The following is a 72,089-nucleotide window of genomic DNA, read 5'->3' on the forward strand; positions in this document are numbered from 1 at the left end:
ATATTACATATTAAAAAAAAACTAACCCTACTCAAATTATTTAAATCTACAATTAAAAATTACTAAATTAAAAAAAAAAAACAGTAAGTTACAAAAACAAACAAACACTAAGTTACGGGAAAAAAAACCCACAGTATCAAAAAAAAAAAATTAATTACACCTAATCTAATAGCCCTATCAAAATAAAAAAGCCCCCCAAAATAAAAAACCCTAGCCTACAATAAACTACCAATGGCCCTTAAAAGGGCCTTTTGTGGGGCATTGCCCCAAAGAAATCAGCTCTTTTACCTGTAAAAAAAACACAAACACCCCCAACAGTAAAACCCACCACCCAACCAACCAACCCCCCAAATAAAAACCCTATCTAAAAAACCTAAGCTCCCCATTGCCCTGAAAGGGGCATTTGTGTGGGCATTGCCCTTAAAAGGGCATTTAGCTATTTTACTGCCCAGAACCTATTCTTAAAATAAAACCCACTAAAAAACCCTTAAATAAACCTAACACTAACCCCCGACAATCCACTTACAGTTCTTGAAGTTCCGCTTGAAGGATCCATCCAGCCGGCAAAAATTCTTCATCCAGACGGCCTCTTCTATCTTCATCCAGCCGGCGAAGTCTTCATCCATGCGGCCTCTTCTATCTTCATCCATCCTGCGTGGAGCGGGTCCATCCTGAAGACATCCGATGAGGATCTTCTCTTCAATATGGTCTCTGCCGTAAACTGGATCTTGAATGCAAGTGATGTCCTCCAAGATGGCATCCCTTGCATTACTATTGGCTGAAAGGTTCCAATCAGCAAATAGGATTAGAGCTGCTAAAATCCTATTGGCTGTTCCAATCAGCCAATAGGATTTGAGCAGCTCTCATCCTATTGGCTGTTCCAATCAGCCAATAGGATTGAGCTCTCATCCTATTGGCTGATTGGAACAGCCAATAGGATGAGAGCTGCTCAAATCTTCAAACATCCAGCACGAAGTGGTTCCATCCTGAAGGCATCCGGTGCGGATCAGGTCCATCCTGAACACATCCAAAGAGGAGCTCCTCTTCAATACGGTCTCCGCCATAAACTGGATCTTGAATGCAAGTGAATTTCATCCAAGATGGTGTACCTTGCATTCCTATTGGCTGAAAGGTTCCAATCAGCAAATAGAATTAGAGCTGCTAAAATCCTATTGGCTGCTCCAATTAGCCAATAGGATTTGAGCAGCTCTCATCCTATTGGCTGTTCCAATCAGCCAATAGGATTGAGCTCTCATCCTATTGGCTGATTGGAACAGCCAATAGGATGAGAGCTGCTCAAATCCTATTGGCTGTTGGAACAGCCAATAGGATTTTAATGGCTTTAATCCTATTGGCTGTTTGGAACAGCCAATAGGATTTAAGTGTCTCTAATCTTATTGGCTGATTGGAACCTTTCAGCCAATAGGAATGCAAGGGACGCCATCTTGGATGACGTCACTTGCATTCAAGATCCAGTTTACGGCAGAGACCATATTGAAGAGGAGCTCCTCATCGGATTTCTTCAGGATGGACCCGCTCCATGCCGGATGTCTTTAGGATATATACACACAGGACACAGTTCAATCACTTCTCACAGATGGGGGGGGGGGAAAGCACATTGTCGCATTTATCATCACCACGAGAAGTGTGTGCGCATCTCGTAGGGGCAGTAAAATCAGACACAACTTCCTTGTCAGAATCTGCTACCGCTGAGTGTGCGTGTTGTGGATTTACAAATTACGCATTCCAAACATTGCAATTTAACATATGTGAAGTGCAGTTACGTAATACAGAGCATGCACAGTCAGAGGTAGCAGATTCTGACAAAGGAGCAGATACTGATAGAACACCTGCAATATTCAATTTTCATTTAATTTTAAACAAAACAAAATTATAATTTTCGTTTTTGGTAAACTAATGTAAATATTTCTTGATAAAGCTCTAGAAGAGAGCGAAACACATTGAATTGTGGGACTGTGCACCTTGTTGACTAAACCTATATTTTTTATTACCATTCTCTAACAACCCGGGTTGACCATATACCAACTATGACTGCAAAAACCTGTGTGCATCAGCACTAAGGGCAGATAAAAAAATCCATACTACAAGGAATTTTTTTCCCAAACCATATCTACTATTTTCTATGATATTTATACAAATATAAGTCTGCAAGACAAGAAACAAAAATCAAGATGATTTCTCAAAGCACTGATTGGCAGGTGTGAGTCGAGCCCCCAAAGTACCGGGTGTGACGTCAGACGCCGACAACACAAGGAATCTGCTAGTCGAGACATACTGCAGGACGTATTGGATACCCTGCTGTCTTGGATCAACAAACTTAAGGTACGATAACTGTTAAGAAAGAGCCAACTGTGACACATAGCTGATGTAGACGCAGGACGCATTGGATACCCTGCAGTCGTTGTTAATTAAGTTTAAAGGTATGATCCTTAACAGGCATCTTTGCTGTTAAACCAATATTGCACCGCCTCACTACTAAGGACTTGCTCAATATATATTATCAGTAGATACGGACTCTTCATAAATATATATAAACAAACAAGCTCAATCATGAAAATTTTCTAATTCTTTTATGTATATAGTAATAAGAAAATTGTTGTGTCAAGTGATTTTTTATATGCACTTCACGTAAGAAATTTAACCCATTATTTAGAGAACATAGAAAACGTTTTTTATACAACTAGAAACATTTTTCAGTTTTTAATAAGATACAAAGTATCTCTATTTTCTGTCTACTCTGAAATAACTAAATAAGTATATTCTGAATAACTGAACATTGTGGCTTGAATTAGAGACGTCTCTACTAAATGTTGCATTTTTATATTTCAGCTATATGATGGTGTTTTTATGTGAAACATATTTTTAATTCTATTAAATTATTTTATATCTTTACTATAAAGCCTTTACGAATTTGTATATACCTTATTGGTTTTAAAATCACCTTTTCATAACCCTTCTTTTGGTATCTTTAGTTGAAAAGCGCCCTTACTACACTCACTTTTTCTTTGTAAATATTTCAAAGCTAAAGGTGAAAATTTCACCTATAGCTACAAATACTTACCTTAATAAGGTCTGGAGAATATGCTGACCCAATCCTCTTCTTGTAGGAGCCCCGTCAGTGCTAACACCTGGCTTAATGCTCTCGGTTCCCAGGACCTGCACAAAAACTGCTGGTGCAATGATAAATGTAGACAGCATATGCTGTCGGCATTTATCAATGTGCAGCGGACATGATCCGCTATATCGGATCATGTCCGCTCACACCATAGTAAATAGGTCCCTTTGCCATAAACCATATCCCTTTTTAACCCTTTTTTTAAAAAAATCATTAATATAAAATAATATTTTTTCTATTAAAAAGTGTAGATATGAGTGTAATACTTTAACGTTTTTGATGTGTTTGGTGAATTTCTTTTTTTAACCCTTTCACTTTAATTCAGGTCTTAAGTTACACTAAATATTCCATCGCTCTTTCAGCTTGCGTTCAAGTGCAAGTTATAACTTTCAACTTGTAATATGATTTCTATTTGGCACAGTTTGAATATCCATTGAAAGTATAGATTGCGCTACCGCGATATCAGCCGTGCTAACCATTCTCTGATGTATGTGAAATGTGATTTGCCATAGACTTGTGGGGGTCAATTTATCAAGTTCCATAAGGTGCTTGATGCCCCGTGTTTCTGGCGAGCCGCTGCTCCATAACCTGTCCACCTACTCTGAGGCGATCGGGTTGATTGACACCCCCTGCTAGCGGCCGATTGGCCATGAATCTGCAGGGGGCGGCATTGCACCAGCAGTTCACAAGAACTGCTGGTGCAATGATAAATGCCGATAGCGTATGCTGTCGACATTTATCGATGTGGAGCGGACATGATACGCTACATCGTATCATGTCTGCTCGCACATTAATAAATTGACCCCTTAATATCAAGTTGCGTACTAATGTTAGCATTAAATATTCATATTTAATAAAGATTTTAACTATGTATTTACTGTAAATATTTTTTTTTTTTTTAAATTTAAATATACTATGTTGTTCGCGCGATGGGTGTTTGTTTTTTTTAACAATTTTTTTCTCCATTGCCTTCTATGGGAATGCAAAAAAATGCTATGGTAATTGCGCGATCTAGGGTGTTCACTTTTTTTCTCCTTTGATTTCTATGGGGGAATACATGCATGCGCATACATGTGCATATATGTATTAACACACATAGATACACATATAAACACATAAATACAGTACATATATATTTGCATACGAAGAGAGAAGCGTTCTACCAGGAATGAACAACAGCTCATCAGCTAGTTCTTTGGCGATTTACCACCGGGAAGCAGCCTCTTTTAGACCAGTGTGCTTTTCACAGAGGACAATTCTCATACTGGTCTAAAAGAAGCTGCTTCCGGGTGGTAAATCGCCATAGAACTAGCTGATGAGCTGGTGTTCGTTCCTGGTAGAGCGCTTCTCTCTTCGTATACAGTACATATATATATATATATATATATATATATATGCATGCATTTAAGCACTTTACAGTTAAGTAGATGAAAACATGTAAAAGCATATTTCTGCAATATTCATATTTAAAAGTGTTATACTGTGTATTTACTTTAAAGGACCAGTAAACACAGTAGATTTGCATAATCAACAAATGCAAGATAACAAGACAATACAAAAGCTTTTACTCTGAATTTCAAATAAGTAGTAGATTATTTTCTAGCACATTTCAAAGTTATGTATATTTCCACTCCCCCTGTACCATGTGATAGAAATCAGCCAATCAAAAATGCATATACATATAGTCTGAGTTCTTGCACATGCTCAGTAGGAGCTGGTGACTCAAAAAAGTGTAAATATAAAAGAATGTGCACATTTTTTTTAATGGAAGTAAATTGGAAAGTTGTTTAAAATTACATGCTGTATCTGAGTTATGAAAATTTAATAAAACTTGAGTGTCCCTTTAAATATTTCACATACCAATGTTCTGCACATAGCACAATATGTTTTAAATATTTTAAATAGATATTCCTATATATCTTTATATACCGGTATCTATACCTATATATAATTTTATATATATATATATATATATATATATGTACAAGGTGTAGTAGCACTCCAGCTTCAAATAGCTCCGTTGAGCTCTCCTTGCCCCGGGTGCACTTCAAGAGTATAGATAAAGCAGCAAAGAGGAAGTCACTTACAGGATCTTGCAAAAAGATAAAGTATTTATTTTAACGTTTCAGGTGTTACCCCTTTCTCAAAAAACAGCAAAAGGTTTAACACCCGAAATGTCAAAATAAATATTTTATCTTTTTGGAAGACCCTGTGAGTGACTTCCTCTTTGCTGCTTTATCTAGTGAGTGACTTCCTCTTTGCTGCTTTATATATATATATATATATAGATATAGATATATATATATATATATATATATATATATATATATATATATATATATACTGTATATGTATATATATATATATATATATATATATATATATATATACAGTGGGGCAAAAAAGTATTTAGTCAGCCACCAATTGTGCAAGTTCTACCACTTAAGAAGATGAGAGAGGCCTGTCATTTTCATCATAGGTATACCTCAACTATGGGAGACAAAATGTGGAAACAAATCCAGACAATCACATTGTCTGATTTGGAAAGAATTTATTTGCAAATTATGGTGGAAAATAAGTATTTGGTCACCTACACACAAGCAATATTTCTGGCTCTCACAGACCTGTATCTTCTTCTTTAAGAGGCTCCTCTGTCCTCCACTCATTACCTGTATTAATAGAACTTGATTGAACTTGTTATCAGTATAAAAGACACCTGTCCACAACCTCAAACAGTCACACTCCAAACTCCACTATGGTGAAGACCAAAGAGCTGTCGAGGGACACCAGAAACAAAATTGTAGACCTGCACCAGGCTGGGAAGACTGAATCTGCAATAGCCAAGCAGCTTGGTGTGAAGAAATCAACTGTGGGAGCAATAATTAGAAAATGGAAGACGTACAAGACCACTGATAATCTTCCTCGATCTGGGGCTCCACGCAAGATCTCACCCCGTGGGGTCAAAATGATCACAAGAACAGTGAGCAAACATCCCAGAACCACACAGGGGGACATAGTGAATGTCCTGCAGAGAGCTGGGACCAACGTAACAAAGGCTATCATCAGTAACACACTACGCCGCCAGGGACTCAAATCCTGCAGTGCCAGACATGTCCCCCTGCTTAAGCCAGTACATGTCCGGGCCCATCTGAGAGAGCATTTGGATGATCCAGAAGCAGATTGGGAGAATGTCATATGGTCAGATGAAACCAAAGTTGAACTGTTGGTAGAAACACAACTCATCGTGTTTGGAGGAGAGAGAGTGCTGAGTTGCAACCAAAGAACACCATACCTACTGTGAAGCATGGGGGTGGCAACATCATGCTTTGGGGCTGTTTCTCTGCAAAGGGAACAGGACGACTGATCTGTGTACATGAAAGAATGAATTGGGCCATGTATCGTGAGATTTTGAGTGCAAACCTCCTTCCATCAGCAAGGGCATTAAAGATGAAACGTGGCTGGGTCTTTCAGCATGACAATGATCCCAATTACACTGCCCGGGCAACAAAGGAGTGGCTTCGCAAGAAGCATTTCAAGGTCCTGGAGTGGCCTAGCCAGTCTCCAGAACTCAACCCCATAGAAAAACTTTGGAGGGAGTTGAAAGTCCGTGTTGCCCAGCGACAGCCCCAAAACATCACTGCTCTTGAGGAGATCTGCATGCAGGAATGGGCCAACATACCAGCAACAGTGTATGACAACCTTGTGAAGACTTACAGAAAACGTTTGACCTCTGTCATTGCCAATAAAGGATATATAACAAAGTATTGAGATGAACTTTTGATATTGACCAAATACTTATTTTTCCAACTTAATTTGCAAATAAATTCTTTCCAAATCAGACAATGTGATTGTCTAGATTTGTTTCCACATTTTGTCTCTCATAGTTTAGGTATACCTATGATGAAAATTACAGGCCTCGCTCATCTTCTTAAGTGGGAGAACTTGCACAATTGGTGGCTGACTAAATACTTTTTTGCCCCACTGTATATATACTGTATTTATATAGGTATAGATATAATTGTATCAAAATACAATCAGATATATGTAGAAATATATATTTATGAATAAATAGAACATATTCTTCTATGTGAAGAACATTGGAATGTGAAATATTCATATTTTCATGTTCGGTTAGCGCACATGAAAATATGTGAATGGGTTTGCGAGAGAGTGGGGTGTTCACTTTTTTTCTCCATTGACTTCTATGGGGGAATTACGTGAACATGCACGCAATATTGTAAGTTCAGCTTTTTGCGCTTGTCGGGTTAGTGCAGAAGCGAAAACAGTTTACTTTCAACTCATAATATGAGCACAACCCATCGCAAGCAAAAAGTTTAATTCTAGCACAATTAACACTCAAGCAGGAGCGTAAGCACTCCACTTGAAATCTGGCCCAATGTATGATTTCTACATGTAAAAGTATTAATTGCCTTAGTCTTTGGAATGCATATTGTACTGAGATAAAGCTTACACCTATTTTTTAGGTTTCTGGTTAAACCAATAACTTATCAAATAATGTCAACTCCTTTATGATTGCTACTTGGGCATTCTATTGATGAGACTTTGGCCAAAATTCAATAAAATCTCTTTCTGACACTAATATCTCACAAACAAATTGCAACATTCCAACTCAAACGCTGCAGAATTTAAAAGGATTTGTACTCACCACATCCATAAGGTGTAAGTCACTTTCCATTATAATTGATGGAACAGCATCAGTCTTTTTACAATTCACCTCTGGGAGCATAGAACAAGTTCTACTGTAAAGGAATCAGCACAAAACAGAAAATAGCTTCAAAACATTACAAGACAAATTAATTTGAATAAAAAAGCTCCCTCCATAACACAGTCCACTCTCACGTGTGCACAAAAAATAAATACATAAATAAAAATGATACAAACTGGTTAGATTTGAAATGACCATAACACAAGATACTTCACAAGTGCAATGCATTCTAAATTAATTCTACTTACTCCAACCACATCTCTTGAATGCCCCAGAACATCTACGGCCAGTCCCTTTGTGCTCCGGTGAGGGAGGCAACTTTACCTTAACAAAACAATCAAGCAAATATTTTATAACCACAAACATTTACGAAAACAATTTTGCAAGCTCCGTTCTAAAGTGTTGTGGTTATAATTATTGTTTTTCCTTATTGTTAGCATTTTGCACTTGATGTGCGAGTTATCATACATTGGGCACTTCAAAGAACTAAAAAAACGAAATGCTAATAGCAGGAATGCCCACTAATGTGTTTATAATTTTTTTTTGTTATTTACCAAGGTAGGGATGCTATGGAGAAGTGTCTATACAAATATTTATGTATATCATATTAGATGTGTTTGTCTGAGCATAGGCTGTCAGCTCGAAAACATTACTTCAATAAAACATGTATTGTGTTCATTTGTCCAAGGAGTGCTAGTATGCTGTCATGAAGGAATATACAAAAATTCCTTTACATAAATGAAATTTTAACATGAATATTTTAAGCTGTGAAAAAGATCTTCAGCCAGACAAAAGGGACATTGTTATAGTTGCCCCAACATTGCTAACACAGCATTTATATTATATTACTCTCTAATGAAATATTTAGTTCTCAGTTTTCTTACTTCTATATCAGACTTGTGATCTCTATTTCATTGTTAATTTAAATCCACCTTTGACTCTCATTCTCTCAAAATCTACAGGGCAACCTTTCAATTAATTTTAGAATTATTATTTTATTATTCCACATTCTACTACTTGTGCACAGAATCAGAATATGCCTTTAGTAACTGAGAGAATAGTTCAGACGAATCCTCTTATTATTGGAGACATCTATAAGAATCCCCATTATTCATCACTATTCACCAATCCATTAACCCTGGCAGGGATCAATACATTGTTACCAAAAATGTATAACATTGTATTCTGAGATTTAACCTTTAGGTATTCTGGTTTGTAATCTATGTATCCAGAATACCTCCCTCTTGTTTAACAGAGTGTCTTTGTTCTCTCCCTTATTCACAGGTTTTACCAGTTCTTTAATACTACATCTTAGGGTATGCGCTTCCTTATAATGTTTTATGTTTAAAATATGGAATAAGTGGTGTGGAAAGTGTCCCATTTTTTATATTGGTCAAATGTTCATGTATCCTTGACTGTACGTCTCTTGTGGTAAGCCCCGAGTACTGTATCTTACATTCTGTGCAAGTCAACAGATAAATTGTATAAGCTGACCTGCAGTTTGCACAGATAGTATGTTTAAAGTCCTCATCTGTGACACAACTTGAAAAAACATCTTCAAGCATTAAATATTCACATGCCTTGCACTGAAAGCTACTACATTTATAAGTGCCTTTAAATTGTAACCACAAATTTTAAAGTATTCTTTGTTGCTTCATTTTGTGGGACATACCCAATTTCCTATTGTTCTACCATTCTTGAATGAAAACCTACAGCCTTCTTTTACCACCACATCTAAATCATCATCTGCTTTTAATAATGTGAGGTGTTTGCAAACTATATTGCATGTTTGGTGGTACTGTTTACTATACTGAGTAACAAATGTAACTCCTTTGAACTCATCCATATCGGAATTCTTCCTAGATTGTAAAAGGCTCTCCCTCTGTATCACATCTACCTCCTTTCTCATTTCTGTAACCACTCTTTAGAGTAGCCTCTAGCCAATAGTCTACCTGTTAAATAATTTACCTGTTGCTCGTAGACAATAACAGACTCACATACATATAGTAAAAGGACTTTATATTCTGAGGGCTAGAGGAAACCAGTGAAAGGATTGGCAGAGGGATGCAGCAGATAATTAGCGACATTAAAGGAAGATCAGCCTGGCAGAGGCATTCATTATGGACTGTAAAAGAGATAGATGGCAGCTATGGAGACCAGAGAGGATGGTGTTACAATAATAGAGGCAGGAAATGATGGATGGATTAAAATCTTAGTAGTGTCTTGTGTGAGGAAGTGGTGAATTTTGGAGATTTTTTTTTAATGTGGGAACGGAAGGAATGGGCCAAAAAATGGATGTGAGGAGTGAATGAAAGATCTGAGTCAAATATGTGACTCCAAGCCATCGGACAACTAAGGGAATTGGGGTGATGATATTATTGTTAACAATTATAGAGAGTTGGTGGCTCAGAGATTTTTCAAGAAGGAGGAAAAATAAGCAGCCCAGATTAAAAAATATTTAGATATTAATGTAGTGGGAAGACAGCCAGGGGCCTATTTATTAATGTGTGAGCGGACATGATACAATATAGCGTATCATGTCCGCTGCACATCGATAAATGCAGACAGCATACGCTGTCGGCATTTATCATTGCACCAGCAGTTCTTGTGAACTGCTGGTGCAATGCCACCCCCTGCGTATTCACGGCCAATCAGCCGCTAACAGGGGGTGTCAATCATTTCAGGGGGTGTCAATTGATTTTTTCAGGGGGTGTCAATTGATTTCTGTCCGCGGCCTCAGAGCAGGCGGACAAGTTATGGAGCAGCAGTCTTTTGACCACTGCTTCTTAACTTCTGTTTCCGGCGAGCCTTCAGGAGCTTGATAAATCGGCCTCCCGGAATTAAATATTTCAAAGACAGTTAGGGAAGGATGCATGTTAGCAAGGAGAGAGATAGGTCTGATAAAGAAAGGTAGATTTGAGTGTCATCAGCATGCAAACACTGCTGCCAGATGGCTAAAGACACATGCAAGCTCCTGAACTCACACAGGGTTATTCTTTAACAAATAATACCAAGAGAAAAAAGCTAACTTGATAATAGAAGTAAATTAGAAACTTTTTTTTTTTTAAACGCCATGTTCTATCCAATCCATGTAAGTTTAATTTTGATTTTCCTGTCCCTTTAAAGAACCTACAGATGATGTATGGATTGAAAAGAATAGGGGAACAAAAACAGAGCAATCTGTGAAACACATGGAATAACAATATTACAGCAGTACTTGCTTTACATCTTGTTCTTTGTTCAATCTTTGTTAAATTCTTGTATAATTCTTATTACCTCACTTATAAATGCAGTTGAATAATGCAAGTATATGATAATACTAACTACCCTTGCTATACTTTCCTCATGCAAGCATTACATTTATAGGCTAGTTCAGTTAGTTGGGTCAACTATGACTTTTACTCACAGTATAATACAGGATAAAAAAAATATAGTTGAGGTATACCTATGATGAAAATTACAGGCCTCTCTCATCTTCTTAAGTGGGAGAACTTGCACAATTGGTGGCTGACTAAATACTTTTTTGCCCCACTATATATATATATATATATATATATATACACAAACACACATACAAAGCTCTCCAAAGTCTTCTTATGTAGTTTCCCATTAATTCTGCCACAAAACCTTTTGTTCATTACTAAACCTTTATTTTATAAGTACTAAGTGTAAATATAACTTAAATCCTAAATTTCCATAGCATTTTCATGTATATTGTTATGCAAACTAGCAAGTGATAATGGTTTACATCCAGTATCAAAAGGCTTGAGTGCATAACTTAACTCATTACATTAAATATTAAATATTTAATGGTATCCATTAAAAATATAGGGCACGCTAAATAAAGTTTAAGCTCTGCTATTGATTGTGCTCCACTTGTAATATAGCCAAAATTGTTTTAATGTATGCATTTATTTTAAGCTACTGTGTATATAGAGTTACAGGCAACCATCACATAAATGTGGGAAATAAAGAGGAAACAGTTTATATAACCCTTTAGCATTCTATAGCACTAATACACTAAACACAATCTGAACTTTGGAGAAATTTCAGTCGTATGACAGATCAAACCATTGTGTCGGGTTGTTCCTATTTATTCTGTCCCCCCTTAGAAGTAATAATCAATCTGAGCTTTGGGTGTTTTACCATCTCCTCCCCTCCTGTTTCAACTGTCTGTGACTCTTAATTATATATTAATAATATTAATAATCTGGATTGCTAAAAGTCACATTTGTGTTTTTAAAGATGTCAATATATTTCTATGTCTGTGCAGCCCCTAACCTCTTGGTATTGATTTAATATATCAGATGAATTACCTTGTTTCTAGTAAAAAAAAAAAAAAGACTTTCTATTTAGGAAAGCCTTATAAGCAATTCTGGCTAAACCTGAAATTGGGTAGTGACAGCTGTCTTTGATCTCTGCACTTCCAGATATTTATGATTGCACATCTATGTCTACAGACAGGTTAAACTAGGCCCTGAGTTACAAACGTATCATTATCCTTTTATAGCAGCAAGGCGAAATTTACAGAAAATCTTTTGACCTGTCTACAACTATTTTAAAGAATATTGTGAAACACTATTAATAGTCTTTGCATTGAAAGGAATGAAATGAACACCTTATATGTTATAACATTTTAAAGCTAGGCCTAGATTACATGTGGAGAGCAATCAATAGGACAGGGTGTGTTATCTTTTCTGAAACATTGTACAAAGAATAATGCACAATCTGTTATTCCAAGTGGATGTTTAAAAATCTAACCAGAGCATCTACACAGCCAAAAGGTTTTTAATATGCACTATATTTTCATGGATAGCACACAGAGTACTGTTAGTGTGGTCATATCACCTGTAATACCAGTGGTGAACTAAGTGTTTTGCTTGAAAATAACACTGTCCACTTTTGTGCTTTTTGAAATAAACCATGTAAAAACATGAAAATGCCATGGAGATGAAAATACTTATTAATGAAAACATGTTAGTGGCAGAATTTAAGGAATATGGTACATTAAAATGGATGGGGCTGGGAAAGGGTCTATGATATATGTATGTGTATGTATAAGTGAAGTCTTTTATGCTTAGCTTTCTTTAAAATAGTATAGCCTATAACTAAATGAAAAACTCATTGGCTCAGTGCTTGAGCAATATCCGGCATTACTTTTTCTGTGCACCCCCATAGAAGTCTATTATACGAGGGATTTAGTGCAACTGTGATATCCAACATGCAGATGTTAGCACAATCTAGACTTTTTTTCTGGTAATAAAACATAACTTTGAACTAATATAGATTGCACTTAAAGGGACACTCACGTAAAATTCAATTTTCATCATTCAGATACAGCATGTAATTTTAAACAACTTTCCAATTTACTTCCATTAAAAAAATGTGCACAGTCTTTTTATATTTACACTTTTTGAGTAACCAGCTCCTACTGAGCATGTGCAAGAATTCACAGACTATACGCATATGCATTTGTGATTGGCTTATAGCTGTCACATGGTACAGGGGGAGTGGAAATATACATAACTTTGAAATTTGTTAGAAAAAAATCTACTACTCATTTGAAATTCAGAGCAAATGCTATTGTATTGTCTTGTTATCTTGCATTTGTTGATTATGCAAATCTACTGTGTTTACTGGTCCTTTAAGAAATGTTAACACACAAATGCACTAATATTTTTGCTTTCCATTTGTAATCTAGCCCTCACTGTTTTAATAACTATATAATTCATGAATCATTAATGTTTAGGCTTTTTTAAAATATAAGAGCAGCAGTGTTCACAGCTAGACTGTCACTGGGTGAAACAATGGGAATGTAAATCCTCAAATTATCATTTTGAATTGCTTGGTATAGGAGGAAAATTGGGAGGTTGGATTTAAGTAGATTGGGAAAAATGTATCAAAGGAACTTTCAGAGGCAAAAATGACATTCTCTTATTCATTACAGCATATAATCACTACAGATGAGCCTTTTTTTTGTGTCAATGGCTCTTTTTCTTTTATATAGGTGGTTCCTTACTCCTGGGAATTTATTTTCCCTACCACTAGGAGGAGGCAAAGATTCCCAAACCTCAGTCTAGGGGGAGCGTCTTTGATTCTATTTGCTCCGATTTGGTCTCACAGTTTTTTAAACGCAAATCAAGTTCAGATGTCCAGTTGCCCTTTGTGGGTCTCTTGCATTGCATTTCAGATTTTTGTTCTCAAATCTTTGAGCCTGATGGCATGGAGATTGAATAAATAGTTCTTAAAGGGACAGTTCACCCAAAAATGTTCTCCCCTTTAAATTATTCCCAATTATCCTTTTTACCTGCTAGAGTGTATTAAATTGGTTACAAGTTGCTCCTTTACTCCTATTTCAGCCTTTGAAATAGCTGATTTAGCCTGTGGTATAGCCACCTACACTGAAAAAATTAATACTGGAGTATAGGCTATTGAATAGCCTAAGTAAACACAGCCAGCAGAAGAAGTTACACTCTCAGTGGGATACAGGATAGTTAAGTAATAAAATGATAATTTTCCATTGTTCTCTCTATGCATTGAGCTTTGGTGTTCCAGCCAAATAAAAGATAAGGAAGCAAGTCTGTTTACACAAAGAACATAATGAGATCTGATATCACCTTTAAGTTCAACCCATTGTAATAGGCTGTGGTTTCAAAGCACAAAAATCCGCTACTTCATATACACAAATAAGCATGAAAATGCAATTTCTCAAATATTTTATACTCTGCAGTTGGTATAACAAGTCATTTAAAATACATTAATGGAAAAACAATTTTACAGTATACAGTTCCTTTAAGCATAAATTCTCTGATTCTGTTATTGAGTCTCTGATACAGGTTTGTGAGCCTGTATTCTTGAAGTTTTATTATAAAGTTTAAATGACCTTTATTTCTTGATGTAACAATCAGGATTTTTCCTGGCATTTTCTTAAGAATTCTGAGGATTTTTTTGCAGTTTTTGCAGTATGGTTTGGATAAGAGTTTAACCACCAGTTCTTTTTGAAGGGTCAGATTTCAGCTCTTTTAGTTCTTTCCCTTTGGAAGATCGCTTCCAGCCTTCTTCTAGATTTGGCTAGAGTAACGTCTATTATTAAACCAAATTTCTCTTTTCTGGAGACTGAGGATTTTGCAAGCTTCTCTTTTTACGCCTCGGGGGTCGAATTATTAAGCAGGTCCACCTGACACAGAAGTTAAGAAGCAGCAGTCACAAGACCGCTGCTCCTTAACTTCTCTGCCACATTTTAGGTAGTGGATTGAAATACCATCGGGATGATTGACGGCCCCTACTATCAGCCGATTGGCCGCCAGTGAGCAGGGGGCTACATTGCACAAGCATTTCACCTAGAAATGCCTGTGCAATGTTAAATGCCAAAAGCATTTAGCGAGGTCGAGCGGACATGAATCTCTACAGCAAATCATGTTCATTTGACCATTAATAAATGTATCGCTATGCATTAGGTTTGAGTTATCTGCTCTTTTATGTGATCTTACTTATCATATTTTTTTAGGATAAAGCAGTTTATTAGGTCTAGATTTGTTTTCTTTTCTAGTGTTGTTTCTTCGGTCTGTATTAGACAGGAATTTGTTGTTAAGTCGTTAAAGTATTATATTGACACTACTATAGTGTTCAGACAAACTTTTAGTTTGTTTGTGTTCTTTTCTGGTTATAGAAAAGGGCAGTAAGCTTCTACCATTTCTTTGTCTTCTTGTTTGAGACTTCTTTTCCATAAGGCTTTCATGGAGGCAGGTTAACCTCCACCTTAAAGGATTACTGCTCATTCTCTTAGATTGATTGCCATTTCTTGGCCTTTTAAAAATGAAGCTTCAGTTGTCCAACTTTGCAAGGCAGCTATTAAATTCTACATTTTTTGTGTTTTTGCTTCTTAAGAGGCAACAAGCCTTTGGGAGGAAAGTCCTTCAGGTAATTGGCTCAGGATGGTTAATTGCCTGTTGGTTATTTTTTTTTCATTGCAGCCACGGATTTAGTTTTTCAGTAAAAAAAAGATGTTTCTTAATTCCCACCCTTTATGTTTAATTTCTTGTGGACTCCACTGCTTGGGCATTAGTTCCTAGGATTAATGGATTGTGGACCACATGTATTAAAGAAAACATAATTGATGCTCACCTGATAAATTAATTCCTTTCATAGGGGTTAGAGTCAACGAGACCCCACCCTGTGTTTTTCTGGTGATGTTTTTTTTTCTTACACACATCTTTTTTCCTGCTCCTATTTGTTATCTCTTGATTCTTTTCCTACCTCTTTGGCTTGGCTATATGTCAGACTGAGTTGCCAGGGAGGTGGGAAGGGTTTTATAGAGTTTCTGGGATTTGGGAATCTTTGCTTCCTCCTAGTGGTAGGGAAGATTTTTTTTCCAGGAGTAATGGACCATGAAAGAAATTAATTTATCAGGTAAGCATACATTATGTTTTTCATTATGAGTCTTTTGAACATTTGTCCTATAGTTAACACATGGCTGTCCTCTTTTACTTATCACAATTTAAATACATCTGGCTAGATTTAGAGTTTGGCGTTAGCCATCAAAACCAGCGTTAGAGGCTCCTAACGCTGGTTTTGGGCTACCGCTGGTATTTAGAGTCAGTCAGGAAAGGGTCTAACGCTCACTTTGCAGCCGCGACTTTTCAATACCGCAGATCCCCCTATGCCATTTGTGTATCCTATCTTTTCAATGGGATCTCTCTAACGCCGGTATTTAGAGTCTTGGCTGAAGTGAGCGTTAGAAATCTAACGACAAAACTCCAGCCGCAGAAAAAAGTCAGGAGTTAAGAGCTTTCTGGGCTAACGCCGGTTCATACAGCTCTTAACTACTGTGCTCTAAAGTACACTAACACCCATACACTACCTATGTACCCCTAAACCGAGATCCCCCCACATCGCCGCCACTCTATTAAAAATGTTTAACCCCTAATCTGCCGCTCCGTACACCGCCGCAACCTACGTTATCCCTATGAACCTCTAATCTGCTGCCCCTAACACCGCCGACCCCTATATTATATTTATTAACCCCTAATCTGCCGCCCCCAACATTGCCTCCACCTACCTACAATTATTAACCCCTAATCTGCCGACCGGACCTCACCGCTACTATAATAAATGTATTAACCCCTAATCCGCCTCACTCCCGCCTCAATAACCCTATAATAAATAGTATTAACCACTAATCTGCCCTCCCTAACATCGCCGACACCTAACTTCAAGTATTAACCCCTAATCTGCCGGCCGGACCTCACCGCTAGTCTAATAAATTTATTAACCCCTAAAGCTAAGTCTAACCCTAACCCTAACACCCCCCTAAATTAAATATAATTTAAATCTAACGAAATAAATTGACGCTTATTAAATAAATTATTCCTATTTAAAGCTAAATACTTAACTGTAAAATAAACCCTAATATAGCTACAATATAAATTATAATTATATTGTAGCTATTTTAGGATTAATATTTATTTACAGGCAACTTTGTATTAATTTTAACCAGGTACAATAGCTATTAAATAGTTAATAACTATTTAATAGCTACCTAGTTAAAATAATTACAAAATTACCTGTAAAATAAATCCTAACCTAAGTTACAATTAAACCTAATACTACACTATCAATAAATTAATTAAATAAAATACCTACAATTATCTACAATTAAACCTAACACTACACTATCAATAAATTAATTAAATACAATACCTACAAATAAATACAATTAAATAAACTAACTAAAGTACAAAAAATAAAAAAAGCTAAGTTACAAAAAATAAGTTACAAACATTTTAAAAATATTACAACAATTTTAAGCTAATTACACCTAATCTAAGCCCCCTAATAAAATAACAAAGCCCCCCAAAATAAAAAAATGCCCTACCCTATTCTAAATTAAAAAAGTTCAAAGCTCTTTTACCTTACCAGCCCTTAAAAGGGCCTTTTGTGGGGCATGCCCCAAAGAAAACTGCTCTTTTGCCTGTAAAAGAAAAATACATCCCCCCGCAACATTAAAACCCACCACCCACATACCCCTAATCTAACCCAAACCCCCCTTAAATAAACCTAACACTACCCCCCTGAAGATCATCCTACCTTGAGTCGTCTTCACTCAGCCGAGCCACCGATGGAACCGAAGAGGAGATCCGGAGTGGCAGAAGTGATCCTCCAAGGGGCGCTGAAGAAGTCTTCCATCCGATGAAGTGATCCTCCAGGCGGCACTGAAGAAGTCTTCCATCCCGGCGATGTCATCTTCCAAGCGGGTACTTCAATCTTCTTCTTCAGGATCCATCTTCATTCCGCCGACGCGGAACATCCTTCTTCCCCGATGGACTACCGACGAATGAAGGCTCCTTTAAGGCACGTCATCCAAGATGGCGTCCCTCGAATTCCGATTGGCTGATAGGATTCTATCAGCCAATCGGAATTAAGGTAGGAAAATTCTGATTGGCTGATGGAATCAGCCAATCAGATTCAAGTTCAATCCGATTGGCTGATCCAATCAGCCAATCAGATTGAGCTCACATTCTATTGGCTGATTGGAACAGCCCATAGAATGCGAGCTTAATCTGATTGGCTGATTGGATCAGCCAATCGGATTGAACTTGAATCTGTTTGGCTGATTCCATCAGCCAATCAGAATTTTCCTACCTTAATTCCGATTGGCTGATAGAATCCTATTGGCTGATCGGAACAGCCCATAGAATGCGAGCTTAATCTGATTGGCTGATTGGATCAGCCAATCGGATTGAACTTGAATCTGATTGGCTGATTCCATCAGCCAATCAGAATTTTCCTACCTTAATTCCGATTGGCTGATAGAATCCTATCAGCCAATCGGAATTCGAGGGACGCCATCTTGGATGACGTCCCTTAAAGGAGCCTTCATTCATCGGTAGTCCGTCGGGGAAGAAGGATGTTCCGCGTCGGCGGAATGAAGATGGATCCTGAAGAAGAAGATTGAAGACCCCGCTTGGAAGATGACATCGCCGGGATGGAAGACTTCTTCAGCGCCGCCTGGAGAATCACTTCATCGGATGGAAGACTTCTTCAGCGCCCCTTGGAGGATCACTTCTGCCGCTCCGGATCTCCTCTTCGGTTCCATCGGTGGCTCGGCTGAGTGAAGACGACTCAAGGTAGGATGATCTTCAGGGGGGTAGTGTTAGGTTTATTTAAGGGGGGTTTGGGTTAGATTAGGGGTATGTGGGTGGTGGGTTTTAATGTTGGGGGGGTTGTATTTTTCTTTTACAGGCAAAAGAGCAGTTTTCTTTGGGGCATGCCCCACAAAAGGCCCTTTTAAGGGCTGGTAAGGTAAAAGAGCTTTGAACTTTTTTAATTTAGAATAGGGTAGGGCATTTTTTTTATTTTGGGGGGCTTTGTTATTTTATTAGGGGGCTTAGATTAGGTGTAATTAGCTTAAAATTGTTGTAATATTTTTGAAATGTTTGTAACTTATTTTTTTTATTTTTTGTAACTTAGCTTTTTTGTTTTTTGTACTTTAGTTAGTTTATGTAATTGTATTTAATTGTAGTTATTTGTAGTTAATTTATTTAATTAATGTAATGATAGTGTAGTGTTAGGTTTAATTGTAACTTAGGTTAGGATTTATTTTACAGGTAATTTTGTATTTCTTTTAGCTAGGTAGTTATTAAATAGTTAATAACTATTTAATAACTATTCTAACTAGCTAAAATAAATACAAAGTTACCTGTAAAATAAATATAAATCCTAAAATAGCTACAATGTAATTATTAATTACATTGTAGCTATCTTAGGGTTTATTTTACAGGTAAGTATTTAGTTTTCAATAGGAATAATTTATTAAAGTATAGTGTAGTGTTAGGTGTAATTGTAACTTAGGTTAGTTTTTATTTTAAAGGTAAAGTTCTCTTTATTTTAGCTAGGTAGCTATTAAATATTTAATAACTATTTAATAGCTATTGTACCTAGTTAAAACAAATTGAAATTTGCCTGTAAAATAAAAATAAATCCTAAAATAGCTACAATATAATTATTCATTATATTGTAGCTATATTAGGGTTTATTTTACAGGTAAGTATTTAGCTTTAAATAGGAATAATTTATTTAATAAGAGTTAATTTATTTCGTTAGATTTAAATTATATTTAATTTAGGGGGGTGTTAGTTTTAAGGTTAGACTTAGCTTTAGGGGTTAATAAATTTATTAGAGTAGGGGTGAGGTCCGGTCGGCAGATTAGGGTTTAATACTTGAAGTTAGGTGTCAGCGATGTTAGGGTGGGCAGATTAGGGGTTAATACTATTTATTATAGGGTTATTGAGGCGGGAGTGAGGCGGATTAGGGGTTAATACATTTATTATAGTAGCGGTGAGGTCCGGTCGGCAGATTAGGGGTTAATTGTAGGTAGCTGGCGGCGACATTGTGGGGGCAGATTAGGGGTTAATAAATATAATATAGGGGTCGGCGGTGTTAAGGGCAGCAGATTAGGGGTACATAGGTATAATGTAGGTTGCGGCGGTGTACGGAGCGGCAGATTAGGGGTTAATAATAATATGCAGGGGTCAGCGATAGCGGGGGCGGCAGATTAGGGGTTAATAAGTGTAAGGTTAGGGGTGTTTAGACTCGGGGTACATGTTAGAGTGTTAGGTGCAGACATAGGAAGTGTTTCCCCATAGGAAACAATGGGGCTGTGTTAGGAGCTGAACGCTGCTTTTTTGCAGGTGTTAGGTTTTTTTTCAGCTCAAACAGCCCCATTGTTTCCTATGGGGGAATCGTGCACGAGCACGTTTTTGAAGCTGGCCGCGTCCGTAAGCACCGCTGGTATTGAGAGTTGCAGTGGTGGTAAATATGCTATACGCTCCCTTTTTGGAGCCTAACGCAGCCCTTCTGTGAACTCTAAATACCAGCGGTATTTAAAAGGTGTGGGGGGGAAAAAAGCACGCGTAGCTAACGCACCCCTTCTAAACTCTAAATCTAGCCGATCCTTTGTTGAAATGCATACCTAAGTAAGCTTATTAATAGCAATGCACTACTGGTAGCAAGCTGGTGATTGGCCGTTACACATTTAGGCCTCTTGTCTTTGGGTCAACTGATATGCTCAGCTAACTCCCAGTGGTGCACTGCTCCTACTTCATCAAAGGATATTTTGAGAATGGAGAAAAGTTGTTTAAAATTGCATGCACTATCTGAATGATGAATTTAAAAAAAATGTGTTTCATGTCTCTTTTAGGACACATTTGTAGGGCAATTTACCTTATCTTATTTCACAGCTAGTAGAACTGATTAAAACCCAGAAAACCCTTTTCAAATTATTAAGGATTATCCAAAAATATAACTGGAATTACTTCTGTAATACTGGATGATATTTGGCAATAATATCACAAATTAAATACAAATGCTAGCTGCTCAATCAATTGAAGTTTAAAAATAAATAATATATTTTACAATAATAAAGATTAACCAGATTGATACCCCAACAAACACATGTGCCCACCAATAATGTACTTGTTGAAATACCTCAAAATTATATTTATATGGTTTTAGAGCACAATGTGCACACACTCCAGCTATTAGGATGATTAAGCATTATTAAAAGGGATCAATCAACATACAAGCCCGTCAACCTGTGATGTAAACACTAAACCCACAAAATCATATTTCTCTTTCTTATTAAAGGGACATTAAACTGCTGGGTACAGTAGCAGGGCTACTACTCACCATGATATTGTTCTTCATCCTGCACTGCAGCTCTCTTTAAAGTCATTCTCTTTTTTGCCTCATTACAGAATCCAGTTGGTAAAGTTGCATTTTATACTGGGTGCCACCATTTTGTAGCTCACGTATTGTTGCATCCTGTGATAGGAGCAGGGCACTTTCACAGATCTGTAATGTTAATGAATATTTGACGCTGTAACTTGCACTGCAGTTTACCTCACATAATATAAATGATCACATTTCTACAGTTTTTTTAAACAGTTTAAAAGTTACATTACAAATATAAGCTCCAAGATGGTGGCGCCCAGTGTAAAGATGCAGAGCTTCACTAACTAATACTTAAAAGGGGCTAAAATAAGAGAATGACTTTGTAAACAACTGCAGGTGCAGGAGGAAAAACAATATCATGGTGAGAAGTTACATGTTACTGTAGTTGGAGATAATGTTTATGGGTTTTTTGAGGTATAAATAGTAGATGCATTTTTGGATTGTGATCAATAGAGAAAACTAGACAATAGCAGTTCAGAAATGTTATCTTCTGAAAACATATGCAAGATTGTGAAGAACCACATTGTCATGTAGAATCAATAATGCAAGCATGATATGGTCTAATTCATTATGTCCCTTTAAGCACACAATAAGCTTTTATTGGTCGATTTATGAAGCAGCGGATGCTGCTTCCAACCCATTCCGCTTCAGGTCCACCTGAAGCGGAAGTTAAGCAGCGGTCCTAAGACCGCTGCTTCTTAACTCGTCCGCCACCTCTGAGGTGGCGGACAGCAATCAGCCCGATCGGATATGATTGGCCGCGAATCTGCAAGGGGCGGCATTGCACCAGCAGTTCACCAGAACTGCTGGTGCAATGATAAATTTATCAATGTGCGGCGGACATGATACGATACAGCGTATTATGTCCGTCCGCATCTTAATAAATTGACCCCTTAGAGTGTAATGAGAAAGCTAGAGTGGAACTGAAATAAAAGTCTGGGAAACCTGTTCTCCTGACATCAAGGCGAGTGGCAGCGGACATCCACTACCCACATTTATTATTGCATGTGTAAATTCTTGTGTAACGCCAGTCCAACAAAAACATGGCCTATCAGTCAGGGTGTTTGGAGTGATTTAAATCAACCACCTCAGAAGTGGTAGAGAGGTTAAAAAGTGAGCCTCACTCAGTCATGTTAATCTAGGTTGCATTAGCTAACAGCTAAATTTAATACTATAAATAGCTTGGTAAATGCAATAACAACAAAAAATGTAGTGGATTAAACTTTCTACCATGTTTCATAAAAATGGTTCCTTAAACTGCAAACTAATACATTGTTTAAATATATTCCCTAATTATTTCTTAATAAAATGCTCTCATATTAGACAATACATTCTATCATGTTACCTAATATACTGTTATCGTTGTAAAATGAATAGCGTATGAAATTACTAGATTGGGCATCAGCAAAATGTCCATCATCTGTCAGAGAAGGAATGCTAGGCAATCATTGTGTTTTGTGTTGATTGTGAAAGATTCATCAAAATAAATAGAATATGTGACATGATGTTTCTTTCATCTATAAAATTATCAGCTCAGAAGTTATGCTTCATTAACTTCAAATGCAGCACGCATAATAAAGAATGGAGACAGAGTTGCCTTTTGATTCATTGTAAAATAAAAATTAAAAAAGCAGCTTATCAGGCCTCCTTTTAACTGGCAGTATGCCATATTAAGTGAATAACAGAAAGGATTCCAAGTGGAACTGAATTGTACCAACTCATCTGGCACATGAGAAAAAAGAAAGGCTGGCAGAGAGGTGCCACTATTTAATAAATAGTTTAAAATGGGGATATATATATATATATATATTTTCATATGTAGTTTCAGCAAAATTATACAAAAAGGGAATTGGTCAACAAAACAAACAAACAAGAAAAAGGTTTTTTTTTTTCTGAACATTGCTAATAAAAATGCATAGAAAAACATCATAATAATGTTTTTTTTATTTATTCATATAAAATAATGCATACTTTACTATATCAAAGGTGGACAGTTACTAATTTGTAGGCAAATTATGTCTAAATATAGATATCTTATTTTTAATATGTTTAAATGATGTTATATAATTGAAAAAACAAAATCTAGTATGAATATAAAAATGTAATAAATATACTTTTCTTACTATTAATATTACTTCCATTCTCTCTCTCTCTCTGTCTCTCTCTCTCTCTCTCTCTCTCTCTCTTTATCTCTCTCTTTCTCTCTCTCTCTCTTTCTCTCTTTCTCTAATTATCTATATCTCTCTCTTTCTCTAATTATCTATCTCTCTCTCTTTCTCTCTCTCTTTCTCTCTCTCTTTCTCTCTCTCTAATTATCTCTCTCTCTCTCTCTTTCTCTCTAATTATCTATCTCTCTCTCTAATTATCTCTCTCTCTCTCTAATTATCTCTCTCTCTCTAATTATCTCTCTCTCTCTAATTCTCTCTCTCTCTCTCTCTCTCTCTCTCTCTCTCTCTATATATATATATATATATATATATATATATATATATATATATATATATATAAAAAATAACTCATTGTGTAGTTCATTAACAAATCTAGACAGGCCCAGAGGCTTGTTTTCCCACAGAAAACCTCTGAATTACATTGTTTCCAATGCAGCAAAGGATTCTGGGTAAGATATGCAAATTAAGTACACAATGACACACCTTTTTACTTCAGTCTGCTTTTCAGCAGGTTCCCTTTACGCCAAAGTATCGCTGTTCACACAGCTTATAAACTTAGCTAGGGTTAGTGCAGTGATTCATAACCATCCCAGGACAGACTGTTTCATGGTTTTTGCCACTCATCAGTTGGGAGAAGGTTAGAATCACTGCTGGGTGAAGTTGATTCCAGGCAGAATACAACAAGTGGCAAAACCACGAAACAGTCTGTCCTGGGATGGTTATGAATCACTGCACTAACCCTATCTAAGTTTATAAGCTGTGTGAACAGCGATACTTTGGCATAAAGGGAACCTGCTGAAAAGCAGACTGAAGTAAAAAGGTGTGTCATTGTGTACTTAATTTGCCTATCTTACCCAGAATCCTTTGCTGCATTGGAAACAATGTAATTCAGAGGTTTTCTGTGGGAAAACAAGCCTCTGGGCCTGTCTAGATTTGTTAATGAACTACACAATGAGTTATTTTTTCTATATTTTGTGCGTAGTGGAGGATTTTAAACTAGCCTTTTATCTCCCCCTAATTTAAAATGTTTTTGTGTATATATATATATATATATATATATATATATATATATATATATATATATATATATATATATAATATACATAATTGTAAAGGGCTAATTCACCCATTTACGGGTGAATGATAAATACCCAGCCATTACAAGTTCCTATTTATTGCTACCGTAAGCTCACAATAGAAATTAGCGATCTTAAAATTAACCAGATCTCTGGTTAATTTAAAAAGGTCAACCAATTGCCACAAAAATTAAGTGTGCATATCCCTGTTAAAAATAAAAAATATCAGCATCTTAATTTTTTTTAACAAATTACTGCTCAAAGCAGTTTTATGGACTTAATGTGCCTTTACATTGAGGTCTATGGGTAACTGTGTGTTCTCTACATATAAAGGTATATGCTTATATACATATATATATTTATGTGTTAATATGTGTATATACACATATAAACACATACATATATACAGTATGTATATATTCAGATACATATATATTTAAGATTTGCTGCCCATCACTGCATGAATTACCCCCTTTGCTGCTCTAGGTTCTCCGCCATGTCAGATGGCATTAAAATGAGATTGCCATTGGAGTCTATGAAAGCATGCTCTTGTGAGAGCAAAGCTTCCATGCAATGCCAATGTGAGGTCACATTCGCATTGCACTTTACTTGTATTACCAGTGCCTATTTGTGGAAGAGTAATTTGGCCCAAAGTGTGCTACTCCACTCTAAGGAGTCGATTTATTACAGTGCGGACTGACATGATACGATGTAGCGTATCATGTCTGCCGCACATCGATAAATGCTGACAGTATACGCTGTCTGCATTTATCATGCACCAACAGTTCTTGTGAACTGCTTGTGCAATGCCGCCCCCTGCAGATTTGCGGCCAATTGGCTGCTAGCAGGGGATGTTAATCAGCCCGATCATATAGGATCGGGCAGATTGATGTCCGCAGCCACAGAGCAGGCGGACAAGTGATGGAGCAGTGGTCTTTAGACTGCTGCTTCATAACTGCTGTATCCGGCGAGCCTGAAGGCTCGCGCAGAAACAGGGGCATCAAGCTCCATTTGGAGCTTGATAATTTGGCCCCTAAGGGGTAAATTTAACAAGAGCTAAATGGCCCTTGTTTCCGTGTGAGCCTTCAGGCTCACTGGAAACAGCAGTTATAAAGCAGCGATCTAAAGACCGCTGCTCCAGAACTTGTCCACCTGCTCTGAGTCTGCGGACATAAATCCGCCCAATCCTATACGTTCGGGTTTATTGACACCCCCTGCTAGCGGCTGATTGGCCACAAATCTGCAGTGGGCGGCATTGCACAAGCAGTTCTGGTGAACTGCTTGTGTAATGATAAATGCCGACAGCGTACGCTGTCGGCATTTAGCGATGTCTGTCAGACATGATAAGCTACAGGGAATCATGTCGAACAGACATTGGTAAATCTACCCCTTAATCTGGCCCAATGTGTTGTATAGTTTCCAGTATGAAGCAAACTGACAAATTTCAGTTAATTTATTTAAGAATAATATGAATTGGTACATTAGTGTTTTATTGAAAGCTAATGAAATGAAGTTTATAGCTTATATAATGTGGTGGAAATATTAATTATATGAATACATTTATTTTTTAATTTAATATGGGATATGAAACCCAAACATTTTATTTTGGTAATAAGACAGAGCATAGCATTAAAAAAAACTTGTATTTCTATTATCAAATCTGCTTTGTTCCCATGATATTCTTTGCTGAAGAGATACCTATGTAGGCATCTGGAGCACTACATGGCAGGAAAAACTGCTACAGAAATGGTCCAGCTCCTAAGCTTATGTCCCTGCTTTTCAACATAAGATAGGAAAAGAACAAAGAAATATTGATAACAGAAGTACATTAGAAAGTTGTTTAAAATCACATGCTCTATCTGAATCATGAAAGAAAAAATGTAGGTTTCATATCCCTTTCACCTTATAATTGTTATGTGTTTGGTCCATCCTATATTATAAAAGGCCAAGTGTTTGTCTGAAGCCGTCATGCGCAGTAGAGACAAACACTTGGCCTTTTGATAGGGAGCGCGAGGTACACAGCATAGAGATAGGGAGCGCGAGGTACACAGCATACAAGCAGCTGTGAGATAGGGAGCGCGAGGTACACAAACAGCTGTGAGGTCTGGGGAGCACGAGGTAAGCTGATTGAAACAGCCTGTGGCAAGAGATATGGAGCGTGAACTACTCAACAGCTGTGAGGTGTGCTGCGTGAGAAGCGGCCACGCGCTCCCCAGACCTCACAGCTGTTTGTGGTCGATGGGAGCGTTGCGATGGGGGCGTGGCTGGGCGTCGCGAGGGGCGTGGCCGAGCGGGTGTTGCCGTGATGGGGCGTGGCCGGGCGGGGTCCTGCGATGTGAAGACTTCAAGACAGAGCCAGAGAGAGAGCAGGAGAGGGGGGGAGAAGGGCCAAAGAGGGGGGGAGAGAGAGCCAAAGGGGGGGGAGAGAGAGCCAAAGGGGGGGGGGAGAGAGCCAAAGGGGGGGGGGAGAGAGAGCCAAAGGGGGGGGAGAGAGAGCCAAAGGGGGGGAGAGAGAGCCAAAGGGGGGGGGGAGAGAGAGCCAAAGGGGGGGGAGAGAGAGCCAAAGGGGGGGGGAGAGAGAGCCAAAGGGGGGGGGAGAGAGCCAAAGAGAAGGGAGGGAGAGCCAAAGAGAAGGGGGGGAGAGCCAAAGAGAAGGGGGGGAGAGCCAAAGAGAAGGGGGGGAGAGCCAAAGAGAAGGGGGGGAGCCAAAGAGAAGGGGGGGAGAAGGGAGGGGAGAGCCAAAGAGGGGGGAGAGAGAGAGCCAAAGAGGAAAAAGAGCCAAAAAGGAGAGAGAGCCAAAGAGGGGGGAGAGAGAGCCAAAGAGGGGGAGAGAGAGCCAAAGAGGGGGGGGGGAGAGCCAAAGAGGGGGGGAGAGCCAAAGAGGGGGGGAGAGAGCCAAAGGGGGGGAGAGAGCTAAAGGGGGGGAGAGCCAAAGAGGGGGGAGAGAGAGAGCCAAAGAGGAAATAGAGCCAAAGAGGAGAGCAAAAGAGGGGAGAGAGCCAAAGAGGGGGGAGAGAGAGCTAAAGAGGGGGGGCAGAGCCAAAGAGGGGGGGAGCCAAAGAGGGGGGGCAGAGCCAAAGAGGGGGGGGAGAGCCAAAGAGGGGGGGAGAGAGCCAAAGAGGGGGGGGAGAGAACAAAAGATGTGGGAGAGAGCCAAAGAGGGGAGAGAGAGAGCAAAAGAGGGGGGGGGCAAAGGGGAGGGGAGAGCCAAAGAGGGGGGAGAGAGAGAGCCAAAGAGGAAAGAGAGCCAAAGAGGGGAGAGAGCAAAAGAGGGGAGAGAGCCAAAGAGGGGGGAGAGAGAGCCAAAGGGGGGGGGGAGAGCCAAAGGGGGGGAGAGCCAAAGGGGGGGAGAGCCAAAGGGGGGGAGAGCCAAAGAGGGGGGAGAGAGCCAAATGGGGGGGAGAGCCAAAGGGGGGGGGGGAGAGCCAAAGGGGGGGGAGAGCCAAAGGGGGGGGAGAGCCAAAGAGGGGGGAGAGAGAGAGCCAAAGAGGAGAGAGAGCAAAAGAGGGGAGAGAGCCAAAGAGGGGGGGAAAGCCAAAGAGGGGGGGAGAGCCAAAGAGGGGGGGGAGAGCCAAAGAGGGGGGAGGAGAGCCAAAGAGGGGGGGGAGAGCCAAAGAGGGGGGAGAGAACAAAACAGGGGGGAGAGAGAGCAAAAGAAAGGAGGGAGAGAGCCAAAGAGGGGAGAGAGAGAGCAAAAGAGGGGAGAGAGAGAGCAAAAGAGGGGAGAGAGAGAGCAACGGAGAGGGGGGAGAGAAAGCAAAAGAGGGGGGGGGGAGAAACAAAAGAGAGGGGGGAAGAGAGAGCAAAAGAGAGGGGGGAGAGAGCAAGGGGTGGGACCGCTGTACTGCAAAAAATGGCCCGTGTACACGGGCTTTAGTACTAGTCTCTTTATATTGCCACAGGCTGGCCTATTATTAGGTATGTGGAAACATAAGTTTAATGATCTGCAGCTCTGCAATATCTTTTGTTTGTAATCTCTGAAAATGGGGAAGTGTATTATTGATCTCATGTAATTCAAAGCAATATCTCAAGTGTTTTTACATTTTACAACATTTGTCATGTTAAAGGACATGACATTTACAATTGGAACTCGTGTTTGCATTTCAGTTTCGGGTTGAGGCATTTTTGTAATATACATTCACTAAGCAGAGTTGTAACAGACTGTCCAGAATCGGCAACTTGCACACAGTAAGGGGCATCCTTAACCAAAAAGACTACCACAGTATTTTGCAACACCATACGATACACTCTGATATACTCCTAGTGATTCAAGGGTTCACCCTACAGCAAGATAATGACCAAAGACATATCTCCAGCTTATGGGGCCGATTTATCAAGGGCTGAATGGCCCCTGATGCCCCTGTTTCCGCGAGTGCCTTCAGGCTCACTGGAAACAGCAGTTATGAACTGGTCTGCCTGCTCTGAGGCTGCAGACATCAATTCACCTGTTCCTATATGATCGAGTTGATTTAAAACGCCTTGCTAGTGGCCGTTTGGCTGCAAATCTGCAGGGGGCGGCATTGCATAAGAAGTTCAAAAGAACTGCTTGTGCAATAATAAATGGTGACATTTTAATTATACAGCACACAATGTTGGGAAGACAGCACTACTTAACTTGTGCACGGTGTAGGGGTTAACTGCAATACCCCATAAATACTCAATATATCACGATTCACCAGCACAGTAATTCTTTAAATAATTGAATATTTTATTGAAGACCCATTAAAATAAGCAACATTTCAGGGTGAACCCCTTAGTCATGCTCTTTGTTACACACAGTCATTTCCATGTCTGCTAAACACAGTATTTCTCGCGCCAAAAATTTCCTTAGCTTGAACCTTAGCTCCACCATGTGGACACTTATTTGTATTACATTTTGTAAATGACACAAGTAACAAATATAAAACAATGTACCACCTTTAGAGACAGTGTAGCAATCAGACAAAATTATTATTATTATAATTATTATATTCTTAATATACATTGTGTACTTCTATGTTTACAGTGACAATTTTCTTATTGAAGGTCATTATTATATATTTTTTTAAAAATTTAAAAAAAAATGTCATGATTAGATGAAAATTATATCACTTAGTGCTATAGAACATACAATGCACCAAATGATTACGAGGTATCTTTAGAGTTATTTAACCCTCCCTTTTACTTAAATACTCGTCCTAGTCTTATCCTCACATAAAGCAGGTTAAGTCAAAATCCTTATTTAGACCCTTAGGCATAAGTGTCTCCATTTTATGGATACACCACATCTCTCTTTGTCTCAACAACCATTGCCCTGTCCAAACCATTTCTGGGTTGACTTACTTGTTCAATGATCTGCCATCTTAACTGACGAATCCCATGCCCCTGTTCAATGAAATGCTTAGATAATGGGGCCTCAAGGTTACCTCTCCTAATGTTAGAGCGGTGTTGGCTCATTCGTTCTCTAGCCTTTTGCGTTGTTTCCCCTTAGTAAAACAAAGAACAGGGACGTTTGATTAGATACACCACAATGTACTGTCACAAGTAAAGAAGCCATCTATGATGTACCTCTTCCCACTATGTGGTTGAAAAAGTGTGGACCCTTAATTATGGAGCTGCAGCTCATACACCCCAGACAGGGATACCTCCCCTTTCTTTTACTTCCCATATAGGTTTGTTTGCTACCTTTACTGGGGCCTATATACTCTCAACATGTCTAAAGGCCATAAGTGGGGGTTCCTGCAATATTTTAATATCTGGATTACAGTTTTTAAGTAAAAGCCAATTTTTCTTAATGACCCCTGTAATCTTGTTACTATATCGACTATATTGGGATACAAAAAACATTCTCTCACTTTTCTCCTTTTTCTCCTTTTTATATGTAGGGTATTGAACCTCTTTCATTTTTTAATCAATGAGGCTTGCAGGATAACCTCTCTCTAGAAATTTTCTTTTCATTTGTTTGAGTCTCAAATCCCTCTTCATGTCATCACTCACTATCTTCTGTACTCTCAATAGCTGGCTTTTTGGGAGGGAATCAATTAACATTTTGGGGTGAAAACTGTCATACTTTAATAGTGTATTTTTATCTGTTTCTTTTGTAAATAAGTCAAATTTTAACCCATTGACTCCTTTAGATATTCTGGTATCTAAAAAGGTGACAGATTCCTCACTATGTGTGATAGTAAACTGTAGATCCCTTACCTCAGAGTTAAGTTCTGTAATGAATTTCTCCACAGTTCCGTAGCCCCACTACACGCCAAATACATCATCGATGTAACGCCACCATAAGATTTAAATAGTTGGTTTTCATAAACCCTTCTTTCTTCAAATTCGTTCATATACAGGTTGGCGTATGCTGGGGCAACGTTGGAACCCATTGCTGTTCCCTTCACCTGGATAAACCAATATAAGATAAGTGAGAGTAATTTTTCAACAAAAAGGCATTGAGCCTTAGTATATTTGCCACTAACCATGAGTTTTTTATTTATAATGGCAATCCCAGTTTCATGCTCGATAGAGGTGTACAAGCTTTTCACATTCATAGAAAATAGCAAATATTTGCCAAAAGGTAGTTCTAACTGCTTTGCTCTATCTATAAATTGTCCTGTATCCCTCAGGTAGCATGACATTTTGACAACCTCTGGCTGTAACAGTTTATCAATAAATTTGGAAATATTTGTATAGACAGAATCTATGCTAGAGACTATGGGTCTCCCTGGGGGTTTGTTAAGGTCTTTATGCACTTTTGGGATGGTATAGAAAATTGGGGTTTTGGGTTTTTCAATATACAGGTAATCAGCTAATTTTTAATCAATGATGTCAAGTTTAACAAATTGATCTAGAATACAGTGGATTTCTTTCTGAATCTTATGTAGTGGATTAAATGCAATTTTTTTGTTGTAGGTTAAAGGGTCATATAGCTGTTCTCTTATTTCATTGACATAGTAGCTTTTATCCATAACTATGGTAGTGCCACCCTTGTCTGCCCCTTTAAGCACTATCCCCTCATTCATTTCAATTATCTCAATGCTTGATTATCACTTTTAGAAAAATTGATCTGCCTTTTTATCAATTGAAGTCTAGTCGTATCCTTTTTTTTGGATTCAATATGCAACTGCTTAACTTCATTGGTTTATGAACACCAACTATTTAAAACTTATGGAGCTGTTTGGTGGTGTTACATCGATGATGTATTTGGCATGTGGTGGGGCGATGTTGGAACTCTGGAGAAATTTGTTACAGAACTTAACTCTGAGGTATGGGATCTACAGTTTACTATCACACATAGTGAGGAATCTGTCACCTTTTTAGATACCAGAAAATCTAAAGGAGTCAATGGGTTAAAATTTTACTTATTTAACAGTATAAGGGACCATTTGGTTAAGACAGATATAGGCTCCAGTAAAGGTAGCAAACAAACCTATATGGGAAGTAAAAGTAAGGGGAGCTATCCCTGTCTGGGATGTATGAGCTGCAGCTCCATAATTAAGGGTCCACACTTTTTTCACCCACATAGTGGGAAGAGGTACAACATAGATGGCTTCTTTACTTGTGACAGTACATTTGTGGTGTATCTAATCAAATGTCCCTGTTCTTTGTTTTACTAAGGGGAAACAACGCAAAAGGCTAGAGAACAAATGAGCCAACACCACTCTAACATTAGGAGAGGTAACCTTGAGGCCCCATTATCTAAGCATTTCATTGAACAGGGGCATGGGATTAGTCAGTTAAGATGGCAGATCATTGAACAAGTAAGTCAACCCAGAAATGGTTTGGACAGGAAAAGGCTGTAGAGACAAAGATGCCCAAGGGTCTAAATAAGGATTTTGACTTAACCTGCTTTATGTGAGGATAAGACTAGGACGAGTATTTAAGTAAAAGGAAGGGTTAAATAACTCTAAAGATACCTCATAGTCATATGGATTGGTGCACTGTATGTTCAATAGCACTAAGTGATATCATTTTCATCTACTCATGACATTTTTTTGAATTTTTTAAAAAAAATATATAATAATGAACTTCAATAAGAAGATTGTCACTGTAAACATAGAAGTAAACAATGTATATTAAGATTTTAAGAATATAATTTTGTTTCTATTGCAATTTTTGTCTGATTGCTACACTGTCTCTAAAGGTGGTACATTGTTTTATATTTGTTACTTGTGTCATTTACAAAATGTAATACAAATAAGTGGCCATATGGTGGAGCTAAGGTTCAAGCTAAGGAAATTTTTGGCGCAAAAAATACTGTGTTTAAAAGACATGGAAATGACTGTGTGTAACAAAGAGCATGACTAAGGGGTTCACCCCGAAACATCGCTTATTTTAATGGGTCTTCAATAAAATATTCAATTATTTAAAGAATTACTGTGCTGCTGAATCGTGATATAGTGAACATTTTAATTATTAAACCTCTAATCAATTTGAATAAAATATTTGGAATGTTCTTTTATGATTGCATTCACATTTTGGTACGTTAAACAATTTAAAATTACCAAATATTATATTAAATTGCACACATAATAATTAAGTATATTTTGATAAGTAAAAAACCCCCAGCATTTAAACAGTCATCTGTAATGAGTTAGGCAGTCATCATGAATATATTATTTAGTAGCTGTCTTCTTCTTCTTCTTCTTCTTATTATTATTATTATTATTATGCTGTGTTTTGGTAAATTACGTTGCTATATAACTTATGCCTTTCCACCATAATTGATTAATCAATATCATGTGTGCGAACACATTTATTGTTAGTTTTAGCTTATTTTTAAAGAAATTTTACTTTTCATGTTAACATTTCTTATTAGGGATAAATATTTTAGCACAATGTCCCTACTAATAGTGGACAAACAACAGCCTATGAAACACTGCCCTAGCTTGAAAAAACAGAATTTATGCTTACCTGATAAATTACTTTCTCCAACGGTGTGTCCGGTCCACGGCATCATCCTTACTTGTGGGATATTCTCTTCCCCAACAGGAAATGGCAAAGAGTCCCAGCAAAGCTGGTCACATGATCCCTCCTAGGCTCCACCCACCCCAGTCATTCGACCGACGGACAGGAGGAAATATATATAGGAGAAACCATATGATACCGTGGTGACTGTAGTTAGAGAAAATAATTCATCAGACCTGATTAAAAAACCAGGGGGGCCGTGGACCGGACACACCGTTGGAGAAAGTAATTTATCAGGTAAGCATAAATTCTGTTTTCTCCAACATTGGTGTGTCCGGTCCACGGCGTCATCCTTACTTGTGGGAACCAATACCAAAGCTTTAGGACACGGATGAAGGGAGGGAGCAAATCAGGTCACCTAAACGGAAGGAACCACAGCTTGCAAAACCTTTCTCCCAAAAATAGCCTCCGAAGAAGCAAAAGTATCAAATTTGTAAAATTTGGCAAAAGTGTGCAGTGAAGACCAAGTCGCTGCCTTACATATCTGGTCAACAGAAGCCTCGTTCTTGAAGGCCCATGTGGAAGCCACAGCCCTAGTGGAGTGAGCTGTGATTCTTTCGGGAGGCTGCCGTCCGGCAGTCTCATAAGCCAATCGGATAATGCTTTTAAGCCAAAAGGAAAGAGAGGTAGAAGTCGCTTTTTGACCTCTCCTTTTACCAGAATAAACAACAAACAAGGAAGATGTTTGTCTGAAATCTTTAGTAGCCTCTAAATAGAATTTTAGAGCACGGACTACGTCCAAATTGTGTAACAAACGTTCCTTCTTTGAAACTGGATTCGGACACAAAGAAGGTACAACTATCTCCTGGTTAATATTTTTGTTAGAAACAACTTTCTGAAGAAAATCAGGCTTAGTACGCAAAACCACCTTATCTGCATGGAACACCAGATAGGGCGGAGAACACTGCAGAGCAGATAACTCTGAAACTCTTCTAGCAGAAGAAATTGCAACTAAAAACAAAACTTTCCAAGATAGTAACTTAATATCTATGGAATGTAAAGGTTCAAACGGAACCCCTTGAAGAACTGAAAGAACTAGATTTAGACTCCAGGGAGGAGTCAAAGGTCTGTAAACAGGCTTGATCCTAACCAGAGCCTGAACAAATGCTTGAATATCTGGAACGGCTGCCAGTCTTTTGTGAAGTAAAACAGATAAAGCAGAGATCTGTCCCTTTAGAGAACTTGCAGATAATCCTTTCTCCAAACCTTCTTGTAGAAAGGATAGAATCTTAGGAATTTGTATCTTGTTCCATGGGAATCCTTTGGATTCACACCAACAGATATATTTTTTCCATATTTTATGGTAAATTTTTCTAGTTACAGGCTTTCTAGCCTGAATCAGAGTATCTATTACAGAATCTGAAAACCCACGCTTTGATAAAATCAAGCGTTCAATCTCCAAGCCGTCAGTTGGAGGGAAACCAGATTCGGATGTTCGAATGGACCCTGAACAAGAAGGTCCTGTCTCAAAGGTAGCTTCCATGGTGGAGCCGATGACATATTCACCAGGTCTGCATGCCAAGCCCTGCGTGGCCACGCAGGAGCTATCAAGATCACCGAGGCCCTCTCCTGATTGATCCTGGCTACCAGCCTGGGAATGAGAGGAAACGGTGGGAATACATAAGCTAGGTTGAAGGTCCAAGGTGCTACTAGTGCATCTACTAGAGTCGCCTTGGGATCCATGGATCTGGACCCGTAGCAAGGAACCTTGAAGTTCTGACGAGACGCCATCAGATCCATGTCTGGAATGCCCCATAATTGAGTTATTTGGGCAAAGATTTCCGGATGGAGTTCCCACTCCCCCGGATGGAATGTCTGACGACTCAGAAAATCCGCTTCCCAATTTTCCACTCCTGGGATGTGGATCACAGACAAGTGGCAGGAGTGATCCTCCGCCCATTGAATTATCTTGGTCACTTCTTTCATCGCCAGGGAACTCCTTGTTCCCCCCTGATGATTGATATATGCAACGGTCGTCATGTTGTCTGATTGAAACCTTATGAATTTGGCCTTTGCTAGTTGAGGCCAAGCTCTGAGAGCATTGAATATCGCTCTCAGTTCCAGAATGTTTATCGGGAGAAGAGACTCTTCCCGAGACCATAGACCCTGAGCTTTCAGGGATTCCCAGACCGCGCCCCAGCCCACTAGACTGGCGTCGGTCGTGACAATGACCCACTCTGGTCTGCGGAAGCTCATTCCCTGTGACAGATTGTCCAGGGTCAGCCACCAACGGAGTGAATCTCTGGTCTTTTGATCTACTTGAATCATCGGAGACAAGTCTGTATAATCCCCATTCCACTGTCTGAGCATGCACAGTTGTAATGGTCTTAGATGAATTTGTGCAAAAGGAACTATGTCCATTGTTGCAACCATCAATCCTATTACTTCCATGCACTGCGCTATGGAAGGATGAGGAACAGAATGAAGTACTTGACAAGAGCTTAGAAGTTTTGATTTTCTGACCTCTGTCAGAAAAATCCTCATTTCTAAGGAATCTATTATTGTTCCAAAGAAGGGAACTCTTGTTGACGGGGACAGAGAACTTTTTTCTTTGTTCGCCTTCCATCCGTGAGATCTGAGAAAGGCTAGGACGATGTCCGTATGAGCCTTTGCTTTTGACAGGGACGACGCTTGAATTAGTATGTCGTCCAAGTAAGGTACTACTGCAATGCCCCTTGGTCTTAGAACCGCTAGAAGGGACCCTAGTACCTTTGTGAAAATCCTTGGAGCAGTGGCTAATCCAAATGGAAGTGCCACAAACTGGTAATGCTTGTCCAGAAAAGCGAACCTTAGGAACTGATGATGTTCCTTGTGGATAGGAATATGTAGGTACGCATCCTTTAAATCCACGGGAGTCATAAATTGACTTTCCTGGATGGTGGGTAGGATCATTCGAATAGTTTCCATTTTGAACGATGGTACCCTGAGAAATTTGTTTAGGATCTTCAGATCCAAAATTGGTCTGAATGTTCCCTCTTTTTTGGGAACTATGAACAGATTGGAATAAAATCCCATTCCTTGTTCTCTTATTGGAACTGGATGTATCACTCCCATCTTTAACAGGTCTTCTACACAATGTAAGAATGCCTGTCTCTTTATTTGGTTTGAAGATAAGTGAGACCTGTGGAACCTTCCCCTTGGGGGTAGTTCCTTGAATTCCAGGAGATAACCTTGAGAAACTATTTCTAGCGCCCAAGGATCCTGAACATCTCTTGCCCAAGCCTGAGCAAAGAGAGAGAGTCTGCCCCCACTAGATCCGGTCCCGGATCGGGGGCTATCCCTTCATGCTGTTTTGGTAGCAGTGGTAGGCTTCTTGGCCTGCTTACCCTTGTTCCAGCCTTGCATTGGTTTCCAGGCTGGTTTGGGTTGTGAAGTATTACCCTCTTGCTTAGAGGATGCAGAATTAGAGGCTGGTCCATTTCTGCGAAAGGGACGAAAATTAGGCTTATTTTTAGCCTTAAAAGACCTATCCTGTGGGAGGGCGTGGCCCTTTCCCCCAGTGATGTCTGAAATAATCTCTTTTAAATCTGGTCCAAATAATGTTTTACCTTTGAAAGGAATGTTAAGCAATTTTGTCTTGGAAGACACATCCGCTGACCAAGACTTTAGCCAAAGCGCTCTGCGCGCCACGATAGCAAACCCTGAATTTTTCGCCGCTAATCTAGCTAATTGCAAAGCGGCATCTAAAACAAAAGAGTTAGCCAATTTAAGTGCTTGAACTCTGTCCATAACCTCCTCATACGAAGATTCTTTACTGAGCGACTTTTCTAGTTCCTCGAACCAGAAACACGCTGCCGTAGTGACAGGAACAATGCATGAAATTGGTTGTAGAAGGTAACCTTGCTGTACAAAAATCTTTTTAAGCAAACCCTCTAATTTTTTATCCATAGGATCTTTGAAAGCACAACTATCTTCGATAGGAATAGTAGTGCGTTTGTTTAGAGTAGAAACTGCCCCCTCGACCTTGGGGACTGTCTGCCATAAGTCCTTTCTGGGGTCGACTATAGGAAATAATTTCTTAAATATAGGGGGGGGAACAAAAGGTATGCTGGGCTTTTCCCACTCTTTATTTACTATGTCCGCCACCCGCTTGGGTATAGGAAAAGCGTCGGGGGGCACCGGAACCTCTAGGAACTTGTCCATCTTACATAATTTCTCTGGAATGACCAAATTGTCACAATCATCCAGAGTAGATAACACCTCCTTAAGCAGTGCGCGGAGATGTTCTAATTTAAATTTAAATGTCACAACATCAGGTTCAGCTTGATGAGAAATTTTTTCTGAATCTGAGATTTCTCCATCAGACAAAACCTCCCTCATGGCCCCTTGAGATTGGTGTGAGGGTATGTCAGAACAGTTATCATCAGCGCCCTCTTGCTCTTCAGTGTTTAAAACAGAGCAATCGCGCTTTCTCTGATAAGTAGGCATTTTGGATAAAAGATTTGCTATGGAGTTATCCATTACAGCCGTTAATTGTTGCATGGTAATAAGTATTGGTGCACTAGATGTACTAGGGGCCTCCAGTGTGGGCAAAACTGGTGTAGACACAGTAGGGGATGATGTAGTATCATGTTTACTCCCCTCATTTGAGGAATCATCTTGGGCAATATCATTATCTGTGGCATTACTGTCCTTACTTTGTTTGGACACTATGGCACAATTATCACATAAATTTAAATGGGGAGACACATTGGCTTTCATACATATAGAACATAGCTTATCTGATGGTACAGACATGTTAAACAGGCTTAAACTTGTCAACAAAGCACAAAAAACGTTTTAAAATAAAACCGTTACTGTCTCTTTAAATTTCAAACTGAAAACACTTTATTACTGAATATGTGAAAAAGTATGAAGGAATTGTTCAAAAATTACCAAAATTTCACCACAGTGTCTTAAAGCATTAAAAGTATTGCACACCAAATTTCAGAGCTTTAACCCTTAAAATAACGGAACCGGAGCCGTTTTTTAAATTTAACCCCTATACAGTCCCAGCTATATGCTTTGCTGAGACCCAACCAAGCCCAGAGGGGAATACGATACCAAATGACGCCTTCTAGAAGCTTTTTTAGTGATTCTTAGATCCTCACACATGCATCTGCATGCCTTGCTCTCCAAAAACAACTGCGCAGTAATGGCGCGAAAATGAGGCTCAGTCTATAACTAGAAAGGCCCCCAGACTAAAAAAGGTGTCCAACACAGTGTCTGCCGTTTTTTAAACGTTCCCCAAGATTATAATGCCAATTATTAGCTAGAATCTGCATAATATGCCCCAATAAAGCAATCGTTTTAGCCCATAAAAATGTCTACCAGTTTTTAAGCCCTTTTTTAAGCCCTTTATTCTTTTATGTTTGACTAAGAAAATGGCTTACCGGTCCCCATGAGGGGAAATGACAGCCTTCCAGCATTACATGGTCTTGTTAGAAATATGGCTAGTCATACCTTAAGCAGAAAAGTCTGCTAACTGTTTCCCCCAACTGAAGTTACTTCATCTCAACAGTCCTGTGTGGAAACGGCAATCGATTTTAGTTACTGTCTGCTAAAATCATCTTCCTCTTACAAACAGAAATCTTCATCCTTTTCTGTTTCAGAGTAAATAGTACATACCAGCACTATTTTAAAATAACAAACACTTGATAGAAGAATAAAAACTACATTTAAACACCAAAAAACTCTTAACCATCTCCGTGGAGATGTTGCCTGTGCAACGGCAAAGAGAATGACTGGGGTGGGCGGAGCCTAGGAGGGATCATGTGACCAGCTTTGCTGGGACTCTTTGCCATTTCCTGTTGGGGAAGAGAATATCCCACAAGTAAGGATGACGCCGTGGACCGGACACACCAATGTTGGAGAAATGGTCTCTCAAGCTACCCTTTTCCAAATTCTCCAGGTCTGACTTCACTTAGGAACTTTTACATAGAAATCGCTTATGTTTTTTAAGTGGCATTTCCTATGTTTCAAACTAATGAATGAGAATGAGAGACAAACACAGGACAATAAGCACTGATACATATGTAAAAGAGCAACTGTAAAAACTCCATGCCTTTAACCCCTATTGTCTTTAACCCCACAGGATTAACCTGTATTGCATCATAACACCATCCTGGAGTTGAATTTGTAATCAATCAGAAGCAAATTTTATTACATTACCAGAAAGAACTGAAAAAATAAATATATATATATAATGTCAAAATAGCCAGTGGCCCAGCACTCCAACCGCTGTAGTGTAATAGTAACCTGGGTGCAATCCTCAAAAGTCAAGTGTAGATAATTGTAGAAAAGGAGGGAACTCTCAGGACTTTTTAATTCCAACAACTGATAATGTTTATTTTGAAATCATCAAATGTTATACATGAATAGATATTATCGATGTTTCAGCTCTTTCTCTGAGCCTTCATCAAGACAAGTTTTTATCTTAATCCGGCTCGTAAGCCGTTCTCCCTGAATGGTAATTTTCCTTCAGAGAGAATGGCTCACGTAGACCATGACTATTCATGTATAACATTTCATGATTATCAGTTGTTGGAATTTAAAAGTCATGAGAGGGCCCTTCTTTTCTACAATTTTATATATATATATATATATATATATATATATATATATATATATATATATATATATATATATACTGTATATAAGATTTGTCATATAATATCAGACACTGCTAATGAGAAGGAGCAGTATAGAAAACCCTAGCACAGAGAGACTAAAGAATAGGAGAAAGGTTATTAGTCTAGATAGAACCGTGAAAACATTAATCAGTTCAGATAAGAGTAAAGTAGCAACTTGCAGCAGTATATACAAAAATAAGGTCACAATTGAGTGGGGTTCCTGTTGCTGAGGGGGCAGCCCTACTGATGAAAATGGTTTACTTTGATTTTATGAGTGATGTGATCATTATAGTTAGGGAAAATAATAGTCCCCTATAAGAGGCTTCACTACATATAGCCGTAATACTTTATATAGGAGGTGACTTTTAGGGAACTTAAACATTTACCAGTATTTTTTTTTTTTTTTTGTGTGTTCTGCAGAAACTGGCTCTGCTGTAATTCTAGTACATTTAACAAAGCATAAGTTTAGTATTATATATGGGCACCTTAGTTTATAATATTAACTGTTCCTTCTCAGAATTACCATAATCTAAATCTGAAGAAGAGACCTGTGAGATCTTTGAATGCTAATGGATTTTATTGGTCCATTAAAAGTTACCAAAATCTACTAAACTGAACATTCTCAGCATTACCATCAAAAAGCACAACTTTTGCCTTTTTGTCAATTGAAATGCTTCAATTTATATTCTACCTTAAAAAAATAGGTCTTTGACTATTAGCTCTTAAAGAAAGCAATACATATATTATTTTGGACATATTAGTATATTGGAAATTATATTTAATTGTTTTTTTTTTTTTTTAAACAATTTTTATTGAGGTTTTCAAAACACAAGTCATACATTGAAAATTCAATTTTCAGTATTCTCAGGAAACATGTTACAATAGAATATAGGACCATAAGGAGCAAAAATAAAATAATATTAAAACAGTAGTCTACATATAGACTGTGAAATTATTTAGCCCAAAAACAAATATCGTGATTGCTCATAATTAACATATCTCCAACTATTAAAATGATCATAGCAGAGATTCTTGAAAAATAAACTTATATCAGTAACATTGCTTGCACTAACAATCTGCCTCGTAAATTGAATTATGAAAGTGAGACCTCATTTTTATTTATATTATCTGCTACTCAATCCCCTTAGGACAAATATGGACCACTATGGGCCTAGTCACTCAGATGCATCATAATAGAGGGAGTAGTAGACAAAATAGGAAAGGGGTTATTAATGGCCGCTATATTGATGTAAATATATCAAAGGTATCAGGGAAAGGTGCAATGGAATCTGCGCTCCTTTGTTTAACCAGTAAACAAATCTAGGGGGGAGGGCAGAGCCACTATTATGGAAGTAATAATCTCGTGGCAAACTTTATAAATATATACTTATACCAAAGATTTCCCAAAGCTAGCGTATAAGCAATTGCTACACATATATACATGTGCCCATGAACAAAGTACAATATCAGACTATATCGTGAACAATGAACTCCAAACTCATATGATATGTAAAGCATAGGCATATTTAGATAATAGTTAGGTTACACAGCCCAATAATGGATATACAATAACCCAAAACTAATAACCTCTGTTTAGGAAACATTAGGTCTAATATGACTGCCTCTCAGATATTTGTATGTGAGTCAATACATTTTAGTAACTAACAATTAACTGCTTTCTATACTATGTCTGATAAAATAAAATTGAGTACAGGTTCAATCTTAACACACTTAACTAAATCTGGTTAGGAGGTAGACGTTAATGTGGGTCCCTAGCTAATTGCAGCAAATATAAAGATATTTTCCAACAGATCATAATAAGTTTGAATATAAGTCTAACATAGCCATTGTGGTATTAGCCAGTAACAACAAATAGAGCCATCATAGCAGACCAGTTCAAACAAAAAACAAGAGACAAAACAAATATTAGACATACATTTGGTACATTATTTAAAGGAAAAAGCAACATCATAGGTTAGGACTAGTAGCCTCATTGATCTATCAATATCTATTTTTAGAACAATTGCAACTAGCAAATACTGGTCCGCCTTACAAAATAAAATGTAGAGAGCTGAATAAACAGCAGGCCAGTGTAGAAGATATTTTCCTGCAGGGTTATAACTTTACCAGACTAATTATCTTAGGTAAGCAGCTCCAGAGCTACATATATATATATAACTATGCCCATGGTGCAGAAGCCAGGCAACTCCAAATAGGCTTATTATATAGCTATATATGGTATTAGGTATCCTTTATATGTTAGCGTAGAAGAAATAATATAGCTTTCCCAGCTGGGGAAGTATATAACTATGTTATTGCTTAGATAAACAAGATTATCTCTATGTTGTTGTAGTGTACCTTAAACAAGTGGTCTAGGAGGCTTTAATGTAGTTGTGCATATAGAATACCCCTGAGTACAACTATATCAATACATGTACTTTATCCCTACTAGGCCGCCCCGGCCGCAGGCGGCCCAGCAAGAAGGTTAAGCCAGGGATATCTCAGACCTGACTCCACATGCATTATGCTATAGCTCAAACATTGGTGTACACCCCTGTAGAATTGTAGCATATTTCTTTCAGTATTGGCTAATGGGTGTCTGGGGAATATGGAAAGAGATGCCTACCCTACCTTTAGGATTTAATATAAAACATGGGAGCCGCCTAGACCCGCATACCATGGACTTCACTCCTGCAGGGGGTGCTCAAAATGTACCAGCTAAAAAAAAAAAAAAAAACTATGGCCCTTGAAGTAAACCTTATACTCCAGAAAACGTTTAATCAATTATATAAACATCATGTATGTAAACATCAGAGAAGTAAATGCTGATTGTAGAGCTATGCAAATAGGTAGATCAGGCTGGTAAACCATCATATATCCTAGGATCTGAACATCAGCATGTTAGCAGATTGCAAAAAAAATATATATATGTAAAAACAGGTCTTTATCCGATGCCAAGTTTGTACTGTCCCTCTGAAGTTGCGGACACTAGCTGTGCAGGCCCCGCAGGGCTATGTCTCTCAATGGCATCATTCTGAGTACATTGTCCCACCTTACACTCGAAGACTAAAGTCCACTGATAGCCAAGATATTCAGGATCTATTTGTGTCCCTCCTGCTGAGGCTGATCCAGACCTTACACCTGGAGATGACCCATTACCTTCCGGACCGATATCAGTACAGTAATCTACTTGGTCCGACTTCATTCCAAACTCTCGTTTGTCTGCTGCATGCAATGTAGCAAGTTCACCTCCGCTATTTCCGAGAGTAATCACTTGTATATTCAGGGACAAGAGACTCTTCTCGTCCGCATATGGCTGCACTGTACATCCCAAGACAGACTGGGAAGCGGAATCAGTATCAGTCTTCGGGTTCACCCACACTGCCGGTTGCGCAGTTGAAATTCTTTCTGGAGTGGCCAGGCCACAGCCCTGCGTTCCCTCACTGTATACCTCCTTTAGTATCGCTAAGGTATTGGCTTCAAATATAGAAAAGCGTCTGCATATCAGATCTTCCAATGCCTTCAGCACGGCCGAATTCATAGATTCCATCATTTGATATCATAGAGTTCTAATATAGATAGCGTTGGAGGCTGACAGGATCAAGTTAAAGTGGCTGTGTAGAGATAGTTCATAGAGCTCAGACTAGGCTCCTGGTCAGGATAACTATTTTTTGAAGCTGTAGCTAGTACCTTTAACATAGCTTTTTCCAATATACAATTTACATTGCACTATCAGCAACATTTTGAAGGTAATATCGGGTAAAAGTTAACATTTTCCAGGAGCTCCATGAAGATGCCTCTTTCCTCCTCGACGGCTAGCTCCGCCCCCTATATTTAATTGTTTTAATATTATAGAGTAAAATTAAAATTTAGACAGCTTACCTTAAAACAAAGACTGCTGCCTGTCCCGGTGTTCTTTCACTGTATTGGACAAGTTGTGTAGAACCGGCGGCACTGTCTCATCAAGGGATAAAAACTGCAAGGCAGACTTCTGGATATTCCCTTGCTCTAACAGACTTTCCTCCAGTGGCTCACCTAAAAGAAATAAAGAGCACAACATAGTGCAGAAATGTCAAACACAGCAAAGCACTAAATATAAAGTACTTATGGAAAAAACCCAATCATGCTTTCTCAAGTGCGCTAACCTGACATGAAAATATTAATATTTAACATTTCAATGTTCTTCACATAGCAAAATATGCTCTATTTATTTATAAACGTAGGCGGCTCTACCATTAGGCCAAATAGGCATCACCTAAGGGTCTCCCAGTGTGTCTCTATCTTCATATGGGAATTTTTTTATGTGCAGCATGTGCATGGCATGTCAATGAGTAAAAAAAAACAGTTGGATAGTTGAGATAATAGCTTAGGAAGTGCCTGTGAGCTCTGTCCCTGACTTTCTGCCGGTTACTACTGTTTACCCGGTGACTTCATGTTCCAAAATGCATATAGTGTGCACCCTCCTATCCTGCATCTCTAAATGCCACCCCCGTTATCTCCTTAGTGTCTCAAAAGATGAGTACCATGCAGGGCAATTATGGTGCACTGTATGAATCGCACACAGTGAGTAGACAAATGCAGATGTGATTTAAAGGAGGAGAGTAGAGATAACCCAGAACAATTGAAAAACCTGAAGATGTAAGAATTATCTTCACACTGCTTACAGAGAAGCTGGGAGCATGAGATAGCCTGTTTGAGTGAGCTCCAGAGGATAACCCTGTCTGTAATACTGATAATGATTAATAATAATAACATTAAAAAATTACCAACTCTGCTATGACCTTCCTTTACTAGATACATTCACTTCCTGCACTATATCCTTGTCTCTCACTTTGTCCTCTCTTTTTCTGCCCCTTTTCTTTTTTGTTCTCTCTCCCCTCCCTTCTCTCACTTTTTATTCACCATCTCTCTGTAAAGCTCTGACTGAAAAACTTGTAAGTATATCTCTTTAAATGTATAAATGTATAAATATAGAATAAAGGGTAAGTATAGAATTTAGCAGTTATTCGAGACAATGGGGCCTAGTTATCAAGCCGTCAACCTCAAATACGCTGGAATTCCGCAGTGTATTTGTGGCGAGGCTGATTCGCCTTAGTTATCAAGCCCTTTACACCGGCAAAAGTAGAATTTTGTGACGTAAGCTTCGATCCGCTGGACTCAGTCCGACACAGATCGATGCTTACCTCACTCCAGAAGTTCAGCACACAAGTTCGGAACAATCTGACTACTTTTGCTAGTTATCAAAAAACTGGCAGGTATGCTCAGCACTTTTCCGGCCCAGCGTACCTGGTTTTCAAACCGCCGCCCTGGAGGCGGCGGATCCCATAGGAATCAATGGGAGTCTGACCATAGCGAAAGCTCATGTTCGCTGCTGCCCGACATCCCATTGATTCCTATGGAAGATGTCTACACCTAACACCCTAACCCCAAGTCTAAACACCCCTAATCTGCCCCTCCTACGCCGCCGCAACTAAATAAAGTTATTACCCCCTAAACCACTGCTCCCGGACCCCGCCGCAAGCTAGACTAAATATGTTAACCCCTAAACCGCCGCTCCAGGTCCCCGCCGCAACTATAATATATGTATTAACCCCTAAACCGCCGCTCCCGGACCCTGCCGCCACCTACATTATACCTATGAACCCCTATCCTGCCCCCCCTATACCATCGTCACCTATAATAAAGTTATTAACCCCTATCCTGCGGATCCCGGACCTCACCGCAACTAAATAATTAGTTTAACCCCTAAACCGCCGCTCCTGGACCCCGCCGCAACCTATATTAAACTCATTAACCCCTAATCTGCCCCCCTACAACGTCGCCACCTATAATAAATGTATTAACCCCTATCCTGCCCCCCCTACACCGCCGCAACTGTAATAAAATTATTAACCCTTAAACCTAAGTCTGACACTAACCCTAACACCCCCCTAACTTAAATATTAATTAAATAAATCTAAATAATATTTCTATTATTAACTAAATTAATCCTATTTAAAACTAAATACTTACCTTTAAAATAAACCCTAATATAGCTACAATATAAATAATAATTATATTGTAGCTATCTTAGGATTTATTTTTATTTTACAGGCAACTTTCAATTTATTTTAACTAGGTACAATAGCTATTAAATAGTTATTAACTATTTAATAGCTACCTAGCTAAAATAAAGAGAAATTAACCTGTAAAATAAAAACAAACCTAAGTTACAATTACACCTAACACTACACTATACTTAAATAAATTAATCCTATTTAAAACTAAATACTTACCTGTAAAATAAACCCTAAGATAGCTACAATGTAATCAATAATTACATTGCAGATATTTTAGGATTTATATTTATTTTACAGGTAAGTTTGTATTTATTTTAGCTAGTTAGAATAGTTATTAAATAGTTATTAACTATTTAATAACTACCTAGCTAAAAGAAATACAAAATTACCTGTAAAATAAATCCTAACCTAAGTTACAATTAAACCTAACACTACACTATCATTAAATTAATTAAATAAATTACCTACAAATAACTACAATTAAATACAATTACATAAACTAACTAAAGTACAAAAAATAAAAAAAGCTGTTACAAAAAATAAAAAAAATAAGTTACAAACATTTAAAAAATATTACAACAATTTTAAGCTACTTACACCTAATCTATGCCCCCTAATAAAATAACAAAGCCCCCCAAAATAAAAAAAAATGCCCTACCCTATTCTAAATTAAAAAAGTTCAAAGCTCTTTTACCTTACCAGCCCTTAAAAGGGCCTTTTGCGGGGCATGCCCCAAAGAATTCTGCTCTTTTGCCTGAAAAAGAAAAATACAACCCCCCGCAACATTAAAACCCACCACCCACATACCCCTAATCTAACCCAAACCCCCCTTAAATAAACCTAACACTACCCCCCTGAAGATCATCCTACCTTGAGTCGTCTTCACTCAACCGAGCCACCGATGGAACCGAAGAGGAGATCCGGAGCAGCAGAAGTCATCATCCAAGGCGCGTTGAAGAAGTCTTTCATCCGATGAAGTCATCATCCAGACGGCGCTGAAGAAGTCTTCCATCCGGGCGATGTCATCTTCCAAGCGGCGTCTTCAATCTTCTTTCTTCCGGATCCATCTTCATCCCGCCGACGCGGAACATCCTTCTTCCCTGACGGCCGACGACTGAATGAAGGTTCCTTTAAGGGACGTCATCCAAGATGGCGTCCCTTCAATTCCGATTGGCTGATAGGATTCTATCAGCCAATCGGAATTAAGGTAGGAAAAATCTGATTGGCTGATTGAATCAGCCAATCAGATTGAGCTTGCATTCTATTGGCTGATCGGAACAGCCAATAGAATGCGAGCTCAATAGCTTAAAATTATTGTAATATTTTTTAAATGTTTGTAACTTATTTTTTTTATTTTTTGTAACTTAGCTTTTTTATTTTTTTGTACTTTAGTTAGTTTATGTAATTGTATTTAATTGTAGTTATTTGTAGGTAATTTATTTAATTAATTTAATGATAGTGTAGTGTTAGGTTTAATTGTAACTTAGGTTACGATTTATTTTACAGGTAATTTTGTATTTCTTTTAGCTAGGTAGTTATTAAATAGTTAATAACTATTTAATAACTATTCTAACTACCTAAAATAAATACAGAGTTACCTGTAAAATAAATATAAATACTAAAATAGCTACAATGTAATTATTAATTATATTGTAGCTATCTTACGGCTAGATTTAGAGTTCTGCGGCCAAAGGGGTACGTTAGCTACGCATGCTTTTTTTCCCCCGCACCTTTTAAATACCGCTGGTATTTAGAGTTCACAGAATGGCTGCGTTAGGCTCCAAAAAGGGAGTGTAGAGCATATTTACCGCCACTGCAACAGCTTCAAAAACGTGCTCGTGCACGATTCCCCCATAGGAAACAATGGGGCTGTTTGAGCTGAAAAAAAACCTAACACCTGCAAAAAAGCAGCGTTCAGCTCCTAACGCAGCTACATTGTTTCCTATGGGGAAACACTTCCTAAGTCTGCACCTAACACCCTAACATGTACCCCAAGTCTAAACACCCCTAGCCTTACACTTATTAACCCCTAATCTGCAGCCCCCGCTATCGCTGACCCCTGCACTTTATTATTAACCCCTAATCTGCCGCTCCGTACACCACCGCAAGCTACATTATAGCTATGTACCCCTAATCTGCTGCCCCTAACACCGCCGACCCCTATATTATATTTATTAACCCCTAATATGCCGCCCCCAACGTCGCCGCTACCTACCTACACTTATTAACCCCTAATCTGCCGACCGGACCGCGCCGCTATTATAATAAAGTTATTAACCCCTAATCCGCCTCACTCCCGCCTCAATAACCCTATAATAAATAGTATTAACCCCTAATCTGCCCTCCCTAACATCGCCGACACCTAACTTCAAGTATTAACCCCTAATCTGCCGATCAGAGCTCACCACTACTCTAATAAATTTGTTAACCCCTAAAGCTAATTCTAACCCTAACCCTAACACCCCCCCTAAGTTAAATATAATTTTATTCTAACGAAATAAATTAACTCTTATTAAATAAATTATTCCTATTTAAATCTAAATACTTACCTGTAAAATAAACCCTAATATAGCTACAATATAAATTATAATTATATTGTAGCTATTTTAGGATTAATATTTATTTTACAGGCAACTTTGTATTTATTTTAACCAGGTACAATAGCTATTAAATAGTTAATAACTATTTAATAGTTACCTAGTTAAAATAATTACAAAATTACCTGTAAAATAAATCCTAACCTAAGTTACAATTAAACCTAACACTACACTATCAATAAATTAATTAAATACAATACCTACAAATAAATACAATTAAATAAACTAACTAAAGTACAAAAAATAAAAAAGAACTAAGTTACAAAAAAAAAAACATTAGAAAAATATTACAACAATTTTAAACTAATTACACCTACTCTAAGCCCCCTAATAAAATAACAAAGCCCCCCAAAATAAAAAAAATGCCCTACCCTATTCTAAAATTAAAATAGAAAAGCTCTTTTACCTTACCAGCCCTGAAAAGGGCCCTTTGCGGGGCATGCCCCAAAGAATTCAGCTCTTTTGCCTGTAAAAAAAAAACATACAATACCCCCCCCAACATTACAACCCACCACCCACATACCCCTAATCTAACCCAAACCCCCCTTAAATAAACCTAACACTAAGCCCCTGAAGATCTCCCTACCTTGTCTTCACCACACCGGGTCCCAATCTGTCCAGAAGAGCCTCCGATGTCTTGATCCAAGCCCAAGCGGGGGGCTGAAGAGTGACGTCCATCCTCGGGCTGAAGTCTGGATCCAAGCGGCGGCTGAAGAAATCCATCATCGGGCTGAAGTCTTGATCCAAGCGGGCGCTGAAGAAGTCCATCATCGGGATGAAGTCTTCTATGAAGCAGCATCTTCAATCTTCTTTCTTCCGGAGCCATCATCTTCCAGCCGACGCGGAACATCCTCTTCTACCGACGCCTACTCGCCGAATGACGGTTCCTTTAAATGACGTCATCCAAGATGGCGTCCGTCGAATTCCGATTGGCTGATAGGATTCTATCAGCCAATCGGAATTAAGGTAGGAAAATTCTGATTGGCTGATGGAATCAGCCAATCAGATTCAAGTTCAATCTGATTGGCTGATCCGATCAGCCAATCAGATTGAGCTCGCATTCTATTGGCTGTTCCAAGTTTTAAAGTATAGTGTGTTAGGTGTAATTGTAACTTAGGTTAGTTTTTATTTTACAGGTAAATTTCTCTTTATTTTAACTAGGTAGCTATTAAATAGATATTAACTATTTAATAGCTATTGTACCTAGTTAAAATAAATTGAAAGTTGCCTGTAAAATAAAAATAAATCCTAACATAGCTACAATATAATTATTAGTTATATTGTAGCTATATTAGGGTTTATTTTAAAGGTAATATTTAGTTTTAAATAGGATTAATTTAGTTAATAAGAGAAATATTATTTAGATTTATTTAATTAATATTTAAGTTAGGGGGATGTTACGGTTAGTGTTAGACTTAGGTTTAGGGGTTTATAATTTTATTACAGTGGCGGCGGTGTAGGGGGGGCAGGATAGGGGTTAATAAATGTATTATAGGTGGCGACGGTGTAGGGGGGGCAGGATAGGGGTTTATAAGTTTAATATAGGTTGCGGTGGGGTCCAGGAGCGGCGGTTTAGGGGTTAAACTATTTATTTAGTTGTGGCGAGGTCCGGGATCAGCAGGATAGGGGTTAATAACTTTATTATAGAGGGCGGCGGTATAGGGGGAGCAGGATAGGGGTTAATAAGTTTAATATAGGTTGCGGCGGGGTCCGGGAGCGGCGGTTTAGAGTTAAACTATTTATTTAGTTGCGGCGAGGTCCGGGATCAGCAGGATAGGGGATAATAACTTTATTATAGAGGGCGGCGGTATAGGGGGGGCAAAATAGGGGTTAATAGGTATAATGTAGGTGGTGACGTTGTTCGGGAGCGGCGGTTTAGGGGTTAATACATTTATAAGATTTGTGGCGGGGTCTAGGAGCGGCAGTTTAGGGGTTAATAACTTTATTAAATACTTCTTCATATATCTGATGGCTTTTTGGTACAATATATATCTATACCTATATATATATAGTTATTATATATAGATAATACAAATATATATAGGAATATATATTTAGAAATACATAGAACATATTCTGCTATGTGCAGAACATTGGAATGTGAAATATTATCAGTAAATTCACAATATAACACTTTATTAAATATGAATATTGCATAAATGTGCTTTTACATTTTTTATCTACTTAATTGCAAAGGGCTCCAATGCACTTATATATATGTTCATATGTGTGTACATATGTTTTTATGTTTATATATGTCTATAAATACATACATACAGACATATGTACACACAGATGAACATATATATAAAATGTGTATTTATGTATCGCTATGTTAAAGCCCTTTGCATGCCTTTTTTTTCCTAACACCTTATGGGCGCGATCCGATATAGATCGTAGTTTTCGGCGCAAGCGAGGTAACCCGCGTCGCCCGCAGTTTCAGCTCGCAACTCGAGCTATCCAATATTCACCGCCGTCAGATGCTAAACTGGCGTAAGTCAGAAAAACCGACGAGCAGGCAAAATGTGCGCAAATACACCTTTTAGTCGTCGCAAGTACTTGCGCCTGTTTTTTGTTCACGTAAAGTCTCAATAAAGTGTAGTTTTATGCAAATTAGCCAACGACTCGTAAAAAATACTGCCAGTTCTAAGAGATGCGCCACGTAATGACGAGATTCAAAAATCATACTTAAACACCTGCGCAGCCGCCATTTCTTTAGTGTGTTTGGTTGGTTCTTGGAGCTACAGCACACTACAGCGAGTATAGAGATTAGTGGTAAGAGTAGTGAGAAAGGAGCATTTCATCAAGTTAGTTAGGTCGGAGTGTTGGATTGTTAAGCCAGTACATTTACTTACACTTTTTTTCATATTGCACACATTTTGCATACACACATATACAAAATACACAACACTTTTTTTTGATAACACCCAACACTTTTTGTTTATCTTTTACAGTTTGAAAGGCTGAGTGTCTGGTTGTGATTGTGTGTGATTGAAGTGGGAGTGAGTGTGAGTGTGTGAGTGTGTGTAGTGTGAGGATGTCAGGGAGAGATAGGGCTGGGGGGAGGAGGGAAGGGGAGTCGCAGGGAGAGGATTATGTACAGGAGGAACAGCAGGGTCCCCGTCAGGGAGTGAGCGGAGTGGGGAGAGGGAGAGCCAGAAGGGAGGATGGGAGTGGGGTTGCCCCAAGGCCAGGCACACTGAGAAGAGGGATAGAGGGTGCACATGGGGATAGAAGGGGGGAGGAGGGAGAGGATAGGGAGGAACCCACACCAGGGACATCCCAGGGAGGGAGCCAGGCAGCCCAGGACGAGGAGCGTATGAGGTGTCCGAATTTCAGTTTTGCCGAAAACCTCGCTCTAGTCCAGGCTGTCCTGGAGAACCATAATGCCCTCTTTGGACAAGAGAAGGGCAAAGGAGTTGCCCGGAGGCGTAAAGATGCTTGGCAGAAGGTGGTGGAGGCCGTCAATGGTGTGTCCCAACAGAGGAGGAATGTGGACGGCCTAAAGAAGAGGTGGAATGATTGCAAGAGGAGAGTCAAGGAGAGGATGGGCCAGGAAGCAATCTCCCAGAGGGCAACAGGAGGTGGGCCTCACTATGAGGCCGAATACAATGAGTGGCAGGAGCTCATTCGTAGGTCCCTGAGCCTCACAGCAGTCCGTGGACTTCCAGGGGCTCGTGACTCAGGGACTGCAACATCAGCACAGCATGCTGGTGAGTAACATCCCACACACTAGTATTATATGTATTTGAGTTATAACATCCTATATTGTCACACATTCATGTACACAATGAGGATCATGGTATTTTGATTACTAACAACTAAATATACAATGAGATTTAACATTAAAGGGACATGAAACACAAAGAATTTATTTCATTATTCAGATAGAGAATACAGTTTTAAACAACATCAAAATTTACTTCCATTATCTATTTTTAATTATTATTTTGAAAATCTTAGTTTATTAAATATCAATGCACATGGGTGAGGCAATCACACGAGGCATTGATGTACAGCCACCAATCATCAGCTTCTGAGCATATCTAGAAATGCATTTCAGCTAAGAATATCAAGATAATGAAGCATATTAGCTACTGGAAGTAAATTACAAGTTTTTTAAAATTCCATGCTTGGCTAGCTGAATCATGAAATAATAAATATGGTTTGCATGTCCATTTAATGCTACTTAACACATTGAAAATCATGATATGAGGTAGAATAGTGAAATACTAACATGTCTCAGAGTAACACAGGCCACAAGCCACATGTAGACCTTTCAGTAAATGGACACCATAGTCATCACAACCATAGTGTCACTTAAAGAACACATTTTCTCCATCACTGACATGTACACAGAACTATTGTATGAAACACATACATGTATAATTTGCATATTACAAACCCTCATATCACAAATATCAATGTGCACATGCATGTTATAGAGTTTGATATGAGAATGTGGATAGGCCCTAGCATGTAAATTGTATGCCCACATGGATAGATATGTGACTGTACTAATCCCTCTCATCATTTGACTCCTCCACAGAACCTCCAGTCACCAGGGTGCCTACGCCCATGAATCCCCCAACACCGGTTCCAAATATATGTCCATCTCAACCACCGGTACAGATAATACAGCAGGAGTATGCCAGGCATGACATGGCTTGGACTGCGTCAATAGAAAATCCACATATCATGCCACCTGCATTAGAGGAGGATACCTGGCAGGAGCCCTGGCACGAGGAATATTCCTTTGGCTTGGAGGGGGAGCCCCGCCAGCCCCGAAGGGTAGATGTATTTACCCCCCCCAAGAATATCATGGCACTACAGGAGTATACCAGCAGGCTGAGTGGATGCACACCAGCGGCCATTGGGACTATCGGTCCATCCCGACATCTGGACCATCATCTTCAGTTGGAAGGGCTCCACCAACTGTAATCCATCGCCCTGCACCTCCAGCTCATATTCCTGTGGCTGCACCTCCAGCTGAGATATCTGTTCCTGCACGTCCAGCTGAGGTTGTTGTTCCGGCACCTCCAGCTGCTGTTTTTGTTCCGGCACCTCCAACTGAAGTTGTTGTTCCTGCACCTCCAGCTGCTGTTTTTGTTCCGGCACCTCCAACTGAAGTTGTTGTTCCTGCACCTCCAGCTGCTGTTTTTGTTCCGGCACCTCCAACTGAGGTTGTTGTTCCGGCACCTCCAACTGAGGTTGTTGTTCCGGCACCTCCAACTGAGGTTGTTGTTCCGGCACCTCCAACTGAGGTTGTTGTTCCGGCACCTCCAACTGAGGTTGTTGTTCCTGCACCTCCAACTGAGGTTGTTGTTCCTGCACCTCCAGCTGAGGAACACGTAATTGAAACAGTGCCTATTGTCCCTGCTGCTGAAGAGCCCATGGATCAATTGAGTTCCGCCATGGGTGACGAATATATCTCACTACAGAGGAGGCAAACATTGACCTGTGAGACTCTAACGGCAACGTGTCAAAAAATGCAGAGGGAACAACACAGGTTCCATAGAAGCCAACAGCGTTTGCAACAGAGGTCAAATGAGCTGCAAAGGGACATGGCAGCATCTGTATCAGCTATGGTCCAAAACCAAAACCAAATGCTGCGAGTCATATCGGACATGCAAATACAGAGTGACCAAAGATGGAGGGAACAGAACCAACTGTTGGGGGCTTTGGTGGAGCATTTCACCCAACAGCAGGACATGGCATCAAGTATCTCCTCTGTGACCAGCACTCCTACTGGATCCACACAACCCAGGAGAGGCAGAAGACCCACACGAGGCCCCTCATCTAAGAGGCCTAAAAAAAAAAAAATATTATTCAATTTCATTGAAAATCTTGTCCTCTGTTATTTACTATCTAATTGTCATCCACATCCATGTGAGTTGTGTTTTAGTACAGTAATATTGGTAAAACATATAATAATACCTGTGTTGAAATGGACCAAAAAGGTATTATTATAATGTTTATGACATATTCATGCTCAATAAACAACATCACATGGTTGTGTCTCAACGGTACATATAGTAATATTAACTTCTAAGATGTACATCAAGGTTTCTCACATCCAATATAAATTGACACGTTGGTATATATAACTAATAATGTATTTAAAGAAGGTGTGAACATAAGGTATAAATATCCATTATCCTCATTCTTAATGATAGTGAACTAAACATGAATGAAACAAATTATAAATATACAGTAATTAGGGTTGTTAAAGGGACATGAAAGCAAATATTTTTACTTCATGATTTTGAAGGAGAAGATAATTCAAAAAATAAATTATAATTTCATTCTATTATTTATGTTGCTTCATTCTATTGATATTCTTTGCTGAAAACCATATCAAGATATGCTTGGTAGCTGATGATTAGTAGCTGTATATAGATGCCTCCTGCGATTTCTTCACTGTGTGCATTTCTATGTCTTCATTAAAGTATATCTAAATAAATAATGAAAATAGGTAATTGATTTAAATTATAAGGTTTTTAAAAATTATCTTCTCTATCCTTAATCATGAAACAATATGTTTGGGTATAGTGTCCCTTTAAGGGAAGGGGGTTGGGATGTAGTAGTTTCACTTACATGCAGTGGAAATCCAAACTTTTAAATTCTGCAAGACATGATATATACACATGCAATGGTTGGTGAGGTACTGTCAAACATCATAATACATGTGAATGTTACGGTTTACTGTACTTATGAATAAGTAACTTACAGGTGAAGTATTCCCGGATGACATAATCCCTCACTTCATTCCCCCTCAGTGTCCCCCTGTCCACATCCTCAAGTACAGGAACCAGCTGCTGCTGCTGCTCTGGGTAAATGTCCTCCAACAAACGTGTGTCCACAGCAATGTTGTGTAGAATACAGCAAGCATTGACAATGGAACACACTTTGTTGGGGTTATACTGTAACATCCAGACACCTGAACCTGGTTTTTAATAGGCCAAAGCTCCTTTCAATGACATTCCTTGTTCTTATGTGTGCCTCCTGGTACCTGAGTTGTGGCTCCGTAATGGGGTGCACCAAGGGGGTTAATAGCCATGGTCTGCAGCCGTACCCTGCGTCACCTGTCATGTAACATATGTGCTTGGATTACTACAGGTACATCATGTGCTTTAAAGGGACACAACATGAATCACATATAAAAGATAGATTTAATAAAAACATTAATGGAAGTAATCAGGATAGTTAATTAAAATTAAAAGGCCTATCTGAATAATGGAAGTGCAATTTATACTAGACTGTCCATTTAATAAGAACCTGCAATTGTTAGCAGCTTGATAATTAACTTCGATTAGATCATTTTCTCCATTCTATAGATAACTCTTGATGACAAGCATATTAGATATGCTCAATAGCTGCTGATTGGTGGCTGCACATAGAAGCCTCATATGATTGGCTCATATATGTGAATTATAAATTTAAAAAAAATATATATTTAAAGAATGAATAAAATGATATAAGAGAAGTGAATTGTAATGCTGTTTAACATTGTATTCTCTATCTGACACATGAGATGCCAATATGTGTTTAGTGTCCCTTTATTAGAAATATACAGACAGAATGAAGGTACTCACCAAGCAGCCATCCTCCCGAAAGTGTTCCATTTTCAAACATATTGAATAAGGAGGTCTGGCGCAGGATGTAGGAATCATGTGCACTCCCTGGGAAGCCTGCATACACATGTAAGAATTTCAGATTGGTATCGCAGACCATCTGGCAATTCAATGAGTGAAACCCTTTCCTGTTAATATAGAGGATTGTCTCCTCATGTGGGGCCACAATACGCACATGTGTGCAATCAATTGCCCCCATGACATTAGGAATACCCCCCAGTCGATAGAAGCCTTGTTTAAGACGGTTCCCTTCCTGGGGGGTATGGGGGAAATGAATGTATCGTTGTGTCTGGTTATCTAGAGCAGTCAGAACCTCCCCTAGAATCCTGGAGAAGGTAGACTGCGCTAGGCCAGACACAAGCCCCTCTGTTGACTGGTATGAGCCAGGTGCCAGGAAGTGTACAACACACAACAGCTTCTGCATACCAGTCAGAGCTCGGTTCCTATACGCTTGAGGGTCAATTTCATCCTTCAACACCTCATATAGGTTAATGAGGCTTGCAGATGTCAAGCGATATTTTTCCCTGACCTCCACTTCTGTCATCCCAAACAGGGTGACCCTAACCCTGTGTACCCTTGGTGCTTTTCCCCTCTGCTGATGCCTTCGTCTTATAGGCCCTGCTGGCCTATGGGCAGCTGCAGCAACAGCAGCATGGGGAGCACCAGGAACAGGGACAACAGCAGGAGGAGCAGGGAGGGCAGCAGCAGCAGCTGGAGCAGGGACAGCTACAGCACCATGACCAGGGACCTCAGCAGCAGGGATACCATCCAAAACAGGGGCTTGTAGGGGTTCAAGCACCCCTTGTGCCCCACGACGCTGTCTGACTCTAAATGCAATATACTGCAAGGGAAACATGGTGGCTAATGAGGGTGTGCATTTGCAGGTGTTTTAAGTCTGCAGGTGAGAGGTTGTGCTGTTTGTGATTGGTTTGACACACTTGCAGGGGCAGGAATAATAAATGCTTTTAAGAGGTTAACTATTTGTGAACAAGCTGCTGCTATGTATATTGTTAGGCATGCATTTGTTAGGCCTTCTGAGAGTTACGTTGGTTTCTAAGTCAGTGCAAGGGTACCTGCGCCTTCAATTTGTGGCGAGCTGAGAATGGAGTAGATTTTGTAAAATCTGCGCGCGTAAGTCCTTACGCCGTATATTGGATAGCAAATTGCACGTGTTTGGTATGTCAGTCTATGGGCCAAAAAACTACGGGCGACGCCAGAAATCTACGCGCGTAACTTCTAGCTTACGCCGTATATAGGATACCAAATCCGCGCAATTATTGGCGTCGCCGGCTTTTGCGGGCGACAATTTTTATCGGATCGACCCCTATATCTTTGAGCCCTTTTATTTTTTTTGTGCAACACACACACATATATATATATATATATATATATATATATATATATACACAGTATATTAATAATTTTTATTAGATAGTGTTATGAGTGTAACTGTACTTTTTAATGTATTTTTTATGTGTTTTGTTACACTTTTTTGTTTCACAACACAGTTAACCAGAGCTCTGAGGATGCGGTAATCATTTATAGCATAAATCACGACTGTGATCAAGCATTTGCGTTTACTTTCAAATTGTAATACAAGCACTACACCAGACGTGCGCAAACACCAGCAATAAACCTCTTTTCTCTTGCGAGTAACTATTAGTTCGCCACTCGCAATCTGGCCTAAAGTCTCCAAGATAAGCTATAATCACTTTCACCTAGTATACACTTTTATAGTCCTGTTTCACCCTGCCCACCTATTAACAACTCCACCCTAAACAGATATGTGGACACAGGTTTACATCATGGAGAACCTTATTGTTCACTCTTGGAATGCCAAACAAATAAAATTGCATCTTATCTCAATACGAATATTATATTAAAAAAAAAGTATTGCACTATGTTGGGCTCGTTATTTCTTTAAGGTGACCCACCAGAGGAAAGTGTGTTGGAGGAGGCAATACCCAGAAGTCATCATTGCAGCTTGTATCCCTTGATGAGACAGTGCAACTGATTCTACACCGATTCTACACAGATATAAAAATAAGCCTGGCAAATGTATACATACAATTCTATTTATAAACTATAATAATATTTGCTTTTAATGATTTTTCTGTGAAATCAATTGTTAAATGTTTTTTTCAGATGTATTAATCACTGAACAGAAGCAGCCACATTATATTATTTACCCTGGATTTGAACAAGTTTACTTTATTTGTCCATAAATTAAAACAATCTGGTATTACAAGTGAATGGTAAAACAGAATTACCAAATAATGTCTCTTTAATGGACCATATACTTTAAATGTATAGGGCAACCACGCTAAACATTGCTCATATTACAACTTGGCCCTTATTACGATTCGCTCGGTAAAGCCATACCGCGCAACTTGTAATCCGGGCCAAGTTGTAATATGAGCAATGTTTAGTGTAGTATATATATTATTATTATATTATATCTCTATATATTGGAAGGCTGGCCATAGGTAGGAGGAGTCTTACCCTATATATATCTGTACAAACCCTACCTTCTCTGTCTGTGTTTCCTTTACTTTTCCTGGTTTCCACTTCCAGTTTCATTGTGGTTCAAAGTTGGTCAACTTATATTATTAGGTCCGCTCGGTAGCTTTGTATGTTTTCGTTGTTTCAATTTAACTGTATTGTAAATATTCGGTATGGTTAGATATAACATTTTATATCTGCTTACTTACACGTTTGGATTTTTGTTTTCTACTTTTGCTTTCTTAATCATGTCCATAGCTGCCGCGCTATGGGATCCATTCGTTATACTTCTAATTTATACGTTCAGTACTTTGTGATGTAAATTTGTTTTATGTTCATTTTCTGTATGCTGTGTTTCATTAAGGTTGTTGTTGCTTTGAATATTTAGCTATATTGTTCATATTTGGTTAGATATATTTTTGTTGTTTAAATTAGTGTAATGTTAAGGTTGTCCTTTTTTATTACTGTCCGCCACCGCACTATCAGATCCATTCTTTTTATTTCGAATTTATACGTTTGGTACTTTGTGTTATTACTTTGATTTACTTTTGTTTACTGTATGCTGTGTTTCATCAAGGTTGTTGTTGCTTTGTATAGTCATAGTTTTAATCATGTTCATATGCTTTCAGATTTGTTTGATAGCTTTAAACGCTTTTGTTGTTTCAATTTAGCTATATTTACTCATATTCGGATTTATTTGGTTAGTATATCTCTAGCCAGTTATTTATGCTTCCTATACTTCCGGATTCGTTTTGGTAGGATCAAACGCTTTTGTATGAGTGTTTAACATATAGGTTGTTAGTTTTCAGTGTCTATTTCTTTATTTTTTGTGTTATGGATAATTTTAGGCTTGTTTTCAGTTGTTAGGCTATATTTTTGTTGGTATTCTTTTGGCTCATGTTTATTTTGTTATTTTTAATGAACCATCATCTCACATATTTTCTTTCAGTTATGTTTTTGTTGCTTTTACTTTACGTCATGTCTCATCACTTTCATTTTACATACATTAATATTTCTGTCCTTTCCAGCATTATATCACTACATGATGTTACCCATCACATTTACGGGCACCTATAGTCTGGGTTATTATTTAATAAATAACTTGTTTGGTGGCAAGTCTCCTCGTCCATAGATTCATACGACATACATTCACATCATATCATAACATTCCTACCTTTTACCTGATACATTTTTAGGTAATCACAAGGCCTGAGTTTTACGTTTTTTAATTTGCCTGGAACACCCCAGGTAACTCAGCCTTTTTTACAGACAGGGACATGTCTTCAGTCCCGTACAAGTTGAGTTTCATTTTTAGTTGATTTGCTATCACCCTAGTGAGTCCTCTAGCTTGCACTACATTTTTCAGTTATAATTACAGGAAACACAACATGCCTACCTTTTACCAGATACTTTCTGTCAATTACTGCAAGGTCTCGGTAATTAGCCTGGTAGATTCTAGGTAATTAAACCTCTCTTATAGACAGGGACTGGCACGTTTTCAGTTACGTACATTCAAGTTTTATTATTTTTTGTTTTCTTATTTCCATATACCTCACACTTATGTTAATTTTGTTATTTCATACCAACCATCACCTCACATGTTTTCTTTCAGTTATGTCTTGTTGCATTTACATTATGTCATGTCCGTATCACGTTAATTTTACATACAGCATTATTTCTGTTATTTCTGGTGTTATATTACCATGTGTTGTTACCGTCATGTTTACGGGCACCTATGGACTGAGTTATCATTTAATAATTAACTTGTTTGGTGGCAAGTCTCCTCATCCGTAGATTCACATGTTATATACATTTCATGAGACATCATTCCTGCTTCCTACCTGACACGTTCTTCAGGTAATCACAAGGCCTGAGTTTTATGTTTTTTAATTTGACTGGTACGCCCAATGTAACTCAGCCTCTTTTACAGACAGGGACTGACACATCTTCGGTCCCGTGCAAGTTGAGTTTTTATTTTCTAATGATTTGCTATTACCCTAGTGAATGCGCTCGCTTGCACTACATTCAGTTATAATTTTAGGAAACACATATTCCAACCTCTTACCTGACACGTCTAGTTTGTTGTTTTTATGATTTATTATCACCTTTGGGATTCCGCTTGTTTGCACTACATACCTCAGACATATACTTAAATGTTATGTTTTTCAAGTTGTTTTAATAATTCTTTTCTTTCAGTTACATAGGTTATGTTTAAAGCCTCAGACATCAATGAATTTGCCTATGTCCCGCCAATGCCATCTCCTGCCAGGGGATCGGAGCATGGGAGTACACCCTCACTTAGGTCCTGGATTATCCCCTAGCTCATGTCTGAGCTACAGTGTAGGGGTATTTCTTACCTGGCTACAGCATGCAAGCTGTTTTATTTAGGTTTCTGCTCCCCAGCATGCTAGGTTCCAGCATTGTACAAGTCTTGTACGTACTGTTGATACTTTTCTGTTTTAGATTCATTCTATTTTGTGTTTATTGTTGACTTCATGTCACAAGCTTTCGCTGGGGTTGATACTCTGTAGAGTCATCCTCCATCTTGTCCCTGAGACACCTGTTGCTCCTGAACTCTAGCTGTCTTGGGCCCTTTGCCCATAGCCTCATGTTCGGGTATCATTTCCCTCTCTGTCACTCTGGCACATTTCATGTTAGCTGACTTTCAGAGATTTTTATTAGTTTAACAGTCATAAGAAAAGAACGTCTCAGCACTGTCAGTATAGGTAATTGATATTATAAAGTCCATGTATGAAAGGCTGTGGATTTGGCAATCAATGCACTATGCGACAACTTGTCAGTTCACAGATAATTAGAACATGCGTTTGTAATGCTAAGCTCTTACCAGTAGGTAGACAGACTTCTCTGTTTCTTGTGCATCTAGGTTGCTCCGGTCATTCATAAGGAGATCTGTTAGAGTGTCAGCTTCTGCTGTCCGGGGTTTCTCCTGCACTCCTGTGCTATGGAAGTTTCCTCTGTCTGTGTAACTGCTTGTCTCCCTCTTTCAACCTGTGGCAACTTCTAATGACATCATCTGGTACACTGAACATCTCCTTTCCAAGTTATCTGCATGCAGCAAGTCCTCCTGCAGCCTTTCCAGTCTGAAGCAGACTAATTAAACTGTGCTCACTTCTCCCCAAATCCAAAAGTTTAGAATATTAGCACAAATCAGGAGCACCAGTTCGTCCGTTAAATAATTCATAACATTTATTAGAGAATTACAGCTGGATAAAAAGTTACAAACGTAACCACAAACTATCAGTAAGTGGCATATGCAATGTCCATTGTGCTAACACGTTTCGGCATTAGCCATAGTCATAGTTAAATGAAAATAATGCATACACAAGCTTTAAAAGACCTTCTATACATTGATAGGTTAATTACAATTCAAACCCTGCTTACTGATTGGTTTATTCATCAACTAAATTCCCTAAGTATCCACACAGTAGTGTGGAATTAGTGTGAGTCATTTAACCCCTTACTACATTTCTATGAAGTTTGGGAAATGATTATGAACCCATTATGACAATAAACACTCAAACCTATATATGTTTGGACCTTGTAATATATGATTTTAAATGATGTCTCTGACAATGTTGCCAAATGCACTTATTTTATCAGATTTAAATGTATCTTTATAGAATATTTTAGTGAAAATAGGATTCAATTAGATTAATTTATGTAATGCTATTGAAAGATTAGAATTGTGTTGGGTAACATTTTTTAAAAAGTTACTGACGTGGCACCAAACAGTTATTAAGGGAAATTGATACAATTCCCTGGAAATCTGAGTATGGTTGGTTGACGATTGATGTACAGGCTCTGTACTCATCAATCCCCCATGCTATGGGACTAAAAGCTATCAAATTTTTCATGAGCAGAAAGACAGATGTTAGTGATTTATTCGGGATGTACATATTGAGAGTCACAAAGTTTCTTTTGACTGATAACTATTTTTCATTTGAGGGGATCTTCTACCTCCAGAGATGTGGGACAACCATGGGGGCCAAATTTGCCCCTCTTATGTGGGACAACCATGGGGGCCAAATTTGCCCCTCATCTTTATGGGGTGATGGGAGCTGTCCCACATCTATGTGATGTAAGGACAATATTGTTTATTATCGCAGGTTCATAGATGATCTGATTCTCATGTGGAGGGGTGGCAGTGATAAAGCCAAGGATTTTGTTAAACTTTTGAACACAAATGACGTAGGGATCAGGTTTATTTCAGAATTCAATAATGGAGAAATTAATTATTTGGATGTTAAATTATCAGGGGGAAGTGATGATAAAATACACACAGAAGTCTTTGAATCAGTTGAGAAGGGGCAATTTACCAGGCTCAAACCCAACTGTAGTACAGATGAAACGTACAATACACATTCTGAAATTCTGTCTAACAAATTGAGAAACCGAGGTTATGCAAAGAAGATGATAAATAAATAAAGCTAAATCATCAGTTGATAGAATTAACAGAAATGATCTTCTTAAGGACACCCCTCTTTCTCCCCCACCCCTCACTCTCCCCCCACCCCTCTTTCTCCCTCACCCCTCTTTCTTCCCCACCCCTCTATCTCCCCCCTCTCTCTCTCCCCCCCTCTCTCTCTCTCCCCCCCTCTCTCTCTCCCCCCTCTCTATCTCTCTCCCCTCCTCTCTATCTCTCTCCCCTCCTCTTTCTCCCCCCCTCTCTCTCCTCTCCTCTCTCTCTCTCTCTCCCCTCTCCTCTCTCTCTCCCCTCTCTATCTCTCTCTCTCCCCTCTCTATCTCCCTCCCCTCTCTATTTCTCTCCCCTCAGTCTCTATCTCTCTCCCCTCTATCGCGCGACCACACCTGACCACGCCCCCTTCATGCCTGGCCATGCCCTCTTCATGACCATTCATGCCTGACCACGCCCCCTTCACGTCAGTCACGCCCCCCGCTCACACCCGCTCACGCTCACTTCTGCCGCAGATCAGCTAGGGACTCAAAGGCCAGGTGTGTTTGTCCTTGTGCTGTCTCTACTACGCATGACAGCTTTTATATTATAGGATTTGATGTGAATAATGGGTTCATAAACGTTTCCCAAACCTCATAGAAATGTAGTAAGGAGTTAAATGACTCACACTAATTCCATACTACTGTGTGGATTACTTAGGGAATTTAGTTGATGAATAAACCAATCAGTATGCAGGGTTTCAATTTTTATTAACCTATCAATGTATATAAGGTCTTTTAAAGGTTGTGAATGCATTATTTTCATTAAGCTATGACTACGGCTAATGCCGAAACGTGTTAGCACAATAGACATTGCAAATGCCACTTACCGATAGTTTGTGGTTACGTTTGTAACTTTTTATCCAGCTGTAATTCTCCAATAAATGTTATGTTTTATTTAACGGATGAACTGGTGCTCCTGATTTGTTTTTATTAGTTTGTAGGATGTGAATTTGGCTGTAGAGTCTAAGTTCCTTAAGGCTTAGCCTCTGTATAGGTTTTGTCCTTGCCTTTAGTATTTTCAGGGATGTCATTTCCTTATTATGTCTTTGATCACTTTTAGAATTTTCTTTCTAAAGTCATTAATTACCTAGTTGATTTCCTTTTTTTTCCCGCAACGTTAAGCAGGGTTAGTAGTCCATATTCATGCATTAAGATCTCGCTTGTCTGTAGCTGAAGGAGCTGCAGTCACTGCTAGGTATGCTTTACCTTGGTATGAGTATTATTTGTCCTCCTGCTTTATTTGATTAACATATGTGAGATGAGTTCCTTTTACTTTAGGACGGCATATTCGTGTTTATTCCTTCAGTGTCGTAATCTTTTCCTCATGCAGTTACAGATGCTGCAGCTTTCTCAGGTTATGCAGCTATTTTTTGGCCTCTCACTAGCTGTTCTGTACCTTTATAGACCCTCTTTATTTACTGCATATCCTATTAAGCTATTATAAAGGAATTCAGGTAAGAAGCCTTTCAGACTATCACCTAGTTTGTCCCTTTTGACTGCCTTTTTTGGCCATTGTGGTTATTAAGGTGGTGTATTCATGTGTACTGGTAGTAAGTTCTGTGTGCTCTGTATTAACCTTTTAGTCAAATCCCTCTGTTTATTACTGTTGCAATTGGATTCATGTAATACACAACAATTAGGGGTCGGCATGGTTGTTACGTATTTTGAGACTATAATTGCTGATCAAACAATGTCGCATTCACTTAGTGAATCTAAGCCTGATCATTACTGTCTGCATAATCATTACTGTCTGCATTTGGATACATGTTAAACACAACAGACAGTGGCCGGCATAGATGTCAAGTATTTTGAGACTCATGATTCTTAGTGCCTGATAGCTGTCTTGGACCAGCTCATGTTATAGTTGACAGGTAGACCTAGGGATTGCCCACTTTTATCTTTTCCCTGTACTCCCCTCACTACAACACATATTCATTAAACATTGTTGCATTCTCTTAGTATACCTAGGCTTTAACCCTAAATCATTCTCTGGCCATTCCCTGTGATTCGTATCTGTGTCAGCTGCCTCTCATCATGGGGTCCCCGCTCATGTCATCAAGAATTAGGGTGATGAAACTGATCATGCTTTGTTAGGTATATTCCCGATCCTCAAGTTGTAATGTTTTTATTATTTCTCACACTTGGCTGAATTACTGTTGAAATTATTAAATTAACCTTTTCCTTCACCCTACCCTGTCTCTATTTGCCCCCTTCTAGGAATACTGACCATGTGATCATGGCACACCTCAGGTCACTTTTCCTCTCTCCCTCTTTTAGCTTTCTGATACGTCACAGTAAGACTCTGAGTACAAATATATATATATGTATTGAAATAAGAATACAATTTTCTTCGGATTTAAGTACAAATGTATTTCAACTATTTTTGAATGCACTTTCTGCTTTAGCGCACCTTTGGGTTAGCACTCGAGCGAAAGCAAGAACAGGGTTTTGTAGCACATCCCATAGAAGTCTATGAGGTGAATGAGTTATCACTGTCATGCAATGCGACCTCCAAATGTTAGCATGACTGAGGATTTAACTTGAGCACAACCATTCTACTTTAAACTTGCAAGAATAAGAGTCATATTGTCTTAACTTGAGTTGTGCTAATATTTTTGTGCTCCACTGGTGATCTAGGCCTTAGTGTGCTAAATATGAATATTTTATAATGTTTTAGAATCATCCCTCTAATAGACATTATTTATAGAGATCTTGTGCTTACACTTTAAAGAAAACGTCTTGGAAACTGAGATTTTTTTTTTTGAATGCTGAATTTTTTTGTAGAATAACAAAAAGTTTATTGATTTCAGTACTTGACACTTCAGTAGATTTTATTTAATCTATTTGATATTAACACATAATGTAAGAATGTATTTTCCCTTGAAGACAGCTAAAACTTCACTTAGTCATAATACACATTTGGACGTTAATAAAATATAGATGACAAGTCATTCTAAAAAAGAAAGATTTTTCTCAACAGGGAGACGTGTGGCATCAGCTGGCATCACAGAGATCTCTACAGGCATTTTAGCTGCTGACTCCCAACTTGGCATCATGTTTACCTCTTATGTAATTAGGCAGATGACTTGTGGTCTGGGCTGCTTTTTCATAAATTCTGCTTCCCAAATTCTTAATTACCCTTGATACACAGCATGGGGATGATCACTTTATCAAAAGCTATATTTCCAACAGCCTTCTATTTTTAAAGATTTGTATTAAATTAGTTTAGTGTAGAGAACATTATTAACATAAAAAAGCACTGTTATATTTCAAACTTTAAGAATAAATGTGAATCAATTTAAAATATTTTTAAAGTTTAGATAACCTTTGAAATATACATCTTGACATCATTTTGGTCTCCATGTTCACTTGTATTATTTAAAACTTTTTTTTTACTAACCTTAACAAATCTCTATGTCCTAGATTTAGAGTTTGGTGGTAGCCGTGAAAACCAGCGTTAGAGGCTCCTAACGCTGGTTTTAGGCTACCGCCGGTATTTGGAGTCAGTCAAGAAAGGGTCTAATGCTCACTTTTCAGCCGCGACTTTTCCATACCGCAGATCCCCTTACGTCAATTGCGTATCCTATCTTTTCAATGGGATCTTTCTAACTCCGGTATTTAGAGTCGTGGCTGAAGTGAGCGTTAGAAATCTAACGACAAAACTCCAGCCGCAGAAAAAAGTCAGTAGTTAAGAGCTTTCTGGGCTAACGCTGGTTCATAAAGCTCTTAACTACTGTGCCCTAAAGTAAACTACCTATGTACCCCTAAACCGAGGCACCCCCACATCGCCGACACTCGATTAAATTTTTTTAACCCCTAATCTGCCGACCGCCACCTACGTTATCCTTATGTACCCCTAATCTGCTGCCCCTAACACCGCCGACCCCTATATTATATTTATTAACCCCTAATCTGCCCCCCACAATGTTGCCGCCAGCTACCTACACTTATTAACCCCTAATCTGCCGTCCGCACGCCGCCGCCAGCTACATTATAGCTATGTACCCCTAATCTGCTGCCCCTAACACCACCGACCCCTATATTATATTTATTAACCCCTAATCTGCCCCCCACAACGTCGCCTCCACCTGCCTACACTTATTAACCCCTAATCTGCCGAGCGGACCGCACCGCTATTATAATAAAGTTATTAACCCCTAATCCGCCTCACTCCCACCTCAATAACCCTATAATAAATAGTATTAACCCCTAATCTGCCCTCCCTAACATCGCCGACACCTAACTTCAAGTATTAACCCCTAATCTGCCGATCGGAGCTCACCGCTACTCTAATAAATTTTTTAACCCCTAAAGCTAATTTTAAACCTAACCCTAACACCCCCTAAGTTAAATATAATTTTATTCTAACAAAATAATTTAACTCTTATTAAATAAATGATTCCTATTTAAAGCTAAATACTTACCTGTAAAATAAATCCTAATATAGCTACAATATAAATTATAATTATATTATAGCTATTTTAGGATTTATATTTATTTCACAGGCAACTTTGTATTTATTTTAACCAGGTACAATAGCTATTAAATAGTTAAGAACTATTTAATAGCTAAAATAGTTAAATAATTACAAAATTACCTGTAAAATAAATCCTAACCTAAGTTACAATTAAACCTAACACTACACTATCAATAAATTAATTAAATTAAAATACCTACAATTATCTACAATTAAACCTAACACTACACTATCAATAAATTAATTAAATACAATATCTACAAATAAATACAATGAAATAAACTAACTAAAGTACAAAAAATAAAAAAGAACTAAGTTACAAAAAATAAAAAAATATTTACAAACATCAGAAAAATATTGCAACAATTTTAAACTAATTACACCTACTCTAAGCCCCCTAATAAAATAACAAAGACCCCCAAAATAAAAAAATGCCCTACCCTATTCTAAATTACTAAAGTTCAAAGCTCTTTTACCTTACCAGCCCTGAACAGGGCCCATTGCAGGGCATGCCCCAAAGAATTCAGCTCTTTTTTCCTGTAATAAAAACACATACAATACCCCCCCCCCCCCACATTACAACCCACCACTCACATACCCCTAATCTAACCCAAACACCCCTTAAATAAACCTAACACTAAGCCCCTGAAGATCTTCCTACCTTATCTTCACCATACCAGGTTCATCGATCGATCCAGAAGAGCTACTCCGATGTCTTGATCCAAGCCCAAGCGGGGGGCTGAAGATGTCCATGATCCGGCTGAAGTCTTCATCCAAGCGGGAGCTGAAGAGGTCCATGATCCGGCTGAAGTCTTCTATCAAGCCGCATCTTCAATCTTCTTTCTTCTGGAGCGGAGCGGAACCATCTTCTTCCAAGCCGACGCGGAACATCCTCTTCAACCGACGACTAGACGACGAATGACGGTTCCTTTAAATGACGTCATCCAAGATGGCGTCCCTCGAATTCCGATTGGCTGATAGGATTCTATCAGCCAATCGGAATTAAGGTAGGAATATTCTGATTGGCTGATGGAATCAGCCAATCAGAATCAAGTTCAATCCGATTGGCTGATCCAATCAGCCAATCAGATTGAGCTCGCATTCTATTGGCTGTTTTTCTGATCAGCCAATAGAATGCAAGCTCAATCTGATTGGCTGATTGGATCAGCCAATCGGATTGAATTTGATTCTGATTGGCTGATTCCAGCAGCCAATCAGAATATTCCTACCATAATTCCGATTGGCTGATAGTATTTTTTGTACTTTAGTTAGTTTATTTCATTGTATTTATTTGTAGATATTGTATTTAATTAATTTATTTATAGTGTAGTGTTAGGTTTAATTGTAGGTATTTTATTTAATTTATTTATTGATAGTGTAGTGTTAGGTTTAATTGTAACTTAGGTTAGGATTTATTTTACAGGTAATTTTGTCATTATTTTAACTAGGTAGCTATTAAATAGTAAATAACTATTTAATAGCTATTGTACCTGGTTAAAATAAATACAAAGTTACCTGTAAAATAAATATAAATCCTAAAATAGCTATAATATAAATATAATTTATATTGTAGCTATATTAGGATTTATTTTACAGGTAAGTATTTAGCTTTAAATAGGAATAATTTATTTAATAAGAGTTAATTAATTTTGTTAGATTTAAATTATATTTAACTTAGGGGGGTGTTAGGGTTAGGGTTAGACTTAGCTTTAGGGGTTAATACATTTATTAGAATAGAGGTGAGCTCCAGTCGGCAGATTAGGGGTTAATGTTTGAAGTTAGGTGTCGACGATGTTAGGGAGGGCAGATTAGGGGTTAATACTATTTATTATAGGGTTAGTGAGGCGGATTAGGGGTTAATAACTTTATTATAATAGCGGTGCAGTCCGCTCGGCAGATTAGGGGTTAATAAGTGTAGGCAGGTGGAGGCGACGTTGTGGGGGGCAGATTTGGGGTTAATAAATATCATATAGGGGTCGGCGGTGTTAGGGGCAGCAGATTAGGGGTACATAGGGATAATGTAAGTAGCAGCGGTTTACGGAGCGGCAGATTAGGGGTTAAAAATAATATGCAGGGGTCAGCGATAGCGGGGGAGGCAGAATAGGGGTTAATAAGTGTAAGGTTAGGGGTGTTTAGACTCGGGGTACATGTTAGAGTGTTAGGTGCAGACGTAGGAAGTGTTTCCCCATAGCAAACAATGAGGCTGCGTTAGGAGCTGAACGCGGCTTTTTTGCAGGTTTTTTTTCAGCTCAAACAGCCCCATTGTTTTCTATGGGGGAATCGTGCATGAGCACGTTTTTGAAGCTGGCCGCTTCCGTAAGCAACTCTGGTATCGAGAGTTGCAGTGGCGTTAAATATGCTCTACGCTCCTTTTTTGGAGCCTAACGCAGCCATTCTGTGAACTCTCAATACCAGAGTTATTTAAAAGGTGCGGCCAGAAAAAAGCCAGCGTTAGCTACGCGGGTCGTTACCGACAAAACTCTAAATCTAGTCGTATATTTCTGAACTTAAATAATGTATAGGCTATAATTATATTCTAATAGTCTACAAATAATATTTCTTCTCAAAGTTAAAATATGATTCTTTCTCAAGGTTTTATTTTTTATATCATTCAACAAAGTTATTACATCTTCCTTTTATACATAAAAGAACCAACTGAAAAATATGTATTTGGGGTTAAATATCAATTTTTTTTAACTAATAGTCTAATTTATAAATCACATTATACCAAATAAAAAGTTTTAATGGCTCAGCAAAATGCAATTAATAATTATAGTAATAATACATTTAGTGCTAGGTTACAATTGGAGTCCGGCTCGAGCATTAACTGCGATAGAAGTAAGATTTTTGCGCTTTTATTATGAGTTGAAAGTAAACTGTTTTTGCTTGTGCGCTAATCTAACGAGCGCAAAAAAACGAGCTTAAAATATTGTGTACAAGTTAATGAAAAGTGGAAAAATAAACAAACACCCAACTCTCATGCAAACACAATTTCATATCCTCATATGCACTAACCTGACATGAAAATATGAATAGCAGAATATGTTCTATTTATTCATAAATAGATATTTCTCCATATATATTTGATGGTATTTTAGTACAATATATATATACCTATATACCTATATATATACTGTATATAGCATATATATATATATATATATATATATATATATATATATATATAGACAGAAAAGATTTTGACAGCGCATGTACATCCACTATAACTGAAAATATTGTAAACTTGAAAACTTGAATAGTTCATGAAAATCCTGTGGATATAGTCAGTCAGTGATGAATCGCCATATATCAGATGATATGAGATACAAATTGGTATAAAATACCCTTATCAGATATTACCCCAATCTAATGAGGTAAGTATGCCATACTGGGGGTATATGTAGGTAGTAGAATCTCTTTCTGGATGCCGGAGCATGTGGCTTTTCAGATTTCGTCTGCCTCCTGGAGTATGTGAGGATGTGGTACTTGTAATGAAGATATCCCACAGGCTTCCTGTGCAGGTGTATATATAGCCTCTTGGAGTGGTTCTCTATCCCGGTATAAACTTTCTACTCACCAGCAGCAGGATCACGGTCCCTCCTTGGAAAGATAAGGAGCACACAAACTTTTAAAGCGTTTTCCACTCCACAACTCTCAGTCCAAACAGCAGAGAAGTGAGAGATGAAGCAGCAGAGAAGTGAAAATGCTGAGAGTTGTGGAGTGGAAAACGCTTTAAAAGTTTGTGTGCTCCTTATCTTTCCAAGGAGGGACCGTGATCCTGCTGCTGGTGAGTAGAAAGTTTATACCGGGATAGAGAACCACTCCAAGAGGCTATATATACACCTGCACAGGAAGCCTGTGGGATATCTTCATTACAAGTACCACATCCCCACATACTCCAGGAGGCAGACGAAATCTGAAAAGCCACATGCTCCGGCATCCAGAAAGAGATTCTA

The sequence above is a fragment of the Bombina bombina genome, chromosome 2 (genome assembly GCF_027579735.1).
Source record: "Bombina bombina isolate aBomBom1 chromosome 2, aBomBom1.pri, whole genome shotgun sequence".
In the NCBI taxonomy this organism is placed as follows: domain Eukaryota; kingdom Metazoa; phylum Chordata; class Amphibia; order Anura; family Bombinatoridae; genus Bombina; species Bombina bombina.